The sequence below is a fragment of the Oncorhynchus kisutch genome, linkage group LG17 (genome assembly GCF_002021735.2).
Source record: "Oncorhynchus kisutch isolate 150728-3 linkage group LG17, Okis_V2, whole genome shotgun sequence".
Lineage (NCBI taxonomy): Eukaryota > Metazoa > Chordata > Actinopteri > Salmoniformes > Salmonidae > Oncorhynchus > Oncorhynchus kisutch.
In genome coordinates, this window is record NC_034190.2 from 31264020 (window position 1) to 31336108 (window position 72089).

The 72089-nt window shown below is 41.9% G+C and overlaps 3 protein-coding genes across 8 annotated transcripts in view; 1 reads left to right on the forward strand and 2 right to left on the reverse strand.

Moving 5' to 3' along the window:
- Positions 1–6955: 6955 nt before the first annotated feature.
- LOC109907443 (semaphorin-4A-like) lies at positions 6956–52669 on the reverse strand. 6 transcript variants are annotated; one of them, XM_020505403.2, is made up of 16 exons: positions 52353–52660; positions 41256–41309; positions 38486–38738; positions 22974–23134; positions 22611–22670; positions 21223–21321; positions 18150–18255; positions 16869–16991; positions 16212–16339; positions 15938–16119; positions 15194–15338; positions 14501–14690; positions 14275–14390; positions 11743–11906; positions 9248–9339; positions 7253–9037 (listed from the first exon to the last, which is right to left on the reverse strand). In XM_020505403.2, exons 3-16 carry the CDS (start codon positions 38580–38582, stop codon positions 8181–8183), a joined length of 2520 nt encoding a protein of 839 aa, XP_020360992.1. In that variant the 5' UTR covers positions 38583–38738; positions 41256–41309; positions 52353–52660; the 3' UTR covers positions 7253–8180. The 6 variants fall into 6 exon arrangements, with proteins under 6 accessions (XP_031649408.1, XP_020360993.1, XP_020360992.1 ...); XM_020505402.2 differs by having other exon boundaries at positions 52349–52660; XM_031793548.1 differs by lacking the exon at positions 41256–41309 and having other exon boundaries at positions 6956–9022; positions 52349–52661.
- Positions 52670–62677: 10008 nt separating this feature from the next.
- LOC109907445 (uncharacterized) lies at positions 62678–70975 on the forward strand. Its single transcript, XM_020505408.2, has 8 exons — positions 62678–62883; positions 63375–63701; positions 63993–64349; positions 64808–64906; positions 65793–65823; positions 65912–65952; positions 66881–66924; positions 70056–70975. The coding sequence occupies exons 1-8, from the start codon at positions 62805–62807 to the stop codon at positions 70119–70121; spliced, it is 1044 nt and encodes a 347-aa protein (XP_020360997.1). The 5' UTR covers positions 62678–62804; the 3' UTR covers positions 70122–70975.
- LOC109907446 (immunoglobulin heavy constant epsilon) overlaps positions 69285–72089 on the reverse strand; it is a 6336-nt gene continuing 3531 nt past the window's right edge. Inside the window, exon 5 of the mRNA XM_074933766.1 lies at positions 69285–72089. This exon is cut by the window's right edge and continues 287 nt beyond it. The gene's annotated coding sequence lies outside the window, so the exon portion shown is untranslated.

Here is a 72089-nt window from a genome sequence, read left to right on the forward strand (position 1 = left end):
ACGCTCTAGCCAATAGCTTGCAGATACAGTTCAGGTAGGTTGGTCTTCATTATGAGCGAGCATATTTTTATTTGTCAAACGGCAGTCAAGCATCGTTCATCATGTCACCAGAATTTAGACCCTCGATATGTATTGAAAAGCAGCACCAAGATCACCTTGCACTTTCACAACCCTGTGAAGTGCATCATAACTTATTTCCTATGTAGCCTAATAAACGGCATGGTTTCTGAGTCGTATTGGGAGCACCACACACTATGTCATCGCCTGACGCCCAAGTATACTTCCATATGATCTTTGATATGATGGTTATTATATCCATATTTCCGCGTGAAGGCATTTCCACCGCCATTTCTCGCATAATTAATTTTACCAACACAAAAAGATCCCACCATATCAAACCAACAAATTATATGTTGGCATTTATAAAATTGTACCGAAACGTCCTGTTTCCATCACAACTGTCCTGACTTGTTTTATATGGTATGACTTTATTCACATAAACTGTGGATGGAAATAGACTGCTTTTCAGTTGACTAAGGAAAACAGGTTTTCCACTATTGACCGACAGAATATCATTACTCTTCTATAAAATAACAAGTAAGGAATTAATTGTAAATCATGGATTTTCAACAGTTCAGTACATCACTATTGTTTTTTTATGGGGGCTTTCCCCTTCTTGGCCATCATCTAAAACTTGGAGTGTTTTGTGCACCACCTTGTGGTAAGAGTTTGAATAACGTCACACATATCCAACTTCCTATAGAGGTGACGTATATAAAACGACACACCCTAGTCCAGGGCTCTCCGACCCTGTTCCTTGGAGAGCTACCCTGCTGTATGTTTTCAATCCAACCCCAGTTGTATCTAAACTAATTAAACTTGTCAACCAGCTAATTATTAGAATCAGGTGTGCTAGATTGGGGTTGGAGTGAACCTACAGGACAGTAGTTCTCCAGGAACAGGGTTGGAGAGTCCTGCTAGTCAAATGAGGCAAGGGTGGGCCTATTGAGAAGACTTCTCGCTCCATGCCACTCCCTAGCTCGGGATTTACTTCTGGAGTATCTTCATTACTTGGTCCTTTGCCTCTTTCCTCCAGACGGATTGGAAAGAGAGACACAGATATTTGTCTTAAAGCTTAACATGGCTAAAGGGCATTATTACACTCTGGCCCCAGAAGTATAATATATCTATTTTTAACATATAATAAATGGCCAAAGTGGCTGTGAGCTTTCCCAAGATGTGTAATGACAGGTATTTTCTGCTTCAGCCTCCCAGACTCTTTTACAAGAGGCTGGCAGCTTGTTTTTTCCCCCTGCCGCTGCGTTTGCTTTGGCTCCGACCATTAGAGCCTTGACATCTTTGTTAACTCTGATTTCAGACCTGTCTGTCAAATTCCGAGCTCTCCATCAGTCAATCTGTCCCTCAAATGCCAAGTTCTGCCCTGCAAAGTAAACCCCTGTTTAAAAAGATTTAGTTAGTTGCTGATTGTGCAGTTTTGGTAACAACGAGACGTCATTGCAGCTTTACACATGTTCATCTAAGTCTTAGCCGTAGGTTTACTTAGGGATGCTTTGACAAGACCACTTGTTCAACATCTGAATGGATAACTAAACGAGCCAATTCTACGACAAGTGCAGATGTAGCATTGACAGCGTTGTACATCCTCAATTTGTAGCACAGAAACACGAGGCTTATTTCTGTTGTTCATTTTCGATGTCCCATTATCGAGGAAAACGTCAAGTCAAATCAAGAACAGGATTGTGTATTGCTTAGACACGTATTCATGACATGAATACAAATCAAAACATGGAAGACAAACTCTGAAAGCATCATGAATATTGAATTCTGCTGAATTTCTGCCTGAAACGGGTCCAGTAATCCAGTTTCATGTCTGTGCGCACATGATGGTTCCCATCACGTTACTGTACTCCCTCAACCTGTTTCCACTGATATCCATCTAGACTGAGCGATGTGGAACTGGTAACATGCCTTTAACACACAGATCTATAGGCCTACAGTAGGTCCATAAAGAGCAGTCAGTCATCCCCCCCCCCCCCCTCCCGTTGTGACCAATGTGGAAATGAGAAGGGGGAGGGAGTCCATGGATGCAATTCCCCAACCCGTGTCTGTGTGGCCCAGACACCAGAGGGTCTCGCCCCTCAGTACCAGTAAGTCTTCCGGTTCCTCTCGGGCTCTTCGATGCCCAGCTTCTCTATCGCCTCCTCCTCCAGAGTCTTGAGGGAGGGCGGATAAGTCTTCTCCATCGCCTCCTCCTTCAGAGTCTTGAGGGAGGGCGGATAAGTCTTCTCCATCGCCTCCTCCTTCAGAGTCTTGAGGGAGGGCGGATAAGTCTTCTCCATCGCCTCCTCCTTCAGAGTCTTGAGGGAGGGAGGGTAAGTCTTATCCAGTGTGTCCTCCGGACTGGTGTCCGTCTGGGATGGCAGACACCAACCAAAAAAGGGGATTACAAAATTAGGGGTGTCAATTCAGAAGGAAGTGTGTGTAGTATACAAGCATGTAGCTGACCCAACTCACCTACAGTGCCTTCAGAAAGTATTCACACCCCTTGACTTATTCCACATTTTTTAGTTTTACAGACTGAATTTAAAATTGTATCAAATTAAGATTTTTTTTGTTACTGGCCTACACACAATACCGCATAATGTCAAAGTGGAAGTATGTTTTTGAAATGTTTGAGTCAATAAGTATTCAACCCTTTTGTTATGGCAAACCTGAATAGATTCCGGAGTAGAAATGTGCTTTAAAAGTCACATAAGTTGTATGGACTCTGTGTTTAACATGCCTCAGTCAAGCAGTAAATTTCAAACACAGATTCAACCACAAAGATCAGGTAGGACTTCCAATGCAGGTACAAATCTGTCGTTCTGCCCCTGAACAGGCAGTTAACCCACTGTTCCTAGGTCGTCATTGAAAATAAGAACTTGTTCTTAACTGACTTGCCTAGTTAAATAAAGGTTAAATAAAAAATGTTAGGCTAATGGCTGAATAAAACTTGACAGGGACTCTCCCCTCTGTCCTACATTACATTCACCTCATTATCATTACCTTCATGTGTTGATTTTATAGCAAGGAACTCCATGGTTAACAGTTTCTTTGTGTCTAGTATCTCTGCAAAAGAATTTGCCACATAGCTGCGATATCAGTGTTCTGTATCATACATCCTAAAGGTCTTCAATGTCCTTTTGTCTCATGACCACTTACTGTGTCCCCTGTGAAAACAGACCAGTCCTCATAATCTATGGGCTCTATGAACGCATTTCTTCTCTTCTTGCCTGGTGGGTTCAATCTCTTGGCTGCTATTGTCCAAGGCCGACTTGTGCCGTAGCGGTAGTCTTTAGGGAAGGCAGCCTTAGCAGCCATTGACAGTACGGCTGTTACCAGCATTTTCCTGGCCAAAAAAATTCAAAACAGACTATTTTACTTTATTGGCTTGTAAAAATCAAAGGGAGACAAAGAGAAGTGATGATGATCTTGCAACATTTACTACTCAAAAGCCTAATTATGGATGCCCATACATGAACCTAACAGTATAGTCACCACAGAATTAGGATCTCTAAGATAGTGATTATAGGCCTAGCTAGCTAGGTACATAAGATGAAATGTGCTGATCAGCACATTTTTTGCTATGATGAAAAGTTGAACATTATAAAATAGATTAAAATCGTTTTTTTAAGTATACCCTGTGTGAACAAATGTGTGCATTTTCATACTTTTTTTACTGACACAAATGTGACCCGTTTCAAGAAGCTAGGCAATTGTCACACGTCACTACTTCACAGAAGAGGCATTTAAAAAAAAATCCATACGCGTTTTGGGGCACAAATGCCTTCTTTCATGTGCCTTAATAACAACAATTGTGTATGTCATCTGTAAATACAAATACATTTTTAAATTATGTAGGTCCAAGGTTTAGCCATGGAAAAAGACAGAAACCTCCCTGCTAGCCATGATTGGCTGAAATAATGGATGGGCTGGATATGCTGAGAGATGAGATCGGATTGGTCTGCCATGGAGAACTGCAAAAGTGTTGCTACTGCTCTCAACAACATTGCTGCCCTGAATTTAGGACACATTATCGACAAAGATCGGAAAAGACACACGACATCTTAATTAGTTAAAGTGGTTCCAGTCTGCCGTGAAGCATTCATCCATGTATACAGGTACTGTAAGAGTCCAGCTACATTTTCACAGAACGGGACCGCCGAGTGCTGTTCTTGGCTGCAACACTCACTACCGAGTTCCAAACTGCCTCTGGTTGCAACGTCAGCACAATAACTGTTCGTCGGGAGCTTCATGAAATGGGTTTCCATGGCCGAGCAGCCGCACACAAGCCTAATATCACCATGCGCAATGCCAAGCGTTGTGTAAAGCTCGCCGCCATTGGACTCTGGAGCAGTGGAAACGAATTCTCTGGAATGATGAATCACGCTTCACCATCTGGTGATCCGATGGACAAATCTGGGTTTGGCGGACGCCAGGACAACGCTACCTGCTTGAATGCATAGTGCCCACTGTAAAGTTTGGTGGAGGAGGAAGAATGGGCTGGGGCTGTTTTTCATGGTTCGGGCTAGTTCCAGTGAAGGGCAATCTTAACACGACAGCATTCGTTTACATTCTAGACGAGTCTGTGCTTCCAACTTTGTGGCAACAGTTTGGGGAAGGCCTTTTCCTGTTTCAGCATGACAATGCCATCGTGCACAAAGCGAGGTCCATACAGAAATGGTTTGTCGAGATCAGTGTGGAAGAACTGCACAGAGCCCTGTCTTCAACCACATCGAACACCATTGGGATGAATTCGAACACCGACTGCGAGCCAGGCCTAGTTGCCCAACATCAATGCCGACCTCACTATTGCTCGTGGCTAAATGGAAGCAAGTCTCCGCAGCAATGTTCCAACGTCTAGTGGAAAGCCTTCCCAGAAGTGTGGAGGCTGATAGAGTAGCAAATGGGGGACCAACTCCAAATGAATGGCCATTATTTTGGAATGAGACGTTTGATGAGCAGGTGTCCACATTCTTTTGGTTATGTAGTGCATTTAACTCATTCATGGAATGACAGGAACACTTTAAATGTTTCCATTCATTTAAATTAATGAAGTGTGTTACTCAAGTCTGGCATGGATATGGCCATATGATGAATCCAAAAAGGTGTAATATGAACTCACCCCCCCCCCCCCCAAAAAAATACATGTAGCGTAGCCGCAGAGGTCCTGGCATGTGTACAATACATCCATTAGAATTATAATGAATGAAACACAAAGCCTAGAGTTATTTCCATTGTGATCCTTTTGTTTAACATTATTCAGATGTCCAGTCGAAGCCATTCAGCACTGGAAGCTGTCTCCACTCAATTTGCCCAGTTTGTGACTCTTCATTTCATACTTTGATAATTGGCTGGTTTGACATTTGAATATATCCAACCTACTGACTTCACCATCTCGAGCCTCATGTCATGTCCCACGTTTAACCATCAAAATACAAACTGTGACATAATTAACTAGTTAGTTATTTTTGCTGTAATGATCACAAGACAACTAGATTGTTTTATGAACAAAATATATGCTTTAAGTTTTATGAGAACTAGTTCTTCCCAATAGTTGTTTCAGGTCCTGGCATAAGAGTCACTTGATTCCTGTAAAGATCCAGAGTCGAGTGTTTGGGATCGAGAACTTGTGGGTTGTGGCCTCTACTGCACATTCTGCAAACAATGTAATATCTTCTAGGTGTTTACGCTCTTATCCCAGGAGCCTGTCCCCTATTCATCTCTCCAGAAATATTCCAGAATTTTCAGGGGGAACAGTCCCCGAGGACAGCCCGTCTGCTCATACTCCTCTTCAGGACAGTCCATTTTAGAATCTCCACTTGCCCTCACACAGAATCCAGACGGTATAGTTTCCCCTTTCTTCAGTCAACACCTCGTACATTTTTCCACTCACTAATCGGGATGATACCCTCTGTCACCTTGAGCCTAGCAGCAGGCATGCCTGTTGCAGGTTAGACTAGTCATCTTGCTTAGTGGCCTTGGTTGGGCCGATGCTTTGCTGCAAATAAATAGAAGAATTGATCATTAACCTTTTGAAACTACTTAGGTCACAGTGAATAGTCTCTCCTCTCTAAATCTACACAACCAATTTTCAGGTATTATGTTAGACAATAGATTGCAACACCCCAGTGCTGACAGCAGTCTCGTGTCCCTGTGAAAATACAACCGTATACAGAGTTAAGGATATCTTGTGTGTGAGAGACAGTTATTACCTGGCATCCTTAGTCTATCTATTGATGGTGTTCCATGATAAAATACATGGTTAATGTCAGTGCAGATTACTGGAGATTACCTACTATACATCTAGTTTGAATCACTGTGATAGATGGCAAGACGAATGCTAAACTGGTGTCAGTTGAGTGGCTGTTTCTGTGTAGTGGTCGCCACCCAGTGGACAAATGGGAGAGCTTTTAAAAAGACATTTTAAAAACTTCGTAAATTACCTACCTACAGGATATGGAGCCAGTTCAGTTGATTTTGAGTTGGTTCAGTTGTTACATCAAGTTACTAATGAAAATCAATCTGATCATGTTGAGTCCAGTCATCTTATCAGTTCATTGTAGCAAGCCATAACATGTATTCATCTATCAAGCCCATTAAGTACCTTCTTGCATGTGGTACTGAGGCTGCGTTTACACAGGTCCACAGATTGATACACGGTCAGTCTTTTGACTATGAAGACTTACGGGACACAAGCATATCTTTGTGAGGAAAAAAAACTGTTTCACAACACAACACAATGGCCAATTTATATGGAGAACAACCTGGAGCCATTTTCTGTTAAATCCTACTCAACGAAGCTTACATTAATAACATAATACTGTGAGGCGTTCAAATGCTTTAAAATAATGAGATTTTCTGCAGTAGGCCTAAATTCAACACAAATGACAGATTTTGGTTTTGCACAAATTGAACTGTTTATTTGCAACATTAGAACGGTAAGATACGATTGTATAAAAATAAAGACAACTTATTTAAAAAAGAAAAAGTGGTTTGATCAGTACCAATGACAAGTACCATATTTTTTTAACTATTAGTCTTCCTCCTCCTCCTCATCATCATCATCATCATCATTTAAAGCAGCTTAAAATGAACCACCTTTCATCTGTTTTCAGTCTCTGAATAGCTGTCTAGCAAAAAAAACATGTTTGTTTTCATCCAAAATGCAAATTTTGGCAATTTCACAGGTTTAAAGTGATTTTCAGATTTCTGTCCAGTTAATACACTGACAACACATGAACAAAACTAAAAGTCTCTAAACACCAGAATAATCTTGTTTGTTCTGGAAGAGATCAGCCTACAGTGTCAAATCAACATCATGTTCTCATGGCTTCACAGACCGCAGGATTTCCCAAAAATGTGCGTTTGGGTGAGAGGGAAAAAGAAAGTTGGAAACACTTGAAGTCATTGGCAGCACATTCAATAGAATGACAAAAATAAACTGGGAAAAAATAAATAAGAGTGAGGAAAAAGCCTTGTACCGTACAACGTGCTCCGTAACCTTCGCTGAAGCTGCAGAGTAAGAAAGTAGTTTAGCAATGTAGACCTGATGCTACAAAAAAAAACACTGATCGAACAGAAAAGGCTGTTTTTGTGTTCTTCGCGATATGCTTCCACACGGCCTGGGATTTGAGTGGACACATTAGTTAATAGTTAGTGGAAGAGAAATCTGTTTAGGAACCAATTCAGTTTTTTTTGGTGGCAGTGTAGAGAGACAGTCCTTCGTGTACATTCGATACATCGGCTTTCTTGGCTCTTTCATTAAATACACAAAAACAGACTAGTCGATTGATCCTCAAATCCAAAGTATATACAGCACAATATAATACACAATATTACATAAGAGCAGTGAGTCATGTTTATCAGTCTGCCCATTTGATTCACAGGCTGGTATCGTACCAGAATAAAACAGTGTCCTTTTAGTTGAGTTACCACAGTCTATCAGGCCAAACAGTCTTTCTCCCCGCCATGACAGTCCACACAATTCAGAGTGCTGCAGTTAGCCGTGTTGATGTAAAATCCCATGGCTCAGAGCGACCATGTAAAAGCTTCATTGCTCTCAGGAAGAGTGGATATGATACTGTCAATAGTTAGGGTGTGAATACGGTCGACTGTGCTCAGATAGGGATGTTGGGCAGATGCCCGTTGGAGCCCTTAGGCGTGCCGTTACACACAACCCCGTTGGCTTGGCCATTGTGAGCCGCCTGCCCGTTCCGCTTGCCTTTGCTGTGCGGTGACTGACCCCCCCGGAGGGCCTCCCGCTCCTGACGGCCACCCCTTTCCAAGTCCCTCCCTGGGGCGTTGGTTTGGGGAGCCGTCCTACTGCGGCAGCGCTGCCTCATGCCGTACAGCGCAATGGTTAGCAGGATGCTGACGCAGCATGCTAGCAGTACAGATACCACCACCAGCTCCTTCAGGTAGGTTTGCCCCAGTGTCAGCTGCAGCTTGTCCCCTCCCAGTGACTTCACCTCAGTCTCCTCCGACTGCTCCACCCAGAAGGTAAAGTTCCTGCTGGTCCGCCTTGTGGTGGCCCGAGTCTCACTTGCCGGCGCGGTGGGCTCCGGCTCGGTCTGCTTGGGCCACATCAAGGGCGGGGTGAGCCATCCTCCCGAGCTGGCCTGGGTGGTTCGGGGGAGGGCCTGGGTGGTTGTGGGGAGAGCTGGGCTCTGGGGGAGGGTGGGCATCACGCCAGGGGCAGTGGCCTGAGTGGTGGGGCTGCTCTTTTGCTTTACCTGGTAGATGGCCAGGTTCTGCTGGAAGCCGTTCTCTGTGGAGAGACACAGGTAGTGGCCCAGGGTTGTGGGCGTGGCCAGGAAGTGCAGGCTTCCGTCCTCCAGCTGCAGGTAGAGCTCCGGGGAGAGGTGGCTGTTGGGTCGCTCCCAGTGGCGGTGGGCCAGGCTCGAGGCCTCTGGACACTGCAGTCGCACCACCTCATTCAGGAACACCAACACCAGCTCGCCTGGGGGAAAGGAGTCTAACAGAATTCAGGAGTCACTGACTGAGGCCCAAGTTCAGATTGAGCCAGATGCTAGTTATGGCAGTTAGCGGCTAGCCCACACACATACAATGCAGTGTGTATCCATCTATAGACTAGTCTGGCAGATAGATAATAGGATAAGCATGGAGATGTTTGTCTACAAAGTTCCCTGTAAGCATGAAGGCTGTTTACACTAGTGATTCTCACCTGCGTTTCCTTTGTGCAGTCCAAACCTGGATCTGGGCATCATGGGCGACGCACACGCCTCCTGCACATTCCCTCCATCCACATCCTGGCCTCTGTAGAAGAGGAGATAAACGCTGTCAGTGTGTGCATTTTTTTGTTTTTACGTGTGTGTACAGTGCATTCGGAGAGTATTCAGACCCCTGGACTTTCTCCACATTTTGCCTTCTTTACAGCCTTATTCTAAAATGGATTTATTTATTTTTCAATCTACACACAATGCCCAATAATGACAAACCAAAAACATGTTTTTTGAAAATTGCAAATGTATAAAAAAATACAAAACTGAAATATCACATTTACATAAGTATTCAGACCGTTTACACAGTACTTTGTGTACCTTTACAAATCATGTCCAATCAATTGAATTTACTACAGGTGGACTCCAATCAAGTTGTATGCAAGCTACAATGGGGTATTGTGTGTAGACCGATGAAAAAAAAAAAATAATGTTCGCTCAGCAAGGCTGTAACGTAACAAAATGTGGAAAAAGTCAACGGGTCTGAATACTTTCCGAATGCACTGTATGTGAGTTTGTGTGATATATTCTGTGCGTCTGTTCATACAAAGATCCTGTTTACATTCTGGTTAACTTTAATGTCTGTTTTTTTTGGTACAAGAGATTTGTAGCTACACACTGAACAAGGCTGCAAAGCCAAAACGTCTGAGTACACTATCCCTGATCTAGTAACAAAAAAATGAAGTAAGCTTTGTGATATTTTTATTATTATTTATTTATTTTTACCTTTATTTAACTAGGCAAGTCAGTTAAGAACACATTTTTATTTTCAATGGCGGCCTAGGAACAGTGGGTTAACTGCCTGTTCAGGGGCAGAATGACAGATTTGTACCTTGTCAGCTCGGGGTTTTGAACTTGCAACCTTTCAGTTACTAGTCCAACGCTCTAACCACTAGGCTACCCTGCCGCCCCTTTGAGTGCGGACCCATCACACTTTTTTGCTCATCTGAATCCACAGGTTTTACACACAAACTAAACTTCTGGTAGAGCGCAATGGTTACTTCTTGATTAACTCCATAAAAATAAAATGGACCCAATAAATTACACATGACCCAATAAAGAGACAAAAGCATGTGGACGCCTGCTCGTCGAATATCTCATTCCAAAATCATGGGCATTAATAGTTGGTCACCCCTTTCTGGGACGGCTTTCCCCTAGATGTTGGAACATTGCTGCAGGGACTTGCTTCCATTCAGCCACGAGCATTAGTGAGCTCAGGCACTGATGTTGGGCGATTCAGCGTTCCAAAGTTGTTCGATGGGGTTGAGGTCAGGGCTCTGGCAGGCCAGTCAAGTTCTTCCACACCAATCTTGACAAAGTATTTCTGTATGGACCTCGCTTTGTGCATGGGGTATTGTCATGCTGATACAGGAAAAGGCCTTCCCCAAACTGTTGCCACAAAGCTGGAAGCACAGAATCGTCTAGAATGTAATTGTATGCTGAGGCATTAAGATTTCCCTTCACTGGAACTAAGGGGCCTAGCCCGAACCATGAAAAACATCCACAGACCATTAGTTCTCCTCCAAACTTTACAGTGTGCAATATGCATTCGTGCAGATAGCATTTCTCCTGGCATCCACCAAACCCAGATTTGTCCATCGGACTGCCAGGTGTTGAAGCGTGATTCATCCCTCCAGAGAACGTTTCCACTGCTCCAGTGTCCAATGGTGTCGAGCTTTACACCACTTGTGTGCGGCTGCTTGGCCATGGAAACCCATTTCATGAAGCGCCCGACGAACAGTTCTTGCGCTGATGTTGCTTCCAGAGGAAGTTTGGAACTCGGTAGTGAGTATTGCAGGGTATTGCAACCATTTTTACACACTACGCGCTTCAGCGGTTCTGTTCTGTGAGCTTGTGTGGCCTACCACTTCGCGGCTGAGCCGCTATTGCTCCTAGATGTTTCCACTTCACAATAACAGCACTTACAGTTGACCGGGGCAGCTCTAGCAGGGCAGAAATTTGACGAACTGACAGTGCCACATTGAAAGTCACTACGCTCAAGGCCATTCTACTGCCAATGTTTGTCTATTTAATTTTTTATTTAACCGTTATTTAACTAGGAAAGTCAGTTAAGAACAAATTCTGCCTTGAACTGAACTGCCTTGTTCAGGTGCAGAAGGACAGATTTTTTTGCCTTGTCCTTTTACCTTACCCTAAATAAATATTCAGTTTTTTCTTAAATAGTATGTGCCGGTTTTCAAGAAACATTAATCCTACTCCTGTACTTGTGCATCAGGAAATCCAGCCCTGAAGGAAATACATGAATTCCACCAAATCTAAAATGTCACAGCCTTTATCCAAAAGTAATTCCTTACACCCGGCTCTACGCAAGTTGTATATTACGCTTGCCATGGTACATTCTATAAATCCTACAGTGTATTGGTGTTTTAGCTGCTGGGTGGAGTGGTTGTAATGGAACGTGACGGGGTATGACACTCACACGTTGCCCTGGATGCTGGTGGTGTGGGTACAGACTTTGACAGAGGGGTCCCAGCCACAGAAAGGATCCCGGGACAGCACACACTCTGCACAGCTCCTGTAGTAGGAGCAGTTGGAGGCCGGGACCCTCACCACGCCTTCGGATGAGCCCACAAACACCACACCCTGTGTGTGTGGGGGGGTGGGGGTGGAAGGATAGCGTTAGTGCTAAGTCGCTAATGTTAGTGTACAGCAGAGGTCACCAACCTTTTCTGAGTTTTGCGTCCAAAAGCAAGCAGAGATCTACCGCCCAGATTGATTTGTATTTTTAACGTTAGTTTTTATTTTACTGGATTTAATAGCCTGCATCGAATGGTCAGTCTTAGGGGAGGGAGGGAGGGAGCAGCGGTGAGGCTGCCTCTCACGGGACTCACCTTCCCTCCACTCTCCCTTCCTCCGCTGAGAAAAGGGGACAGTCTTCCAGCTGATGGCGAAACTCAAGTCGCACTGCATTCTTTTCTTGCCTCGAGCAGCATTTCATGTTACTCCGATGACCAGAGAAAGTTACATATTCCTCGATTTTAACAAAGACAAGCCGCTAATATTAACAAGGCAAGCTTATCGGAGCACTTTGCTGTACTCATTGATTGCAGCTGCAGTGCTGGTTGTACAGTAGTAAGTGGAAGTAGAGAGAACTTTTTTTTGGCGGGGCTTATATATATATATATATATATATATATATATATATATATATATATATATATATATATATATATATATATATATATATATATATATATATATATATATATATATATATATTACTTATAAAAACAGCAGATTTTTTTCTGTATTCACTGAGTCTCTAGCTTGTCATGATTTTAAAAGTTTTGAAATCTCACAGTATCAATTTTGCTGTGTGTCCAAAGCTTATTTTTTTTTTACAGTCTATGGCTCGAGGAAACTGTGCAGACACGGATATCTGATTGGCCAACGGTAGGCCTATAAGTGCAATTGATTTGTTCTCTGGGCCTGCCGGGTAGGCGGAGATCTACCGTCAGACACATGAAATGCTTCAAAATGGGCACACTTTCCTTCCCGGCGTTAGGGCTGCTGATTGAAGTGCACCTACCACCAACAGCACAAAAAATAAATAAATAAATAAAATAAGTTTTTTTTTTGGAAAGCAAGACTATTCTTTTTTTTACAGAAATGCTTTGGAAATCAACCCGGTTGGTGACCACTGGTGTACAGCTATGGCAAACAACATAGGGGGATAAGGATAGAAACATGTTAGCATTAGTATACACTTACATGAACAAAGGAACAAACTGATTTATTGGGTATTATTTACGAGAACGATTAATTGAAGCAAATTTTGACAGTTAGTCTTGGAAGTGTGTTGCTCTCAACACTGGGGCTGTGGGTCTAGGTCACGTACTGAATATAAGCACTTCTTCAACCGATAAAAGTGTCTGCTAAATAACCATATTTCGGGTTCAGTCAGAGAACAAAGATTCTCTGCGACGTGTGTTGTGACCCCTACGTGACATGTACAGTACATTATGTCTTACCTACATAAATAAATTATGATTTCAACAGACAGCACATGCATGGTGAACCAGAACCATACGGCACGCACACACACACAAGCTGAACCATACTACATACACGCTCGCTGATCCAGAACCATACTGCGCACACACGCTGAGCCAGAACCATACTGCACGCACACACGCTGAACCATACTGCACACACGCATTCACACCTTGAATACATTTGTCACACTGAAGCGCAGCGTCATGAACACACATCATAGACAGACAGCTCTCCAGCTTATTTCTCTCACTCGCTCTTTCGTGCAGCAGATCCGAGAGAGCGGGCTTATCGGTGCTAATACCATGGCCTTCTCTACGGTCATCCTGCCTCGGACACACCGTCCTGCAAAACCTTACCAGCTTCTGTTCATTTAGCCTACACTATGGTCTACAGTGTACACTTAACAATAGTAAAAAAACAGTAATAAAAAATTTAATTGTATTTGTCATCAGCATTTCATTATTTGCGAGGAAGGCTGTTAGATAAAACCTTGAAATATTATATGCAGTGGTAATAAAGATGTTTAACAGAGTTTCTGCATGTGTAATTGACTTTGTGTCTATTCCTTGCTAACCAACCATCTCGCACTTCACAGAAGGCATGTAGCCATTAAGTGACACACACACTCCCCAGGCCATGTCCACCGGTCAGTCACCAGCAGATGTGACGTGATTGGTTTAGACCTCTGGGCATATTGGTGGGGTTCGAGAGCAGACAAACCCAGCGCACACAGGAATGTGACAGGCGAAGTTAATGTCAAGGTTACATCCCCTGAGAGCTTTGGCGACAGGGAGATTCACTGTTTGCATCGTTCGCGGCTGAAGTGCTAATGTTAAGTGCCAGCAGGCCCCTGTGGTGTAGAAGCCATTTCAAATGTAATGTGACAGCGAGGCGAGGGTAAAGTGGGATGAGTACCTGACTTGAGATGGAGAATACCTAATGACGAGAAAGGTACCTTGGCTATTGAGAGCAGGAGGTTCTTCACGGCCTGAGGCTGCTCGAAGACCTGGACCTCCTCAACGATGTGGGCACCCTTCTCCAGCAGCACTGCTTTGTGGAGGTAGCCCGATTCTGAAAGCAAGCGTTTGAGCAGAAATGACTAAACACGGTAATGGTGCATACATGTACCGAGTGACACATTGATATTTAGGTCGATTCCGGTTGAAAACAATGTCCAGTACCTGTGAGCAGGAAGAGGACGGTGTAGTTCTTGCCGTTGGCGGCCTGTACACGCTGGGTGACCACGTGGCTGTAGCGCTGGTCAGGTGACACCATGGTCAGGCTTCGCCCCACAGGGTGTACGCTGTCGTCCGCAAGGAAGTTCTCTTTGACAAAGCGAAGGGTGTTGTCCGAGGCGTTGTGCAGGCCACACTGAGAGGACGGAGAGAGAGGGATTTTACATCCAGCTGTATGTCAATTGGCCTGTGTGGGAGTCATCCACAACAAGTATGCTAAGGAGATTGAAGAAACTTTGAATAAAAGGAGATTAAAGTCGTACATCTCCGATATCACATTTGTTATGCCAAGTTAAATGTGTGGAAGTTTCTTCTTTACTGAACATCAAACCAGGCCACGCTTATGATCTTAGGCATGGCTGATTGATCCTCTATGCAATACATCATGGGGAGACAACACTGTAAACAAATCAGAAACGTAACTAACATTTACCTAGGCAATTATAAACAAGGCATTCACCCGGCATTGTTTGGTCTGAGTAGCTTTTGTTCCGTTGGGTCTTCAGAAGTTGTTTTTAATTCTTAATTATATTTTCCTTTCATCCAATCTCTTTGAAGAAGTCAATTTGCTAACAAGCTAATTTATTTCTGCTGACCCTCAGGGGACCTCTTGTCATTCGAGACGGAGTCACAGCTTACCTCTCCCGGGTTGGCGACCTTTTCCTGAACCCGCATGCTCCACCGTAGCGTGTCCCGATTCAGGACCTTGTAGTTGCCTGCAAAAACTGCTTTGATGTCGCCCAGGCGAAACGCACACACTGCCGACCGCCCTGAGTTCACTGACCTAGTAGTGCACAAACATCAGACACTTGCGGTCACAACCGTGCTACAATCTGGTAGCAGCTAAAGTAAATAACTTAACTTGGCAAAGGAACTTGTCATGCAATTTTTTAAAGCACAAACACATTTCTTGTTTCAAAAAGACATGCCAGCTAGTAAAACATATTTTTTTTTTAAAAAGGTGTTCTTGTTTGACAAATGTTTTTCTGGGATTCAAATATAATTTGGAGTTCATAATACTATACTATACATGACCGGGACTGGTCATCCTCTAGCAAGGTACAGGTAACACCAACATTCTTAAATAGTGTGTTGTCCACCACGGGCTGTCAGAACAGCTTCAATGCTCATTGGCATAGTTTCTACAATTCTATTAGAGGGATGCGACACCATTTTTTCAGAAGAAATTCTATAATTTTGTTGTTTTGTTGTTGATGTGGTGGTGGAAAATGCCGTCTCAGGCGCCACTCCAGAAAGTGTTCAATTGGGTTGAGATCTGGTGACAGACCTGAAAGACCTGCTCACAAGAAACAACGGTTGCCATTCGTACAGGAGATGTCAGATGACTTAATCCCATTCATAGCGAATGTCTAAACTACTGACCACTGAGAGCTGAAGATGCCGAAGAAGAGAGTGTCGTCCACTGGGGCGCCCTCAGGTGGCGGGAGGGTGACGATGTCCTGGATGACGTTATAGGGCAGTTCGTTGTCAGACTGGCACAGGAGCTGGGCTTTGGCAAAGGTGGTCCAGCGTCGCTGCAGGGTACGCTGGCCCCCAATGTCACTCTGGGACAGACAGGAAATGGTTGAGAGGATTATCATTAAACACGCATCTTGCACACACTCGAAGTACAACCACACAATAATGCATCTCTTACCGTGCAGACTTGGGCGATGCGAGATACAGTGAACTTGTCGATGAAGTCGTACTCCCGGCCCACCTCGCTGAAGAAGAAATAGATCTTCTCCTCACTGGGGATGAAGTTGGAGCTGATGAAAGTGGGATCTGGAGAAAAAGATTGAACAATTGGCTAGACTAATCGAGAGATAAGTGTGTTACTGAAAGCTTGTTAGGCAAATTAATTAACAAAGGAATCATTTGAACGCAGTCCAGACGTATTGGTTAGGAGGTTTAACCAACACCAACAGACTTATAAACTACTTCCTTAAATGTAGCTCTTTAAAATGCACATTTCCTTTTAGCTGTACATTGTGGAATAGGTCACATGTAGAGTACCAGTCAAAAGTGGACACACCTACTCATTCCAGGGTTGCTTTATTCTTACTATTTTCTACATTGTAGAATAATAGTGAAGACATCACAACTATGAAATAACACATATGGACTCGTGTAGTAACCAAAATAAGTGTTAAACAAATCAAAATATATTTAGATTTGAGATTCTACAAAGTAGGGGGGGAGGGGGTGCAACTCAATATTAGGAAGGCCGTCCTAATGTTTTATACACTCAGTGTATTTAAGCGCCTTGGGGATCTGTGTTATACATCATGAGTAGTTTGTTGCAGACACGTACCCTCCAGCCAGCCCAAAGTGTCATCCAGCTTCAGATCAACATGGCTGCCCTCGCTGAGGTGGCGGGAGATGACCGGCCGGTTTCCCATGTAGTCCGCAACTGTTCCAGTGTACAGCTCTCCATCTGAACACACACACACACACTGAGTGTCATCCAGTACAAGGTATGTGAATCTAAGTAAACATACAGGAGAATGACATAAGAGCCAAAGCTGAAAATTTCCTCCACCATTAACAGAGTCCAATACCTTTATTAAATGACAGAGTTAAAGAAATGTACTGGCTTTGGATGACAACAAGGTCATGTTCAGAGGAAGAAAAATATTATTGTACAGTCCGTGCATGTAATCATTATATAATGTACTGGAAATGGCCATGCACATCAAGACACAATACCTTAGCAGGTGACGAGAGATTCTGTCAAGACGTGATATTTATTGCAAGGGACATGACCCAAATACAAGATGTGTGCATTGTTAACCATTAACCTTGCGTAGTACGTCTCAGCTGTCATAACAGCAAGCTTTGCTGGGGACAGATTCTCACAACCTGTTGTGACAGGCGTAATGACTATTTATGAATGTCATATCCAGGGACATTTAAAACATCCCCCTCTTGGTCAGTGAAATCACAATCTCGAAAACATAAAATGTTAATTATGGCCAATGAAAGTATCCAATAAGCCTAATCAGGATACATATGTAAATACATATCTTACCCATAAACCCCCTCCACCAGGTACTGTAAATGTTTGCTAGCAGTCACATGCCGCCCACATAAAGGCAAAGACATCAGGCCAAGGGTTTATGGGCAATATTAGCCTCTGCTGCTCCTCTCTCTCAGACACCATCACAGATTAAAACGCCACCACATTACCACCACACACTACTCGTAACCCCTACCCTACAATGAGATGGGACAAATGTGACGACATCGAAGAGACTAAGAATCCCACATGGATCCCTATCCCCATAGGCACTCCTGTAGATCTGAAATGATTTTTTTCAAGCAATGTTTTTAATTGCTTGATGGTGCCTTCTCATAGGTTGGGTGAAATTTTCACCATACAACTCAGACCTATCAAATCCTTTCAGATCTAAAAAGGAGTAGACACCAGTATACCATAACATGTCTGATATCATTGGTTGGTAATGGCACACTTCCTGGAGAATGTTTAAAGCTATGATGTCATCATTGCCCATAGCCAATTACATTTCCTTGTCTAAAGGCTCTGTCCTGTGGTTTTTTAACTACCCTCCACTTCCTGCGAGTCATCTCTTACCAACGGTGATGGCCGAGTTACGTTGGTAGGGGTCATAGGGGCAGCGACCTCTGCCCTCCTCTGGCTTTCCGCTGGGGCTTGTTACCAGGGAGAACATCTCAGAGTTCTGTAGGGAAAAGAGCAGAGTAGAGTGAGGCCTGGAAGGAAGCAGAAGTAATTCCACTACCTAAGAATAGTAAGTGAACCTTTACTTAACTAGGCAAGTCTGTTAAGGCCTTGTTCAGGGGCAGAAAGACAGATTTTTACCTTGTCAGCTTGGGGAGTCTATCCAGCAACCTTTCGGTTACTGGCCCAACACTAACCACTAGGCTACCTGCCGCCGCAGTAAACGCCCCTTTACTGGCTCAAATAGCCGACCAATCAGCCTGTTACCAACCCGTGGTAAACTTTTGGAAAAAATGTTTTACCAGATACAATGCTATTTCACAGTAAACAAAATGGCAAACTTTCAACACACTTATAGAGAAGGACATTCAACAAGCACTGCATTTACACAAATTACAGAAAAATTGATGATAAAAAGATTGTGGGGGAGATTGTGGTTTTGTTAGGACTTCAGTGCGGCTTTTAACATTATCGATCATAGTCTGCTGCTGGAAAAACACCCCCTGCTATCTTGTGGATAAAGAGTTGCCTGTCTAACAGAACACAGAGGGTGTTCTTCAATGGAACCCTCTCCAACATAATCCAGGTAGAATCTGGAATTCCCCAGGGCAGCTGTCTAGGCCCCTTACTTTTTTCAATCTTTAGTATCGACATGCCACTGGCTTTGAGTAAAGCCAGTGTCTATGTATGCAGATGACAACACTGTACACATCAGCTACAAGAGTGACTGAAATGACTGCAAAACTTAAAGCTGCAGTTAGTTTCAGAATGGGTGGCAAGGAATAAATTAGTCCTTAATATTTCAAAAACTAAAAGCATTGTATTTGGGACAAATCATTCACTAAACCTCAACTAAATCTCATAATGAATCATGTGGAAATTGAGCAAGTTGAGGTGACTAAACGGATTGTAAACTGTCATGGTCAAAACATATTGATACAACAGTAGTTAAGATAGGGCAAAGTCTGTCCATAATAAAGCGCTACTCTACATACTTAACAGTACTATCAACAAGGCAGGTCCTACAGGCCCTAGTTTTGTCACACCTGGACTACTGTTTAGTCGTGTGGTGAGGTGCCACAAAGAAAGACTTAAATGTAATTGGCTCAGAACAGGGCAGCACGGCTAGCCCTTGTATGTACAGAGAGCTAACAATAATATGCATGCCAATCTCTCCTGGCACAAAGTGGAGGAGCTGTCTGTTTGAACCACTGGCACACAGCAAGGAAACCCATCCATACCCCACAAGATTTGCCACAAGAAGTCTGTTCACAGTCTCCAAGTCCAGAACAGACTATGTGAAGCGCACAATACTACATAGAGCCATTACCACATCAAGTAACTGATGCAAACAGTACAATTTTATTTTAAAAAAACACCTTATGGAACAGCGGTGACTGAAGCAACAAACACAAACATAGGCACAGACACCTACACACACACACACGATACATACGCACGATACACAGATTTTTTGTGTGTTGTAGATATGTGGTAGTGGAGTAGGGGCCTGAGGGCACAAACTTAGTGTGTTGTGAAATTTGTTGAGAATGTATTGTAATGTTTTTAAAAATGGTATAACTGCCTTATTTTTGCTGGACCCCAGGAAGAGTAGCAGCTGAATTGGCAGGAACTAAATGGGGAAAAAATACACCAAATTACTCAAGAGGGAGCCAAAGTTATGCGTTTAGTGCGGTTTTATCTAACATCATAAGTTAGACGCGCTACACTGGATTCGTAATTAACCACGAGTGATACTGTAGTCAATGAATCCTGCTACAATTGCCGTGGTTAGCAAAGTGTCATTTTGAACCTTGAAATTTTGCTCTGTGTCCACTTTCTGCTAATTGACCATTGGCTCACGAGGGTAAATACTTGATTAAGTGGCTTGTACTTCCTCGGGGATACACTTCCAATGTAGCAGCTAAAAACCTGCAAGTGCTACACTGCTAGAGATCATTACCTCGATGTAAAACGGGCCCAAATGTAAAATGGTTACTAAAGACAGAGACAGGCATCTGAGGCTAAAGTACGCTTTGTTCTAGCTAAGTATATAAAGTATATATTTTTTCAATCATCTATACCACAGACACATACAAGTGTTGCCCTGTTTTGGGCATCATATGTGAGGGATGTCCTGTCTGAGTGGCCTGGCCGGCGTTGGCTATGTGAGTGTAGTACAATAAAGCTGTCAGCATCAACATGACCAGAGTTAACACAGGCTTGACTGGGGGTTACTCGAGGATCCATTTTCTTAATCATCACACAGAAATGCTCTTCCACACACACACACACACACACAAACTGTCTCAGCCCGTGGGCATCAGACTAAGGGGACGAGCCAGCAGAGTACGAAAACATTGCCGGGGCTGGTCGTTGAGCTCAGTACCGCACATAACTGGCTCAAGAAATGATCAATCGCGTGTGAAGCACCGGCACGCACGTTTCTGGGCCAAGAAAAATACCTACTGCCGAGATGTGCTTGACACTAATGTCTTCGCCGTTGGATAGCTAATATCTAATATGGGTTTACTGTACAGCCCATGACCAAGCACCATTACCCTCTTAACAGAGTTGGAGAAGATACTCAGAGGGCTGGATGGAACAAAAACAATACAGAGAGGATTGAGGGAGGCGGTCACGGAAGGAGAGAGCAAATAGGGATAAACAACCAATAAAACAAGTTAGAGTGATAAATGTAAGATTGTGTGGGAGGAACAGTACAAACATGTTCATTTCTTGCTGTCCTCACTGCATTTGTCCTTGAGTACACTGAATCATACATTTGGTGACGATAAAGCTCGTTTTTAATTTGAATATGGAGTATGAGAAAAGTATTGAGGAAATAATATTATGTAGGTGTGGGTTCCAATACACTGTACAAATATATGTCATGCCAGTAAAAGCTAGTTACAGTAAGAGAAATGTGGAAAGAGAAACGGATTGGCTCGAAAGAAGAGCATCTTACGATGTAGGTGCAGCGTGGGCTGAAGGCGAAGGTTCCACAGGCGTACATGTGCGTGGAGTTCAAGAACTGCAGCACCCGGATGAAGTTGGGACAGTCCGCCTGAAGGGGGGGCAGAAAGAGGGGGAACAAGACAGAGAACATGTTAAGACGGTGCAAATAACTAGGTATCGTCCTTAGAAATGTGGGAGCAGGGCGAGATGGAGAAAGCGGGTAGACAGTGTTGTTAAACATTTTCCTAATCCTGGTCCTTGAGGTACACTGTGTGCTACACAGTTGGTCACTCCAGTCTAAACAATACTCATGTTCTAGGAATTGTAGAATATAAACGTTTTGCCAAGTTTGATAGGCGAAAGCCAAACCTAATAAATAAACCTTCAAAATCCAATGAACTTCAGAACCAGAACTGGGTGACCCTGCAGAAACGCTTGGGTCAGTCTGTCTAGAGAGAGCAGGTCAGGGGGAGGGAGCACCGTTAGCACCAGTGAGCTAATAGCTCTGGTAACCCTGATCTCATTACTTAGTTTTAAATGGGGCCACACGTGGAGGCTTACTTCAAGGGAGGCCTACATTACATTAAAGGGACTCTCCGGTACTTTTGTATACTTTTAGCCGGTGGGTGTGAAAGTAGCGCTCACGAGCCAAAAGCAGTTCATCAATACAGTGCCCTTGGAAAGTATGCAGACCCCTTGATTTAATCCACATTTTGTTACGTTACAGCTTTATTCTCAAATGTATTCAATTGTTTTTTCCACCCTCAATCTACACGCAATACCCCATACTTGAATTGAGAAATTCAAATAGTAGCTCTTTTTAAAAACGTGTCCATCAAAACATAACACGCCATTGCGTTTCGAATTGAAGATGCTTCAAATGTGGCTAAACCCATTGCCACGGATGCTAGGTACAGGCCCATTCTGTAGGTCTGCTAATCCCGATTGGCATAAGACCATCTGGTATCGACTTCCTCCTTTTGTATCGCTGGCACATTGACGGACAGAAAGACAGTTAAAGTTATCCAATTAAATAGCTAAACAATTCCATTAGAGAATTACAGTCTTGGTGGGGTGGCTGTTGGTGGAATGCAGTGACAGCTGTGCCTCCAGTAAGTAATGCTTCTCCTCCAATTACTAGACAGACCAGAACCCCCGTGCACAGCATCATCCTATCCCCGCACCTACTTGTGTAGTTGTATTAATTTCTTATTCTAACAGATTAAGGTATAAATCGATGTTCAAATGAAGTGCTATTGAAAACTCTTGCAACGGAAGCCCCAGATATTGACTCAGGGGCCTAAACTGCCCGTCTAAGATCAAATCTAGGGGAAACACTGGCAGCATGCAGCATTAATAATGCTAATGAGTGGATTGGCTGAGCTAGGGTTAACTTGCCTTTTTCTTGCCCTTCATGGAGCATTCATCCAGGTCCTTCACTGAGGGGGACCAGTCCAACTGGGAGAAGAATGGAGGGAGAGAGGTCAATGTTACGACTGTTGAACCAGCTGTGTTTGTGTTTCAGATGACAACCGCTGAATTAAACCACTGGAATGGGGACATTTTCTCCAGTGTTGAATATTTCCAATACAGCCTGTATGAACTGTAGGGCTTAGGTATTTTCCAACCAAATCTGGTGGTCTTATGCAGGAACTTACAGGGTTTATACAGATTCATGAAGTCTCAAAGCTGATCATACTCATTAACAACATTGTGATTAGATGGGTGTAAACGTCAATGGTAAAAGGTCAACCCCCCCACCTTGCTCCTCATCACAATGACATCCTCCTGGCTGACATCCAATGAGAGCACTGCATCCCGCGCTCCCACAAACAACGTGTCTCCGTTGTCGCTTAGCAACAGTGTGGTGGTGTTGCCGACGTCCGAGCTGTCGAAGTGGCTGAGAGACCTCCCGGGTGTGCCTGTTATGCAAGACATGAAAGTGGCAGGCGTTAGGTTTCCCTTTCCCATTCAAAATAAAGCGCATGCAGATACAGTTCAACCTTCATATCAATGCGGACTTCCACACGAAGCAACGAGTATTACACGGCTCAGATAGTTGGAACATGCTGTCGACAAAAGGTTGTGGGTTTGAATCCTGCATAAACTATCCATGTTGGATTGGAGTCACTCGTAAATGGTCAAAAATAATATTCACATAGGCCTACGTTCTCAGCAGCAGAAACGTAACAAAACTCAAACGACTGTGAACAGAGGGCTTTTAAAAACATGACAATACACCGGTCCTCAAAGACACTAGATTAAGGGTTAGGTTAAAATAGACTTAATATAGATGACATATTATTAATATCCCAATACAGTCCGCACCCAGCATTCAAACACCCAGAAAAAATATATTTTGGACTGCTCTAACCACAAGAGGGCAAACTTGGCACTGAACGTAGGCCTTATAGCGTAGCCTACATAAAAAGCCTACATATTTTTAAGCTTTGAATACATCATTATTCAGCGCAGAATATTTAGAAAGATTTAGGATTAAGTCTAATCCGGGGAAAGTCAAATGGAAAAAGTGTCACTCCAATGGTTCAATGTTGAACAACTGCAGCTATTTTCACACGACGGCATGAAATATACTGGCGTAATAATTAGCCTACATTAACCTGCTCAGATGGAGTGTCGAGACAGAACTGACATTTCAGGAATTTCTTCTTCTTTTCATTAACATTTTCCATACAATAACAGGGGGCGGCACCCCCTCGTTCCACGCTCCAATTTCATTTGGACTGGAGGCCCTCAAGCAGGGCGCTATGAAAGATGGGAAATAGCACGTGCACACGCACATAGTACTGAAGAACGCCCAGAAACTCTTAAAGACCATCCCCATGGCGTTTAACCAATTACAATAAATCAACCCACTTGCCTATTACGTAGAGCCATTTCAAACTCTGTAGGAATATTCTGGAAAAACCTCTCTGAACACTGAACAGGGTTGTCATGATTGAATTCCCTTCCAACATGGGGATATGCGAGTGAGTGAGAGACTCAATAGATGGCAGGTTGTGTGACCTTGTAAGGTCATGATTTTGACTTTCTGTAACCCCTTCTAGTCACGTCAAAGACTAACACAGTTAAGATGATATGGCACAACACGACAGCAAAGACGACATTTTGGTGTAGCATAATCAGAGAAATTGTCAAACGTTTGAAATGTTTTATTGTTCTGAACAGATTGTTGTTTTTTGCCTCCAGCGAACAATCAACCTAACCTCTCTCATAATCAGAATATTGGCTACTTCTCAAATGCTACCAAATCAAAATCAGCAAGCAGGACTGTCTGGAATTATACATTTTATTATGATGGTGTGATTCTTCTTCTAATCAAGACTTGGCAGCAGAATTCTAGACAGAGGCTCTACAGAGAGGGCATGAGCACATGACGAGCATAATCCTGTGCTGTCGCTATGGTTTCCATACCCGTGGCACCATTGGGGACAAAAAAAAATGGGTTGTGCTTGGATATTAAAATGGGCACAGACCTACACTGACAGCTTTGTGTTGTTCAGCGATTGTGAAAGGTGCCTGTGAGCTGATGAATAATGAACAAAGCCACTTCCTGCTTGAGGCAGTATCGCTAGAGAGATGAGATCTCTGGGTTTTCTAAGCAATGTGATAAAGACATTTACAGATAACAACAGCGGGAAACATCGGTGTACCGCGGCACAATTATAGGAGCTACTGTCTACGTGCACAGAAACATTCACAGGCCATACTTAAAACACGACCACACATACAGTGCAGCCGGAAAGTATTCAGACCCCTTGACTTTTTCCACTTTGGTACATTACAGCCATATTCTAACATGGATTAAAACTTCTCATCAAGCTATACACAATATCCCAAAATGACAAAGCAAAAACAGGTTTAGATTTTTTTTAAACAAATCACATTTACATAAGTATTCAGACCCTTTACTTAGCACTTTGTTGAAGCACCTTTGGCAGCGATTACCACCACAAGTCTTCTTGGCACAAGCTTGGCACACCTGTATTTGGAGAGTTTCTCCCATTCTTCTCTGCAGATCCTCTCAAGCTCTGTCAGGTTGGATGGGGAGCGTCACTGCACAGCTATTTTCAGGTCTCTCCAGAGATGTTCGATCGGGTTGAAGTCCGGGCTCTGACTGGGCCACTCAAGGACATTCAGGGACTTGTCCTGAAGCCACTCATATGTTGTCTGGCTGTGTGGTTAGGGTCATTGTCCTGTTGGAAGGTGAACCTTTGCCCTAGTCTGAGGTCCTGAGCACTCTGGAGCAGGTTTTTGTCAAGGATCTCTCTGTACTTCTCTCCGTTCATCTTTCCCTCGATCCTGACTAGTCTTCCAGTCCCTGCCGCTGAAAAACATCCACACAGCATGATGCTGCCACCACCATGCTTCAGCGTAGGGATGGTGCCAGGTGTCCTCCAGATGTGATGTTTGAAATTCAGGCCAAAGATTTGAATCTTAGTTTCATCAGACCAGAGAATCTTGTTTATCATGGTTGGAGTCGTTTAGGTGCCTTTAGGCAAACTCCAAGCGGGCTGCCATGTGCCTTTTACTGGAGTGGCTTCCATCTGGCCACTCTACCATAAATGCCTGATTGGTGGAGTGCTGCAGAGATGGTTGTCTTTCTGGAAGGTTCTCTGGAGCTCTGTCAGAGTGACCATCAGGCTCTTGGTCACCTCCCTGAACAAGGCCCTTCTCCCCTGATTGCTCAGTTTGGCCAGCCGGCTCTAGGAAGAGTCTTGGTCGTTCCAAACACTGTTTTCAATCAAATTGATTTAGAATCCCTTTTCACATCAGCAGATGTCACAAAGCACCATACAGAAACCCAGCCTAAAACCCCAAACTGCAAGCCATGCAGATGTAGAAGCGCGGTGGTTAGGAAAAACTCCCTAGAAAAGCAGGGTCCTTGAAAGAAACCTAGAGGAACCCGGCTCTGAGGGGTGGCCAGTCCTCTTCTGGCTGTTACGGGGGGAGATGAGTACGTGGCCATTTAATGCCAGATTGAACATCTTGAGGAACAGCGGTTCATAGATGACCAGCGGGTTCAAATAATAAAATCATAGTGGTTGTTGAGGGGGAAACAGGTCAGTACCTCGGGAGTAAATGTCAGTTGGCTTTTCATAGCCGAGCATTCAGAGTTCGAGACAGCATGTGCGGTAGAGAGAGAGTGAGTCTTGGGGACCTTTAATGCTGCAGACATGTTTTGGTACCCTTCCCCAGATCTGTGCCCGACACAATCCTATCCTGTCTCAGAGCTAAACGGACAATTCCTTCGACTTGTTTTTTTGCTCTGACATGCACTGTCAACTGTGGGACCTTATATAGACAGGTGTGTTCCATTCCAAATCATTTCCAATCAATTGAATTTACCACTGATGGACTCCAATCAAGTTGTAGAAACATCTCATGCATGATCAATGGAAACAGGATGCACCTGAGCTCAATTTCGAGCCTCATAGCATAAGGTCTAAATACTTATGTAAATAAGGTACTTCTGCTTCATCATTATATGGTAATGTGTGTAGATTGATTGAATTACATATTTTCCTTCACAATTTTAGAATAAGGCTGTAACCTAACAAAATGTGGAAAAAGTCAAGGGGTCTGAATACTTCGATTGCATTGTATAAAACAGAGGTGTATGCACACATGCATAGGCCTACAAAATGGCCTCAAATTTAACAGGCCTTGATTTAAATACCTCTGTATACATTGCGTGTAAGTGTGGATGCCTGACAAGTACATCAGTACAGCGTTAATTGTTCTACAACTTCTGCTTGACCATAGAAGCAATGATATCCAGGAAACTGCCGTTATCATCCGTTACAATGCTCCTGTCAAGAGTATAAGCCCTAGGGCATCAGTAGTTAGGTCAGTCTACAGTTTTCACTTTCATATTCAATTTCCAGCACATCAACTACATACACAAAATTATGTGGACACCCCTTCAAATTAGTGGACTCGGCTATTTCAGCCACACCTGTTGCTCAGGCCATGCAATCTCCATAGACAAACATTAGCAGTAGAATGGCCTTACTGAAGAGCTCAATGACATTCAATGTGGCACCGTCATAGTATGCCACCTATCCAACAAGTCAGTTCGTCAAACTTCTACCCTGCTAGAGCTGCCCCGGTCAACTGTAAGTGCTGTTATTGTGAAGTGTTAACGTCTAGGAGCAACAACTGCTCAGCCGCGAAGTGGTAGGCCACACAAGCTCACAGAACGGGACCACCGAGTGCTGAAGTGTAAAAAATCGTCTGTCCTCGGTTTCAACACTCAGTACAGAGTTCCAAACTGCCTCTAGAAGCTCCTGTTTGTCAGGAGCTTCATGAAATGCGTTTCAATGGCCGAGCAGCCACACGCAAGCTTAAGATCACTAAGCACAATGCCAAGCGTCGACTGGAGTGGTGTAAAGCTTGCTGCCATTGGACTCTGGAGCAGTGGGTACGCGTTCTCTGGAGTGATGAATCATGGGTTTGGTGGATGCCGGGAGAACACGACCTGCCAACCCCATCGAACACCTTCGGGATGAATTGGAATGGGGACCAACTCCATATTCATTTCCATGATTTTAGAATGAGATGTTCAACGAGCAGGTGTCCACATACTACATGGCCAAAAGTATGTGAAAATAGTGCGTTTCTATGTTGAGGTAAAAGATAGCAGAAGATAATGGTTTCCAATGATAGTGTGGTATTGTGTGATTTTGACCAATTATGAATAGGTATTGCCTACTAATTGGTTGATGATTTAAGTATTTACAATGACACCATCTTTTTACAAAAAAAAACCTGAAAAGTTCCATTTTCAAATATGTCAATGATGGGGTGGTGCTGGATATGAATGAAACATTGTGACATTTCCCTAGTACACCATAAACGTTAGACGACAAAACAGTGACAACATTAAATTACACTTGAAAAGTAATGACCGTGAGTGAACCAAATTAATAGAACAAGGAAATTCCTCAAAACCAGTCAACGGCCAAACTGATTATATTGATTAGGCCCATTTCACACGTTTCACAGAAAGTGTGCTTTTTGAAGAGTTGTGAATGCATTTCTTCTGCTTTTGCCTGGCTTGCCGGGTTCACAGTTGTCAGACACATGACTGGCGGACAAGACTAGTTCTGCTTGAACTCTAAAGAGCAGTGTCTGATTCAGTACGTGATATATAGTAACCTTTTAAGGGAACAGTCCAAAGTTTGACCAAATGATGGTTTACTATATATGAGCTGCAGTGAAAATAGTGTGATGTTTGACTGGTTTGTGGAAATTGAAACAGAGTTTGGGGGAACCATTTACATCAGCCACTATACTCATCAGCCTAGAATCAGTGCGATGATCATACAATTTTTTTTAATTATGCAGGGAATTTTGAGAAGTATTCTCGTCTTTAACTTTGAATTCCCTTGCATTGAAGACAAACTCTGGGTCCACAAATGGTAAACCAATTTTAATAATTTAAGCAAATTAGTCATGTATTCATCCAATAAATGTTTTGACCAGACCATGACAAATGTGTGACTTCAGTGTAAAAATGTTTGTGATAGTGTAGCAAAGGTAGTCAACACCTGTCTTTAGGCCTCGGGCAAAGTAACTCATAATGCAAGTACAGCTCAGCACACTAACAGGTTCTGAACTTGCACCAACAGCCCTAAATGATCAGTCACATTGGTGCCGTGACTAGCAAACTGTTGATGTTCCTTAGCCGCAATATTTGCTGCAGAGGAAGTGAAAGATAACTATGGAACTCGGAGGCAAAATACCAAGCTTGTGTCTGCAACTTTTGATTGATAATTGATGACTCATGCAAGCTCCTAGTGGTAACTGCTAATGCCAATTCTTTAAATCAAAAAGAACTTGTGCGGTCGAGTCACGCTGACGACCCAGATGTAACATCCAGTCGGTTAACTTGGCAGCCCTAGATTGCTTCAGGAGCTTTGCCATCCCTCTCTAGTTTAACATCAGTTGCACTGTGTGGAAAGTCACCTTTCACCACTCCACTTAGTCCTTCTCAAAGCTCTGTTAGCAGGAGACATCTCGCAAAAGTGCAGGCTCAGGGATAAAGGTAATTGTTTTTCCTCCATGCCCACCCCACCTACGAAGTGGCTCTTTCCAGGCCATGGGGACACAGTGCTCCTTTGTTGCGGAGGTCATGAGAAAACCACATCAGCTGAGGAGTTGGTGGGGGGACGGACGTGAAACGTCAAAATCAAACTGTTGCTTGTTTGTCTGGGCAAGGCCTTCTCTATACGGCCTTACTCAGGACCCCCGTGTGTCCCGTGCCAAGCATAGAAGGGGTTGCTGACCACATTTAGCTTGAACGGTTGCCAAGGACTGTTTGCTTCACTCCTTCGGGCCTCATGAGACTTGATCTGTGTGAAGTTGTGCTCTGCAGAGAGTTTACGTCTCGGCGCGTGCCTGCAAGGGTGTTGAGTCTGACAATTAATGTGGCCATGCATGGGGGTGTGAGAGATTGCAAGAGCGTGGTGTGTTTGTGTTCAAGGTTTGTGAGGGATATCAGCCAACAGACATCATTCATAACCACCCCAGTGAGTCAGAAGAAACTGTGCGGGTGTGCGTGTGTGAATGTTCGATCTGAGTGTAGATGAACTTTGAGGTTGTGGGAGAATCTCCTAGTGTGTTTTCTGCCCACCCCAGGGAGAGGGAGATGTGCCCAGTGATGAGTGTGGTCTGAGAGGCCTGTGCTTCAAAAGGGATATGGTCCTCCACTGGGTTTCTTGCTCAGTCACGCAAGTGGTTGCTCCAGGAAATTTGTGGATGTCAATACACGTGAATGAATAAGAGAGACATACGGCCTCCTGAGTTGCGCAGCGGTCTAAGGCACTGCATTGCAGTGTTATGGCGTCACAGAAGTCTGGGGTTCGATCCCAGGCTCTCTCATTATCAGCAGTGACCGGGAGTTCCATAGGTGTAGTGCACAATTGGCCCAGAGTCGTCCGGGTTAGGGGAGGGTTTGGCCAGGGGGTTGGCTCGGCCAGGGGGGGTCGGGTCAACTCCTTGTGGCGGGCCGGGTGCCTGCAGACGGAATTCGGTCGTCAGTTGAACAGTGTTTCCTCTAGCACATTGGTGAAGCTGGCTTCCAGGCTAAGCGAGCGGGTGTTAAGAAGCGTGGTTTGGCGGACGCATAACATGACCTTCGCTTCTCCCGAGCCCGTTGGGGAGTTACAGCGATGAGACAAGGTCGTAATCATGAAATAGGGGAGAAAAGGGGGGTAAAAATTACACAAAAATTATTTTGATATCAAAATGGGGTCCTGGGAAAAAACGGTTTGGGAACCACTGATCTCATCCTCCCAGGCAAGGCCATAGAAGAGACCATTGGTTGTGACTAAACACTGCTAACAGGCACGACTAACATCATTAAATTTGCCAATGAAACAACAGTGGTAGGCCTGATCACCGACAAGAACGAGACAGCCTATAGAGAGGAGGTCAGACCTGGCTGTGTGGTGCCAGGACAACAACCTCCTTCAACGTGATCAATACAAAGGAGAGGATTGTGGACAACAGGAAAAAGAGGACCGAGCACGCCCCCATTCTCATCGACAGGGCTGTAGTGGAGCAGGTTGAGAGCGTCAAGGTCCTTGGGGTCCACATCAACAACAAACTAACATGGTCCAAGCACACCAAGACAGTTGTGAAGAGGGCACGACAACACATAACCCCCCTCAGGAGACTGAAAAGATTTGGCATGGGTCCTCAGATCCTCAAAAGGTTTTAGATGAACCATCGAGAGCATCACTGCCTGGTATGGCAACTGCTCGGCCTCTGACCGCAAGGCACTACACAGGGTAGTGCGAATGTCCCAGTACATCAATGGGGCCAAGCTTTCTGCCATCCAGAACCTCATTACCATGCAGTGTCAGAGGAAGGCCCTAAAAATTGTTAAAGACTCCAGCCACCCTAGACAGACTGTTTTCTCTGCTCCCGCACGGCAAGTGGTACTGGAGCGCCAAGACTAGGCCCAAGAGTCTTCTAAAGAGCTTCTACCCCAAAGCCATAAGACTCCTGAACATCTAGTCAGATGGCTACTCAGATTATTTGCATTGCCTGCCCCCCCCCCCCTCCTCCTCTTTACACCCCTGCCACTCTCTGAGTGACTAACTCTACCTACATGTACATACTACCTCAACTAACCGGTGCCCCCGCACATGGACTCTGTATCGGTACCCCCCCTGTATATAGTCTCGTTATTGTTATTTTACTGCTGCTCTTTAATTAAGTGCTACTTTTATCTCTTATTTTTTTTAACTGCATTGTTGGTTAGGGGCTCGTAAGGTCTACACCTGTTGTATTCGACACATGTGACTAATAATATTAGATCTGATGTTTGGTGCTGATCAAATGTTCAGTGTGTGTGTGTGTGTGTGTGTGTGTGTGTGTGTGTAGACGGCACTTAGAACACAGATCTGGAAGACAAATGGCTTGGCCTGAATCCAGTTCTGACTGGCTCAACCAGAACTGAGCACTCAGAGCCCATATCAGATGCCACGGCGAGGGGGGAGCAGGTACAGTATTTTAACTCAACACAGCTGGAGTGGAAGACAGGGCTAAAGCGAGGAATTAAGTTTAAAGACTTAAAAGTCCAACATTTGTGTCAAGGCAAGTGAGCTGGCAAAAACAGAGAAGCCCAAAACATGAGCTCCTTAACTGTGAATAAAAAAATGAAAAACTAGTACACACTTACGTTGATTAGAGTTTAGACACTTCACACCATAGAGTTGGCCATGTGAGACATTTGGCAGAGGGAGTGACTACTGCATTTCCGTACTACGGTGTGGCTCTATGGGTCATGTCTCATGGGTGGGTTACTCATGAATGAGCAACGGACTGGTCTACTGTGTGAGCAGTCGCCCATTTAGAAAGAGGGTGAAGTAGGGGATGGGTGGGTGTTGCGCAACACGGCAGATAAAACCTGCCTTCCTGGGGATTAGGAGGGATCCCGTCCCGTACCTGTCAGCGCGCGTCATCATCCCTCTGCTGCCTGCACACACGGGGTTGAGGCTCATCTCAGTGAGGAGATGAAGAGACCTCAGTGGAAGTTAATCCTGAGAGATTCTCACACAGTTGTGAATATGTTTCTCCCTTTCTTGCCGCAATTTGATGCCATTTTGAATCTAAATAACTACCATAACGGCCATCCATTTGTAATGACATCGACACTCATGTGATTCATTACGTCACTCATTCATTAAAAAGTATTTATCTATAAAATGTGTGTGGGTGTGTGTGCACGCATTTGTACACAACTCGCGTTGTGCATGTTGCATGACGCCAACCGTCTTAGTGGTTGGCTCCAGCTGACTGAGGCCCCACTGCCTGAGGCTGAGTGGTTAACTAAAGTCTGCTGGAAATGGGGATGTGAGAGTTTGCTAACGGCAGAAATGCGCTACCCGAGGACACTTCCTCAAAACCAATGAGACGAGGAACTCCAAATATCCGCATGTCAGCATAACGAAAATGAGCGAGTTCTGTAAAGCTTAGTGAAAAGTGATCAGTTTAGGTCCTCGCCCATGGCCAACTCAAACACTATTCTGTGGAATTCTAAACAGCACAGAATGGAGTCACGAGCGGTTTAGTTTGTAAACACGCAAAAATGGTCATCTGTCTCAATCAGAAAAGAGTAAACTCATTTCGCTAACAGGCCGTGAGCAGAAAGCACATTCTTCACAACTTAGGTGTTCAGGGCAGGTGCAGAAACTGAGGTAAACATTTCTACACCACATTCTTAAAGCCAGGCAATTCTCCTGCATTTGTAAAACATCATTATTATTATAATTTTTTTAAATGTATCCAACTACAGCAAAAGTAGACCAGATACTGAGGTCAATAGGCTATGCCTGGCAAACTGGAAGAAAAACATTAATGATCTAGCATACTGGTCTGACCACTGGTCTAACATAAGACAAACTGCTTTTGTAAGTTAGGCGACTCCCGAACACAAACTCCAAATAACATAATGTTATTGGGAGAAAGTGATAGAACTTACAACAAACCTTTAAAGCAGCAGGCAGGTTTTAAGGCATCAGCCTGGCGGGCTCTCTTGGTCATCCCAGCTACAAGTAGCAGAGATGATCAACATTTCAAGCTGCATGGGAGGACGGGAACACCATGGGCTTCTATTAAGTCCCCTAATTCCCTGCCTGCCTCCAACACTCCTTAAGTGAGCTCTGAAAGGAGAAAAGACCCTGGAGCAGCTTTGTTTACTTTCACCTCTCACAAAATTATAAAAGATCAGCACCCCAGACCCCAATCCCTTCTGACCCTAAACAATAAGCATTATTGGAGATGCTGATCTTGGGTCCCGAGTTGGAGGAAGTGTTGTCAACTTTAAACTTAGCGTTTGTGCTGTTCCATTGAGTGTGGGGAAAAATGGATCTTGAATGGGGTATTGGCATCGTCTAAGAGGATGGACATTTTTCCAGTAGTTCAATCCAGGCTTCCGGGGAAGCCTAAAAGCTTACCCTTTTCACACTACTGAGCCGAGCTTAGCTGTACTGCAACGGCCTGTTGCTGAAACCATGCTGAAAAAAGGACAATGTGATTAGATGCATCCGAGCCAGGAAAAAGAAAACAGTTTGGGACGGCACAAAACTGTAAAAAAAGGGTGAGTGACCCCATTAGTACTATTCCTGAGCAAAACATACGAAAACACTCACGCAACCTAATCTGATACTGTGCCCAAACAGAACAAAGCCACAGAGAGGAATCAAAACAAAAAGGCTTCACCTAAGTCTGCAAATGTATCCGCTTTCACATTTATTTCTCTCAATCAGGTCATCTTCGCTTCCTGTTCTTCTAGTCAGACACAGTTTGGGCTTCCGCTTGTGTTATACAGCAAGTCCTCTTCAATGTAAATTTAGGGCCCTATAAAATCTGTGTTGCAGACGAAATCACAGAATCCAGACAAAACAGAATTCAACAATTTTCTCAAATGTATTTAACTTAGGACATCAACTAAACGTATTAAGCTAAATTATTAGAATTCATTTTCCCAAGTTAATAATAAGACATGAACAAATTGCATCAGTGATTTGTATTTTCTGCAACTTTCTGAAACAGGCACAGGAATGCCTCGGTCTGTGTGTGTGTCAACACTGATGTTACATTTGGCAGAATACGATTATTTGCATCAATCCAGTGGCCATTTGTTTTGCAAACTCTGCAATCACATGTGTGCAACATTGCTAACTAAACAACGGTGTCTTGTTGGTGTGCACTGGCATTAAAAGTGTAACTACACACAAAAATCTAAATGCACTAATATTTTGCCCAGACTTCCAAAGTGGTCTCCTGATATGGTTTTAAGCATTGTTGTGGACTTAGAAAAGCAACTACATTGGATAGGGATGCACAATATCTCAGAATTGGCCGATAGCTAAAAATGCTGACGTGCATACCTATATAACGTAACTTAGCGATGCACAGATATGCCATTTTTACCCCATACCCGATATTTTCCTTGCAAAACAAAAACCAGATATCCGATTTTTAGAATTTTAGCCGTCTTTTAAGCATTTTAGTACAGTTAGATAGTTGAACACACACACCAACAAGTTATTTTGTTGGCATTTACGAATGTCCCCATTACCAGTAAAATATCATCAAAAACCTATTTCTTTCACTTACTAGCTCTGCTGTTTCGTTGTTTATTCTCAACCAGGATTTCATCATACTGAGCTGCCATTCGAACTACTGACTCGAGAAATAAGCTCATCAACTGCGTCTGCAGCAGACCCTCTCATGGCATTGAAACACCTGCTCAACAAAACTGCCCACACAGCCAGTGGGGTTAAAACTTGCAAAAGTACTCTACTAGAGGCTGTAAACTAGAGGACTTTCTGACAAGCCTACCAACTCCAATAAGAACATCCAATAGTCAAAGGTCTATGAAATAGAAATGGTATAGAGATAAATAGTCCTATAATAACTACAACCTAAAACTTCTTAACTGGGAATATTGAATATGAAAGTGAGGGTTGAATGAATGCTTACAAGCCTGCTGCTGCCTACCACTGCTCAGTCAGACTGCTCTATCAAATCATAGACTTAATTATAATATAATTAAACACACAGAAATACAAGCCTTCGGTCATAAATATGGTCAAATCCAGAAACTATTATTTCGAAAACAAAACATTTATTCTTTCAGTGAAATACGGAACCGTTCCATATTTTATCAAACGGGTAGCAACCAAGTCTAAATATTGCTGTTACATTGCACAGCCTTCAATGTTGTCATAATTATGTAAAATTCTGGCAAATTAATGACGGTCTGTGTTAGGAAGAAACGGTTGTAATACACAGGTCGCAACGAGCCAGGCGACCCGAACTGCTGTATAAACCCTGACTCTGCTTACACTGATCGCAAGAGAAGTGACAATATCAGGCACTGCATTGATTATATGAACCGCAGGACAAGGTAGTTAAAATAGTAATATCAACCATGATTGATTGTTTTTTTATAAGATAAGTTTAATACTAGCTAGCAACTTCCCATGGATCCTTGCTGCCTGCACTCACGTAACAGGTGGTCAGCCTGCCACGCAGTCTCCTCGTGGATTGCAATATTATCGGCGTCCAAAAATGCCAATTACCGATTGTTATGAAAACTTGAAATCGGCCCTAACTAAAATGGGCCATTCCAATTAAATTGGTGGGACCTCTACTGTAAACAAGCGATTCGGTGGCATTCGCTGAGCCTCTTTAATGTGTCGCCACCATGCTCAATGCTAGGTACAAGATAGAAATGGACACAGTGACAGTGAAGCACAGAAGAAGAGGACCCACGACAGGCCACGGACAGAGCTGAAACTTCACTGCTTGACATGTATGATGAAATCCTGATTGATAATGAAACGACTGAACAAATTAACAACGAAACAGCACCGCAAGTAAATGAAAGAAATAGGTTTTGATTATGTTTTACTGGTGATGGGGACTTTTTGTTTCCGTGTGTGTGTGTTTCAACTATTTAACTGTACTAGAATGCTTAGAAGGCCACAAAAATGTTAAATACCAGTTATCAGTATCAGGTTTTTTGGCAAGGAAAATGTAGGATATCGGTATTGGCCAAAAATGTCATATCGGTGCATCCCTAACATTGGCTGACCTATTTTTTAAAAAGTGGGATTTTGAGCGAACCCCTGCATTTTTGGGGTGCAAATGGAATCAAGGAAAAACAAATGGGAGAAAACAGAATTTGGGCAAAAACTAAAAGGTAATCAGGCAAAAAACAAAAACATATGATAGGGCCCTATGAACTACACATTATTATAGGACCTGTCAAATTGTGCCAGTGTCCTCATCTTACCCCGTAATATTTGCAAGTCAGGGGCCTACTCGATTCCATTGATGACACTGCAGACTATTACCCTGTTTTACTGAGTAGTTCTCGTAACTCACTTCCGATGTTAAGTATAAATCCATTAGGGCCTCGGTCAATGGCCAACAGCTTTTAAACAAAACACAAGCCACTGAAATGGCCATAGAAAAAGCAAAGCAGAGATAGGTGAAAATGGTTCAGCAATTTGCACAGTAAACACTGAAGACAGATTGAACTGAAACCTTCTGGCAATCCCTTGAGGTTATCTGCATCTTAAACGTAAGGAATACAGTTTGAAATTCCAAACATAGATTCAACAGCTGAAAGAACTAGAAGCTTAGAGGATAGGCTACATTTCTATTGGAAACTGTGCTTTGCATGATATTTGAGCAGGAATGGAGACATTTTCAGTGCAAACTAAGGCAGGAACAGTAGTGTTATACAAACAAATGGCCAACGGTGGATACTATTTACTTTATGTTACAACTTCCAACCCTTAACTGGAGCAAACAAACTGAAAGTTTAAAAACCTTATTACAACATTCCGGGTTTTTTATGTTACTGCCCAGCCCCTTCAAGTGGAACTGACAGTGTTTTAGCCACATTAAATCTTATTAAAATCTGTTCATAATAACCACCTTGGAAGAATATACCTTTTTATTGTATTATATTTTCTTAAAAGCGAGCACTGTGTGTTCCTTTTCACGTTTTCATCAATTTTTTGGTAATGACAGTGTAAGGCATTTGTGAATATTCTATGGCAATATAGAGTGGGAAAGTACTGCAGTAAATAAAACCTAATAAAAACTTTTCATATCTGCAAAGTAGTTCAAACGCTGTCAGTTCCACTTTAACAATAGTAATGAATACACGCTTTGAAGACCATGCAACCGCACAGTTCAAAAACATTGTGAAGTCATCCGCTGGCTGCTTCGTTAACCATAATGCAAATCTCATTAGTACGTCGTTAGTTGGGGCAAAACTCGGGAGCTCCTCTTATTATGACTGCAGAGAGAAGTGCTTTGTACGAGAGAGAGAGAGACAACAGCGCATCGGTTCAGCTCAACTTTCATTCCCCTCTCCAGAATATCCACAAATGATGGATGGCAACAGACCACTCAAAGTTATTCCATGTGAGCCTGTGAAAGGCTCATGTGGGACAACTTTGGAACCAACTACACAACGTGCACATAATGACAGCGTCACCATATACAGATGGCAAAGATGTGTATTTTGGTCTGAAGTAATCATCTCTGCTCAGAGACAAGTAGGCAGTCATTGTAAATACACATTTGTTCTTAACGGACTTGCCTAGTTAAATAAAAGTTCAATACATTTTTAAAAAGTACCAATGAGCATTGATCATTCGTAAGTGATTCTTGAAAAACGAACTCAACACTGAATCGGCCTCACCCAGTTAGAGCAATGTCACTCACGATCGCATTTCCCCCCTGTTAGCGCTGTTGCACTTCAGACACTTCGTTGGTCCCGTTGAACCTCCATCTAGTCATATCAGGGATGCAATTACTACCAGAGCTACAATGGTGAGAACAATACTTACCGTGCCATTCCAAGTCATTGTCATTTTTCATATCATGATACCGAGTATAGGAGCATAGTTCAATTGGATGTACAAACGTCTGTGGACTGGGTGGGTCTCTCCAGCCCAAGCAGGGCATGATAGACAAGCATTCACACCAAGAGTGTCTTTTTGATCTGTTCTTAAGTTTAAAAATATATATATTTTATAATCCATAGCTAAATACAGTCACTGGAGAGTATTCACAGCTGCAAAGTACTTTGCTTTAAGCCACTGTCACTTTAAGACAGCGAGACTAAATGAAAGCATTGGAATGCATCACTGGATTTCAAAAGTTCATAATCGAGGAGCTAACAAGAGCATAAAAAGTGTTTGACTTACCCATAGGAAACGAGACCCGGGGGGTAAGCCTGGCCAAACATGTACCCATAACCCCTAGAATGACCACGATTATAGGGAGTGGGCCTTGGCGTTCCATGATGTCCCAAAGAGGGAGGAGAGCAAAATCAGTGCTTGGGAGAAGGCGTCTGGCGAAAAGTGTCCGTTGTTTGTCTGTGTTAAAGACTGGTTCTGTCGGGTGAGCACAGAGGCAAAAGCCACTTCCTCTTGTCTCTGGAGCCAGCCGTCATCGCATCTGAGGGATAGAGAAAAAAGAGAGAGAGAGATTGAGTCAGGGGAGGGAGGGTCAGAGAGAAAAGCAGTACTCCCTTGGCACTGTAGAGTTGTGGGTGGACAGAAAGCCTGCCAGCAAAGGAATGACTAATTTCCCAAGTCTGCACTAAGAGGAACAAATAACTTCTGGGATATCCCAGAATTACTTAATGGACTAGTATATTTCATGTACAAGTAGGCACCACCTACCTACACAGGCTGTTCAGCAAAAAAAAACATTACAAGAAACCTCAAGGAAAAACCCTAATTAAATTAATGATTCATGCAGTGTGAAATCATTTCGGGAACAACTAGAGAAACACCTGACAAATCACTTAACAATAACTTTGAAATTCTATTTGGCATAAGGAACATCATAGAGATTCAGTGAGAAATACAGATAATACCTACTTTACTCTAGGTTGAAATGACTGCTACTCACAACAATATGAAGCTTTTGATCAAGGGAAAGGTATTACCAACATGTTCACTGATATCCATCGTGCAAGCTAATTAAGGACCTATAACAAATTTCATATTTTGCCTAATTCCACTTTGTTTATCCAGGTTCCAGATTTTCCCTGTATTCAGGCATTCACTCTTAAAAATCACACTTTTTTAATAGAAAAACAACATTTGATGTCCTAAGTCAGGGTTCCCCAACTGGCAGTGCTTTGATTTGGCGCCCGAAGTTTGAGCATTTTTAAATATATTTTTAAAATGTTGGAAATCTGTTCCAAAGTATTCCTATGAATGGTAGAATGGCGCCTGAGAGGATGGCTGACGTTATACAGTGGGGCAAAAAAGTATTTAGTCAGCCACCAATTGTGCAAGTTCTCCCACTTAAAAGGATGAGAGGCCTGTAATTTTCATCATAGGTACACTTCAACTATGACAAACAAAATGAGAAAAAAAAATCCTGAAAAATCACATTGTAGGATTTTTAATGAATTTATTTGCAAATTATGGTGGAAAATAAGTATTTCTCAATACTTTGTTATATACCCTTTGTTGGCAATGACAGAGGTCAAATGTTTTCTGTAAGTCTACACAAGGTTTTCACACACTGTTGCTGGTGTTTTGGCCCATTCCTCCATGCACATCTCCTCTAGAGCAGTGATGTTTTGGGGCTGTTGCTGGGTAACACAGACTTTCAACTCCCTCCAAAGATTTTCTATGGGGTTGAGATCTGGAGACTAGCTAGGCCACTCCAGGACCTTGAAATGCTTCTTACGAAGCCACTCCTTTGTTGCCCGGGCGGTGTGTTTGGGATCATTGTCATGCTGAAAGACCCAGCCACGTTTCATCTTCAATGCCCTTGCTGATGGAAGGAGGTTTTCACTCAAAATCTCACGATACATGGCCCCATTCATTCTTTCCTTTACACGGATCAGTCGTCCTGGTCCCTTTGCAGAAAAACAGCCCAAAGCATGTTTCCACCCCCATGCTTCACAGTAGATATGGTGTTATTTGGATGCAACTCGGCATTCTTTGTCCTCCAAACACGACGAGTTGAGTTTTTACCAAAAAGTAATATTTTGGTTTCATCTGACCATATGACATTCTCCCAATCTTCTTCTGGATCATCCAAATGCTCTCTAGCGAACTTCGGACGGGCCTGGACATGTACCGGCTTAAGCAGGGGGACACGTCTGGCACTGCAGGATTTGAGTGCCTGGCGGCGTAGTGTGTTACTGATAGTGGGCTTTGTTACTTTGGTCCCAGCTCTCTGCAGGTCATTCACCAGGTCCCCCCGTGTGGTTCTGGGATTTTTGCTCACCGTTCTTGTGATCATTTTGACCCCACGGGGTGAGATCTTGCGTGGAGCCCCAGATCGAGGGAGATTATCAGTGGTCTTGTATGTCTTCCATTTCCTAATAATTGCTCCCACAGTTGATTTCTTCAAACCAAGCTGCTTACCTATTGCAGATTCAGTCTTCCCAGCCTGGTGCAGGTCTACAATTTTGTTTCTGGTGTCCTTTGACAGCTCTTTGGTCTTGGCCATAGTGGAGTTTGGAGTGTGACTGTTTGAGGTTGTGGACAGGTGTCTTTTATACTGATAACAAGTTCAAACAGGTGCCATTAATACAGGTAACAAGTGGAGGACAGAGGAGCCTCTTAAAGAAGAAGTTACAGGTCTGTGTTTGTAGGTGACCAAATACTTATTTTCCACCATAATTTGAAAATAAATGTATAAAAAATCCTACAATGTGATTTTCTGGATTTTTTTTCTTCACATTTTGTCTGTCATAGTTGAAGTGTGCCTATGATGAAAATTACAGGCCTCATCTTTTTAAGTGGGAGAACTTGCACAATTGGTGGCTGACTAAATACTTTTTTTGCCCCACTGTATGTGCTTCTAACCAACTGTTATTTTGTTAGTTTCTTTGCGATATTTCTAACTTAAAAAAAAAAAAAAACGTATTTTGTGCATAATGTTGCTGCTACCATCTCTTATGACCGAAAATAACTTATGGACATCAGAACAGGAATTACTCACCACGAACTGGTAGAAGCTTTTTACTTTAATGATGAGTCCGACGTGAAGGATATACTGCTTTCCCGGGAACAGGACCAAATCCCCGTCATTTCCGTGAAGAGGACAGAGAAAAAAAAGGAGGTGGAGGTTGGGCTGCCTCCTAGGAATTCGTAGGCGAGCGAGTAAACCCCCACTGCCATCTGTTCAATTGGCCAACGTGCAAAATTGATGACCTACGAGCAAGACTAAACTACCAACGTAACATTAAAAACTATAATATCTTATGTTTCACAGAGTCGTGGCTGAACGACAACATGAATAACATACAGTTGGCGGGTTTTAAACTGTATCAGAAGGACCAAACAGACGCCTCTGGTAAGACAAGGGGTGGTGGTCTATGTATATATGTAAACAGCTGGTGCACGATATCTAAGGAAGTCTCAAAGTTTTGCTCACCTGAGGTGGAGTATCTTATGATAAGCTGTAGACCACACTATCTACCTAGAGAGTTGTCATCTGTATTTTTCGTATCTGTCTATATACCACCACAGACCAATGCTGGCACTAAGATAGCACTCAATGAGCTGCATAACACCATAATCAAACAGGAAAACACTCAGAAGACACATTTCAGTTGAAGGCATTCAGGTTTACAACTGACTAGGTATCCCCCTTTCATCCAGAGGTGGCGGTCCTAGTGGCCAGGGACTTTAATGCAGGGAAATAAATCCGTTCTACCAAATTTCTACCAGCATGTTAAACATGCAACCAGAGAAAAAAAAAAAAGACTCTAGACCACCTTTACAACACACAGACACGTACAAAGCTCTCCCTCCATTTAGCAAATCTGACCATAATTATATCCTCCCGATTCCTGCTTGCAAGCAAAAATTAAAGCAGGAAGCACCACTGACTCAGGTCAATAAAAGAAAGTGGTCAGAGGAAGCAGATGCTAAGCTACAGGACTGTGTTTCTAGCACAGACTGGAATATGTTCCTGGATTCTTCTGATGGCATTGAGGCGTACACATCAGTCACTGGCTTCAATAAGTGCATCGATGACGTCATCCCCCCCCAGTACATCACCGGACATCACCGGGCCAAGCTTCCAGCCACCTCTATACCAGGCGGTGTCAGAGGAAGCCCCTAAAAATTGTCAAAGACTCCAGCCACCCTAGTCATACACTGTTCTCCCTGCTACCGCATGGCAAGCATTACCGTTTTTAACACTGCATTGTAGGTTAGGGGCTTGTAAGTAAGCATTTCACTGTAAGGTCTAGCTACACCTGTTGTATTCGGCGCATGTGACAAATAAAAATTGGTTTGAATATATATATACATATACACACACACATACTGCTCAAAAAATAAAGGGAACACTTAACACAATGTAACTCCAAGTCAATCACACTTCTGTGAAATCAAACTGTCCACTTAGGAAGCAACACTGATTGACAATGAGGTATGAGGGCCCGACGTCCACAGGTGGGGGTTGTGCTTTACAGCCCAACACCGTGCAGGACGTTTGGCATTTGCCAGAGAACACCAAGATTGGCAAATTCGCCACTGGCGCCCTGTGGTCTTCACAGATGAAAGCAGGTTCACACTGAGCACATGTGACAGTCTGGACGCCGTGGAGAACGTGTCCCTTTATTTTTTTGATATATATATATATTATATAGTTCATATCCCCGAGCTGACAAGGTACAAATCTGTCGTTCTGCCCCTGAACAGGCAGTTAACCCACTGGCCGTCATTGAAAATAAGAATTTGTTCTTAATTATTAAATCAAGGTATTTGGGCTTCTCCAAGCTCTGATGCTGGTCATCAGTAGCCTACCAAACTTTCTGACTGCCTGGTACTCAACACTCTATTGTCCCTCTAAATCACTCTGACATAAATGCAAACGTTTTCAAAAATGTAATCAAATACTTCACGAGATCTCATGTTGCAGTTCTATAGGCTATGCATTTGCGTGAGAAAACAGAGTGATGGCCTCTACTAAAAAGAGGATCCCATCAGCTAGGCCTAGTGTATTTATTTCTCAACTTTCCTAATATTAAGCACATTGGTTATATTTACAACCAGAGTATAGCCTACCTGGCTGGCATGAAAATGAACCACGGGAAAAGGGTCCTCCATTTGCTATATAAGTGTATAGGTCACATGTATTTTTTTTCCCTGCTGCACCTGTATCGAAACAGGTGCATGATAATAGTCCATTCTAAATCAAAACAAATTTCTCACACACGTGTATATTTATTATATGGTATATGTAAAGACAAGATTAAATCAAGAAGTCTGATGGGTGACAATACTTGCCTATCGCCTGTGAATGATATATTATCAATTGTGAATGATGCCCAGCATTAGAAACAATGCCCTTTCTCTCAATTTGTCCAAATCATAGTTACACACCTCATGTAGCCTCACCCATAGGCCTGTTTTAATAAGGTCTGTATCACAGCTAAAGTGGCCAAATCACTTCTTAAAATTAAGCACATTAGGCTCTACACACCTTGTAAAGCTGATTAACTGGCATACAGTACCAGTCAAAAGTAGCCACCCTTTTCCTTGATGACAGCTTTGCATTCTCTTGGCATTCCCTCCCAGCTTCATGAGGAATGCTTTTCCTACAGTCTTGAAGGAGTTCCCACACATGCTGAGCACTGTTGGCTGATTTTCCTTCTCTGCGGTCCAACTCATCCCAAACCATCTCAATTTGGGTTGAGGTTGGATAATTGTGGATGCTAGGTCATCTGATGCAGCACTCCATCACTCTCCTTCTTGGTCAAATAGCCCTTATACAGCTTGGGGGTGTGTTGGTTCATTGACTTGTTGAATAATAAATGATAGTCCCACTAAGCGCAAACCAGATGGGATGGACTATCGCTGCAGAATGCTGTGGTAGCCATGCTGGTTAAGTGTGCCTTGAATTCTAAATCAATCACAGACCGTGTCACCAGCAAAGCACCATCACACCACCACCTCCACACATGTGGTCTTACAGCTTATCATGGGATACTCTACTTCAGGCGAGCAAAAATCTAGAGACTTCCTAAGATTTGTCCAATGATTGTACGTTGGCAAGTAATTTTTTTATATTTTTTTAAACTAGGCAAGTCGGTTAACCTGTAGTGACACACCATCCCGTGAACGGGACCGTTGTCATCATGACACTAATCAGCATAACGCAACGGACAAATCTTCCTAGAAAATATTCCTATTCATGAAAATCACAAGTGAAATATATTGGAACACAGCTTAGCCTTTTGTTAATCACCCCGTCATCTCAGATTTTCAAAATATGCTTTACAGCCAAGGCTAGACAAGCATTTGTGTAAGTTTATCATAGCATTATGCCTTGCTAGCAGCAGGCAACCTTGTCACGGAAATCAGAAAAGCAGTCAAATGAAATCGTTTACCTTTGATGAACTTCGGATGTTTTCACTCACAAGACTCCCAGGTAGACAGCCAAAGTTCATTTTTTCCCAAAATATTATTTTTGTAGGCGAAATAGCTCAGCTTGTTCTTTACGTTTGGCTGAGAAATCGCCCGGATATTGCGGTCACCCATATTCCAAATTAGCTCCATAATATCGACATAAACATGGCAAACGTTTAGAATCCATCCTCAAGGTGTTTTTCTAATATCTATTCGATAATATATCCGTCGGGACAATTCGTTTTTCACTAGGACCGATTGGAGTAATGGCTACCTCTATTTTACGCGAGAATCTCTCTCGGGGCCACCATGTGACCACTTACGCAATGTGGCCGCCTACGGCTATTCTTCAACAGAAATGCGTAAAACTACGTCACAATGCTGTAGACACCTTGGGGAATACGTAGAAAGCGTAAGCTCGTTGATGGTACATTTACAGCTGAATAGGGAGTCATTGGAACGCAGCGCTTTCAAAACCTGGGGCACTTCCGGATTGGATTTTTCTTTGGCTTTCACCTGCAACATCAGTTCTGTTATAGTCACAGACAATATCTTTACAGTTTTGGAAACGTTAGTGTTTTCTATCCAAAGCTGTCAATTATATGCATATTCTAGCATCTTTTCCTGACGAAATATCCCGTTTAAAACGGGAATGTTTTTTTCTTCCAAAAATGAAAATACTGCCCCCTAACACCAAGAGGTTTTAACCTCTTTGAACCACCCATCCCGGATCCGGTATAATTGTCATCAGCAACGCTGAATAGCATAGCGCCACAGTCAAATAATATTACTAGAAAATATATCATATTCATGAAACCACATGTGCAATATTGCAAAACACAGCTTAGCCTTTGGTTAATCCACCTGTCGTCCCAGATTTTGAAATAATGCTTTACAGCGAAAGCAATAAGCGTTTGTGTAAGTTTATCGATCGCTCGACAAAACAATAAGTACACTTAGCATCAGGTAACTTGGTCACGAAAATCAGAAAAGCAATCAAATTAATCGTTTACCTTTGATGATCTTCGGATGTTTTCACTCACGAGACTCCCAGTTAGACAACAAATGTTCCTTTTGTTCCATTTTAACTCCTAACCATATGTAGACTTGCCATATTAAAAGGATTGAATATTTGACAACGGGCGTCAGGGTCTTGTCACGACCACCATGGGGCACGCTGTTCACAACGTTGACATAAGCAAACCTCTAACCCACACGGCACCATACACGCTATCTGCCCGGTACAGTTGAAACCGGTGAAGTGCACACTTCTAAAGAGTGCCAATGGCCATTGAAGGTGAGCATTTGCCCACTGAAGTTGGTTACGACGCCCAACTGCAGTCAGGTCAAGACCCTGGTGAGAACAACAAGGACGCAGATGAGCTTCCCCGAGACAGTTTCTGACTGTTTGTGCAGAAGGTTTTCGATTGTGCAAACCCCCAGTTTCATCAGCTGTCCCGGTGGCTGGTCTCAGACGATCCCGCGGGTGAAGAGGCCAGCCCAGGACCTCCACATCTGGCATGGTTACACGTGGTCTGCAGTTGTGAGGCCGCAGACCAGAGAAATGAACATTCAATCTGGAAGCTGCTTTGTTGGACATTCCTGCAGTCAGCAAGCCAATTGCACGCTTCCTCAAAACTTGAGACATCTGTGGCATTGTGTTTTGTGGCAAAACTGGGATGTCTACAAATTTGTGCAAAAAAATATATGGAGAAATAAGCTTGTGCTAATGGAACATTTCTGGGATCTTTTTTTTCAGCTCATGAAACCTGGGACCACCACTTTACACGTTGCGTTTATACACACACACACACACACACACACACACACACACACACACACACACACACACACATATACATGATATATATATGATATATCACACACACACACACACACATACACACATACATACATACATACATACAAAAATACATGGTCACCCCTTCAAATTACTGGATTTGGCTACTTCAGCCAGACCCGTTGCTGACAGGTGTATAAAAATCGAGCACACCACCATGCAATCTCCATAGACAAACCTTGGCAGTAGAATGGCCTTACAGAAGTGGTAAAGTAAAAACACAAACTTGTCTGTGCAACAATACCGGTATATAGTCAAATATGGTATACCACCCTGCCTTAAATATAATACCCATCATCCGATTTGGACCAAAGACGATTGGACCAATGCTACCCACAGGCACACCCAAATCATAGGGTAGACTATGGCAAGATCCAGTTATTCTGGGTGAGTTATAACTTTACAGGCAATATAATGCCCGCATAAAACCCCCATTCTGCAATTCTGAGAAGAGACAGTAGCAAGGCCCCTGACAGTAGCCAGAGCGCCTTTAAAATGAAAGGGGGAGGTGGGCTTAAAGAAAACAATCCACTAATTCACAGAGTTAAATATTGTGAGAACAATTTTTTTTATTTTGTTATTATAATAAGGTTGGTAGCAATGGGAAAATTGTTATGGAAATCTTCTGCAGCTCAAGTTGACTTTAAAACCCACAATGCAATGCTCGCTCTTTGGCTGGCTAGCTGGCTAGCACACAAACGTAGCTACACACATTAATACCAAAGTCAATATCAGCAAGTGTGTACCTAGTTAGCTGTAAAAAAATATATATAAAAAAATATTGCCTAAACAAACTGCATTATCAATTTAGGAGTCTACAATCTCAATATGTTCAACCTGCAGATCGATGTGTCTCGCTGAGTGGAGTCTTTGCAACGGCACCATGCAATGTACCCATGGAGAATGATATAGAAAACTAGTGGCCAAAAGGCAGAATTAGCATGGGCAGCATCATTTTAATGTTGTCAACTGGGTGGGACTTCTGACTTCATTGGCTGAGCCCTCCTGGTGACCCTGTTGGAGTCGTGTCCAACCAGGTCATCAGGAGGGTTCAGCCAATTGTGTGTTTGGCTGAACCCCAACCCACAATGTACTCAACGTCGTTGCCCCTGCTGTCACAGATTCTATAAAATGGCACAGATACAAAGATGATTCCTCATATCTCTTTATGTATGCACCATGGACTGAAGATGCAGACAAATAGGAGAAATGTGATGGACCCTCTTAAATGACAAATTTCTCAAGGTAGGAATATCGCAATTCTTTTAATCAACATCTCATTTGAGAGAAGACGACCTCCTGTGTTTTGACATTGGCCGGTATTGAAATCTGACATGTATGATAGACATTTTTGCGATGTAAAGTAGTAATTCCTATTAACTTCCAGTGTAGTGAGAGTGGCTTTATGGCAATGCTGTGTCATACCGGACTCATTTCTGCCTGCTTGAACAGCAGATGCACATGAAAACATGAAATGACCGCTGGAATCTATAGAACATCGCTCAGAGATGCACAAACAATATCTTTTTTTAAACGGTGAACGTTTTCTTTCATTTATAAGCAGAGGCAAAGTTCATCTTCAAATACTTTTCATTCCACAGTACCATTCTAATTTACAAGTTTACTTTGGTGCGTAAGTCTGAATTGGGGCTAGACAGAACTTTATCTTTAAATAAAAAATACATTTTGTATGCAGCTTTCCCAAATCAGTCAAACGATAACGGTGCAAAACAGAGCCACCAAAACAAAGGGATGAGGCGAATAAGCAAACAAACAGAAGCAAAGCTTTTCTGTGTGAGAACTGCTTCATTAAGAATGAGAGTTGCGTCCACAGCGACAATCGTTCATATGGTTAGAATGTAAAAATGCACAGGTCAAAACCATCAAAGTCCTGGCCCAGTATTATCCGAGACAAAATTGGGGACTAGGGTTATATGAAAACATCACTAGGACTCATTGTGGTAGGGGTAACCCCAGCTGCAAAGAAAGAGGAGAAGACAAGAAAGAGAAGACTCGTCTTTGTCCAAGCCAGGGTACAGATGTGACATCGAGAGAGTGGGACAGAGAGAGAAAGAGAAGACTCGTCTTTGTCCAAGCCAGGGTACAGATGTGACATCGAGAGAGTGGGACAGAGAGAGAAAGAGAAGACTAGTCTTTGTCCAAGCCAGGGTACAGATGTGACATCGAGAGAGTGGGACAGAGAGAGAAAGAGAAGACTCGTCTTTGTCCAAGCCAGGGTACAGATGTGACATCGAGAGAGTGGGACAGAGAGAGAAAGAGCAAGCGAGAGCGAGGCAAAAGACGGAGGCAAATCTCCAGCGAAAGCTTTGATCCCCCTAGGCCCGTGTGGTTGCCATGACTACAGCAGATCTGACCAGCCCGGAGCGTAGAGTGGCGAGGAGGAGCAGCTCCGCAGACCCTCATATCAATTAAGTTCATGTCAATTAACTTGTGCCATTACTGGATTACTCATTAAACTAAAAAGGTCCGCAACAAATATTATGCGTTTAAAAAAGGTTAAGTGTACAATACTGTTTACATATCTGGCTGTGTTGACAAAATCACTACAAATCCCATCGAGCCAAGCGGTAAGAGGCTACCCGTTGCCACAGTTCCAATAACAGACAAACTTCCAGCTAACCTTACAACTATGTATCTCAAAACCGAACTTGGATTCGTGTTAAGGAGCAATGATATCCTTTGCCGCCATTGTCTTACACGACAGATACCCCAAACCAGTCATGACTATTTCAATAAATAATTTAAGTTTCTTTCCAGCAAATTTCTTAGTTACATGATTTTATAACTAGCAGAGTTTTGAAGTGTAGGGTGCAGTATTTATGACCTTTAGCAATGAGGGTCGAAAATTAGCATAGTTCAGTTAGCCAGCAAGGGAAAACAAGCTTGGCACAGGATATAGCTGGGCGCACATGCCCACTAGGCTAATTAAGGACAGCGGTTATATTTTTTGATGCCCTGATATCTGGAGTTGGCTGCATAAGGTTTAAAAATGAACACATTAGATGACAGATTTATAAGAAGAGCGAATTGATATACAATCCCAAAATCAGCTGTAACTGTCAGTCAAACAAAGGTTCAAATTATGTTTAAGTGAACCTGAAAACATTAAAGAAATGGCAAAATCACTTCCATACACAGCAGACTCCTCCTCCTCACCACTCTATTACCAGGTCTGACGAGGGGTTTGGGGTTTTAGTTGAGTGTGCGGGTATGCATGCGTTCATGCGTGTGTCTAGCTGAGGTTGAGTGTGTTTATCTGCATGTCTAATGGTGTGTATTGGTGTGTGTGTGCGTGCATGAGCATGCACACATGCTGCACAACTGTTTTTCCAAGAACAAGCCTATTAACTAGGATGCAATAGCACACTTCCCCCCCGAGACTGCCTGGTGACACCAGTCTATTGAAGCATACAAAGCCTCTTCAATAGACAGGAACCACTAGACACCTGCACTTCTGCCCACCACGCACCTTTATCTGCTTTCACAGATTACTCACTGACTCATGATATGAAGATCTGAGGGAAAAGCCCCCATTTATGAACAATACTGTCAGACGAAAGGGTTGGAGAACTTCAGACTACCAGCCAGGCAATAAAGCATCAGCATGTCCAGAGGCTGAAGCTGACTTCAAACAAGAGGATTGTGCTGTGCAGGCTTTGGTTTCAAGAGCTGTGGAGATCCTCCACCAATGACAGAAGGAGGCTTGAGCGATATACTGTTTTTATATATATATAGTGTATAGTGTATATATAGTGTGTGTAATAAATATATATATGTAGACACTTTCAAATGAGTGGATTCAGCTATTTCAGCCACACCCGTTGATGACAGTTATTTAAAACAGCCATGCAATCTCCATAGACAAACATTGGCAGTAGAATGGCCTTACTGAAGTCCATTGACTCAACGTGGCACCGTTAACTTCACAACAAATCTGTTTGTCAAATACAAATACAGCATACAATGACATTCTAGACAATTCTGTGCTTCCAACTTAGAACAGTGTGGAAAAACTTGACTGGCCTGCACAGAGCCCTGACCTCAACCCCATCAAACACCTTTGGGATGAATTGGAACTGCAAACCAGGCCTAATCACCCAACATCAGTGCACGCAAGTCCCTGCAGCAATGTTCCAACATCTAATGGAAAGCCTTCCCAGAAGAGTGGAGGTTGTTATAGCAGCAAAGGGAGGGGACCAACTCCATATTAATGCCCATGATTTTGGAATGAGATATTAGGCAAGCAGGTGTCTACAAACTGTAGGTCATGTGGCATATATAAAATGTGTCACATCAATTATATCCAGCGCAGGGCTACAGCTATGCATTTGCTTTGCTAACTTGATAGTTACGAGGCTAGATGTCAAGATCAAGCTTCTTGGTTAGAGCAGAGACATTCAATCCCCTCATGCCTTTGTCTCTGTTTGTGTCCATTTTTTTTTTTTGGTGAAAAAGCACCCCTTGTGCACACATTCAGTAATACAGTATGTCCTGGTATGGTACAGAAGCGGTATAACTATGACAATCTGGATACCACCCAACCCTAGACAGAATAATTAGTTTGTGCGCCTCTGATGCACACTTCAACCATCTATCCAATTTTCCACCTGAGTGAGTAAGAGCAAGACAACCCTCCCTCTCCATCCCTTTGCCACAAAGACAACAGTCAGTCAATGACTTCCTTCATATTTGCAGCCAAGCATGGCTTTCCGTTGGCATTAGATCTGTCACAGAATAACAAAAATGCATTAAAACCACTTTGAAACACAAATGTAGCCATTTCATGGGTTAGCCTATATTGCATGGGTATTCTGCATTCTCCATCTCCGAGCAGCAGTGACAATGGAATCAGGAGGTAGACTCACGTTTGAGAGCGCGTAGACAATCCTAACCTACATCTTTAAGATGTTATTGACCCAGTCAAATAAATAGATGTATATTTCTCACATGTGTCGAATACAACAGGTGTAGATCTTACAGTGAAATGCTCACTTACAAGCTTTTAACCAACAATACGTTTAAGAAAAATAAGTTAAGTAAAAAAAATAGATGAGTAAAAAATATAATAAGTAGAGAGCAGCAGTAAAATAACAGAAGTGAGGCTATACAGGGGGTACCGGTACAGAATCAAGGGGGGGGGGGGGGGGGGGGGGAGTTTGGTTGGCCAACTTCGCTGGGCAAACACAGACAGACAACCAAGTCAAAGGTTATGAACTAGTGAATATAGCTTATTTTTCCACTGCTGATATTATTCGACACCCACAAACATTGGATTCCAGAGTGAACACTGCAACTGAATTTCATAACAGTAAAACAACAAAAGTACAAGACAAATGGAAAACAATCCCCACATTCCACTCCCAAAACATTCCACAGCGCGAGTCAGCCAGAGGAAAACACGTGTTTTCCAAAGTTCATCCCATAATTGTTGCTTTCTCTCGGTTTACAACACCCAGCGCGCAAAAGGCATTCAGAATCTTTTGCAAAATACAGGCGTGTATTATCACAAATCTTGTTTTGTTCCGTTCCCATTCCCAATGCAAATTCGACAAAACATTTGAAGGCTACCACGAGAGTAACGTTATGCTGGCTGTAACATGGGCCGTTTACAATCAAAACGCTCACTGAATGAAAAGCTGAACTAGCAACAATGTTCCGGCTAACAACGTTAAGTGGTTGTGCTGGTTCAAATGTACTAATTTAAAGTACATAGCTAGCCTATCTAACGTGCTCTACTGCAAATCAATTGAAAAAGGCTACTAAAAGTGCCTACTCGTCAGTGTTCTTACCTACATCTCAAAGGGCAGAGAACAAGGTATCTTCACGGAATGCGTTTATGCGTGTCTTCTCCCGGCGTTGTTCTATCCAGCGCACCCTTGAGTTCAGGTAGGCTGGATTGGTGTAGTAGTTTACGTCGCTCAGGTAGCAAGCTCTGCTCTCGCTTCCGAACGAAATAAGTCGTGCCCACAAAAGGAAACCGCTGACCGTAAACATTTGCTCTTGGAGCTCCCAGTGGAAAAAAACGGCTGTCTGCCTGGCCTGCCTCCTCCCATATAATTGTATGGCCTCCGCTCAGCAAAGTGAACACACGGTTGATCAACAGATTACCGTAGACTATCTCTCTTGATCAACAGGCGCCATCTATAGGAGGAAACCGGTAAGACTATAACCAAAGATTGTATTATCCTCTGCAGCTGATAACACAATATTATAGGTTATACAGATCAAATCCACTATGTTGCTTGTGGTCACATCATTACATTTTCCCTTCATTACAATTAATGTTAATACATTTTTCTCAATGCCTTTGTCAACTTTAAAGCCCATTCTGGTTTTTGGAAATAACAATGCTGATTATAATAGGTCTACTGTAGTAGATATATAAGCAATGTGGCACGAGGGGGTGTGGTATATTATTATTATACCTTTATTTCAACAAGGAACACAGACTGAGACCAAGGTCTCTTTTTTTTATCACAGATAATACAAAAAAACAAAAATACAGCAACAGATTTCATTTACACACAGGTTATTCTACTAACAGGTTATTCTACTAACAGGTTATTCTACTAACAGGTTATTCTACTAACAGGTTATTCTACTAACAGGTTATTCTACTAACAGGTTATTCTACTAACAGGTTATTCTACTAACAGCACAAGGACTTGCATTACCCGAAACAGTTACAAGCAATACAAAAATAAAAATGCTACAATAAATATTTTAAATGGGCAAAGGGGACAAGAGTCTCAAGTTTAAGTTCAGTCTGCAGGCTATTTCATAGGCAAGGAGCGTAACAGGAAAAGGCAGCCATACCCAACTCTGTGGAGATCGCATGGGCCTCAAGGGTAATCCATGCTTGAGACCTGGTTTTAGGAATTCTAATTCTAATGTTGATGAGTGATGATAAATAAGAAGGTAGCTTATTCAGAAGTGTTTTATTGACAAACACGAGAGCATGTTGTTCTAGTCTCATGGACAGCGAAGTCCAACCTACATTTTTATATAAAACACAGTGGTGAGTTCTGTAGCTAGCACCCGTGTCACGTTCTGACCTTAGTTCCTTTGTTTTGTCTTTGTTTTAGTATGGTCAGGGCGTGAGTTGGGGTGGGCAGTCTATGTTCCTTTTTCTATAATTTGGGATTTCTGTGTTTGGCCTGGTATGGTTCTCAATCAGAGGCAGCTGTCAATCGTTGTCCCTGATTGAGAACCATACTTAGGTAGCCTGGTTTCACTTTTGAGTTGTGGGTGATTATTTTCTGTAGTGTATGTTCACCATACAGAACTGTTTTGTTTATTGTTTTTTGTTCTTTTGTTCGAGTATTCGTTTTCATTAAAAGGCATAATGAATACTTACCACACTGCACCTTGGTCCTCCTCTCTTTCTCCCAACGACGAACATTACAACCCGTAATAAACCTACAGTGGGGCAAAAAAGTATTTAGTCAGCCACCAATTGTGCAAGTTCTCCCACTTAAAAAGATGAGAGAGACCTGTAATTTTCATCATAGGTACACTATGACAGACAAAATGAGAAAAAAAAATCCAGAAAATCAAATTTTTTAATGAATTTTTTGCAAATTATGGTGGAAAATAAGTATTTGGTCACCAACAAACAAGCAAGATTTCTGGCTCTCACAGACCTGTAACTTCTTCTTTAAAAGGCTCCTCTGTCCTCCACTCGTTACCTGTATTAATGGCACCTGTTTGAACTTGTTATCAGTATAAAAGACACCTGTCCACAACCTCAAACTGTCACACTCCAAACTCCACTATGGTCAAGACCAAAGAGCTGTCAAAGGACACCAGAAACAAAATTGTAGACCTGCACCAGGCTGGGAAGACTGAATCTGCAATAGGTAAGCAGCTTGGTTTGAAATCAACTGTGGGAGCAATTATTAGGAAATGGAAGACATACAAGACCACTGATAATCTCCCTCGATCTGGGGCTCCACGCAAGATCTCACCCTGTGGGGTCAAAATGATCTCACGAATGGTGAGCAAAAATCCCAGAACCACACGGGGGGACCTAGTGAATGACCTGCAGAGAGCTGTGACCAAAGTAACAAAGCCTACCATCAGTAACACACTACGCCGCCAGGAACGCAGGATTTGCAGTTCCAGACGTATCCCCCTGCTTAAGCCAGTACATGTCCAGGCCCGTCTGAAGTTTGCTAGAGAGCATTTGGATGATCCAGAAGAAGATTGGGAGAATGTCATATGGTCAGATGAAACCAAAATATAACTTTTTGGTAAAAACTCAACTTGTCGTGTTTGGAGGACAAAGAATGCTGAGTTGCATCCAAAGAACACCATACCTACTGTGAAGCATGGGGTGGAAACATCATGCTTTGGGGCTGTTTTTCTGCAAAGGGACCAGGACTACTGATCCGTGTTAAAGGAAAGAATGAATGGGGCCATGTATCGTGAGATTTTGAGTGAAAACCTCCTTCCATCAGCAAGGGCATTGAAGATGAAACGTGGCTGAGTCTTTCAGCATGACAATGATCCCAAACACACCGCCCGGGCAATGAAGGAGTGGCTTCGTGAGATACCAGCAACAGTGTGTGAAAACCTTGTGAAGACTTACAGAAAATGTTTGACCTCTGTCATTGCCAACAAAGGGTATATAACAAAGTATTGAGATAAACTTTTGTTATTGACCAAATACTTATTTTCCACCATAATTTGCAAATAAATTCATTAAGAATCCTACAATGTGATTTTCTGGATTTTTTTCCTCATTTTGTCTGTCATAGTTGAAGTGTACCTATGATGAAAATTACAGGCCTCTCTCATCTTTTTAAGTGGGAGAACATGCACAATTGGTGGCTGACTAAATACTTTTTTGCCCCACTGTAAGTGCGCAATGAGAAGTAGCATCCAGCGATTTAAGTGTTGATGCCATAGCATGCATGTAAATAATAGCCCCATAATCTATAACAGACATAAAAGTAGCTTGCACAATTTGTCTTCTATTTGTGGAGGACAAGCATGTCCTGTTTCTATGGAGGAAGCCTAGCTTGTTTTTTAGCCATTTACAAAGTTCATCAATATGCATTTTAAAAGACAGTTTATCATCCAACCATATCCCTAAGTATTTATATGCAGATACCTGATTAATTCAAGAACCATCTAAGCTCGTAAGTGCAAGTGTATTTTCAACCAACTTTTTGAACCTATTAAAAATCATAAAATGTGTTTTCTTTGCATTTAAAACAAGTTTCAGCTGTATAAAAGACTCTTGTAATATCTTAAAATAATAGTGATAATGCTTGGTCAGCCGTTGAAGCGATAGAATATATGACAGTGTCATCAGCATATAAATGAATTTGACACTTTCTTATCTCATCACCAATATTGTTTATGTAGAGAGTGAACAGTAATAGACCAAGTATAGAACCTTGTGGGACCCCTTTAACCAAATCCAATGGCTCTGACTGGATGCCGTCGACTCTAACAGCTTGACTTCTATCCTTTAGATAGTTATGAAACCAACGACAGGCATCCAGTCCCAATCCTATGGACGACAGCTTACCCAAAAGTATTGCATGGTCTACAGTGTCAAAAGCTTTAGATAAATCTATGAACAAGGCGGCACAATACTTTCTATTATCTAGGGCATTAGTAATATCATTTACAACACGTACAGTGGCCGTAATAGTACTGTGTTTATGTCTAAAGCCAGATTGATTACTAGAAAGAATACTGTTAATTAAAAAAGATTGTAGTTGCCTATTCACCAGTGACTCTAGAATTTTAGCCAAACAGGAGAGCTTAGAGATGGGCCGATAATTATCCAACTCACTACCATCACCTCCCTTGAGGAGTGGTAAAACAAAAGCTGTTTTCCAAGATTTGGCCAATACACCACGGCTAAGAGCTGTTCTTAGGCACAGCCCTTAGCCGTGATATATTGGCCATATACCACAAACCCCCAAGGTGCCTTATTGCCATTATAAACTGGTTATCAATGTAATTAGAGCAGTAAAAATAAATCAAATCAAATCAAAATCAAATTTTATTTGTCACATACACATGGTTAGCAGATGTTAATGCGAGTGTAGCGAAATGCTTGTGCTTCTAGTTCCGACAATGCAGTAATAACCAACAAGTAATCTAACTAACAATTCCAAAACTACTGTCTCATACACAGTGTAAGGGGATAAAGAATATGTACATAAGGATATATGAATGAGTGATGGTACAGAGCAGCATAGGCAAGATACAGTAGATGATATCGAGTACAGTATATACATATGAGATGAGTATGTAAACAAAGTGGCTAGTGATACATGTATTACATAAGGATGCAGTCGATGATATGGAGTACAGTATATACGTATGCATATGAGATGAATAATGTAGGGTAAGTAACATTATATAAGGTAGCATTGTTTAAAGTGGCTAGTGATATATTTACATCATTTCCCATCAATTCCCATTATTAAAGTGGCTGGAGTTGAGTCAGTGTTATTGTCAGTGTGTTGGCAGCAGCCACTCAATGTTAGTGGTGGCTGTTTAACAGTCTGATGGCCTTGAGATAGAAGCTGTTTTTCAGTCTCTCGGTCCCTGCTTTGATGCACCTGTACTGACCTCGCCTTCTGGATGATAGCGGGGTGAACAGGCAGTGGCTCAGGTGGTTGATGTCCTTGATGATCTTTATGGCCTTCCTGTAACATCGGGTGGTGTAGGTGTCCTGGAGGGCAGGTAGTTTGGCCCCGGTGATGCGTTGTGCAGACCTCACTACCCTCTGGAGAGCCTTATGGTTGAGGGCTGAGCAGTTGCCGTACCAGGCGGTGATACAGCCCGCCAGGATGCTCTCGATTGTGCATCTGTAGAAGTTTGTGAGTGCTTTTGGTGACAAGCCGAATTTCTTCAGCCTCCTGAGGTTGAAGAGGCGCTGCTGCGCCTTCTTCACGATGCTGTCTGTGTGAGTGGACCAATTCAGTTTGTCTGTGATGTGTATGCCGAGGAACTTAAAACTTGCTACCCTCTCCACTACTGTTCCATCGATGTGGATAGGGGGGTGTTCCCTCTGCTGTTTCCTGAAGTCCACAATCATCTCCTTAGTTTTGTTGACGTTGAGTGTGAGGTTATTTTCCTGACACCACACTCCGTGGGTGGAGTCATACCCGTGGTATATACAGTCTGATATACCATGGCTGTCAGCCAATCAGGATTCAGGGCTCGAACCACCAGGTTTATAAATTGGAATAAGTAGGCCTAGCCAAATCAAATTGAACAAAACCAGAAACTAAGATGGCCACATGAGCTATCCTAAGCTATTAATTTACATGGCTTTTGTAAAACATCCTTTTGGCCTATGCAAGTAAAAACCATTGGGTAGGCTCTTCACACATACCTTGCAGTCAAAACCACCTCTCTGATGATACCTGGATGATTGTACCCAATAACATGTAAATAAATTACCTGTAAAAAGTTACATTTTTTATCCAATAATTTGTTTGATATATGCTGGATATGAAACAAAACTGAATTTACACAGCACAGGATCCACAACATCTGACTGCAACCTTGCACCCCAGAGCTCATTACATGTAGATCAACAATCCGTTTTACCTGGTCACTACTTGATCTTGCACCCTCCACAGAACAGTTTCTGGCAATTCTCTGGTGAAAATTCGAAAAAGCTCTTCCCTCAGCCTTCTTGTTGGGCCGGTATACGGAAGGTCATTAAGGAAGGAACAAGAGAAACGCTTACTATAACAAACCATCATTTTTTCATCGTGTCATTTAAACCAATTGTCCGCCTCAGACGCTATCTTGGATAGACATGTGGCCGTTGCATGCCTATGCCAGCGGCAATTTCGAGACAGTTTGACAACTGCTAAAACATATATCGCTGTATCAACGCTGAGACGCTTTGCAAGGGAAGCCAATCAGCGTTGAGCTAAACTGAGCGAGCTCAACTATGAATGGTCCAGGCGCACCAACAACAAAAAAAGGGAAGCCAGTGTGGATTTGGTGGCACTCCTATTGAGAGCATACCTCATTGACAGAAACAACTTCAATTGTTGCATCTCGTTGTGTCGTTGTCCTCCAGTGGCTAGCTAGCCAGCTAGCTAAATTTGGCCCTTTCCTAAATTAGCCATGGATGGAGATAGGGATTTGGACTTGTGGTTTTACTTAAAACAACATACAGGACAATGATTATAACTGTGATTCTGATCCAACCATTAATTCATACATTGTTGTGCCCCTGGCCTGAGAAGATTGACGTTCAATATGTAGCTAGATGTAGAAGGCTAATGTTAACTAGCTAACATTGCCCATGAAAGTTAGGCTAGCGAGCAAGCATTTTAGCCAGGTAGCCTAAGACAACAAAAAATAAATGTATGTACTGTATGACAGAGTTATAGACCGTTTTGTCAGCACGAAAGAGAGGATGGCATTGGTGTTTCTCTACAAGTAGGGTGAGTCATCACGTTTTTCTACTTGGACGAACGCGCACAGAAATCAGAACCATGGACAGCCACATCATATTTAGCTTACGTTGATTGGACTAAATTGTCATTGGTATATTTTAGTTGTGACTGTATTAGACTAAGCAGAGGTGATTTGATGATGTTGAAATATTGAAGTTGAAATGGAAACATTAACTTGATTGACCATGCTGTAGGTCATGTAACTGTCTGTTACTGTACATTTAATATGCTTTATGGACTTCATTTGGTCAGAGGCTGCTATCCGATTTTGTGGTAAAACAACGGTGTGATTGATTTTTTTTCTGCCTCTGTCCTCTTATTGTCTCTGCCTTTCGGCCTATATACCAGGGCCGCAAGGCATATGAATTAACAGGTTATGGAGCAAACAACACAATTACCACATAATGGCTATAATTAGTTTTTTTGGAGGGGGGGGGGGGCTTGGCATCCCAAGTGATTTTACCCACGCACTGCTACTGGGAATGTCCAATTTAAACCAGACCATACCAGAATGTCCAATTTGACCATACCAAAATGTATTTAACAATGTACCCTGCAGCTTTACTTCCCATCTCTCAATAGGTAGGTCATGAACACAGCGAGGAAATGAGCTGGTAAGATGGATAATAATAGAAAATAGCCTAAGATTTGAGTCTTAGCAGCTACCTTGGAACAGCCCTTTGCGCGAATGGCAATGTTTCATGCCTCTGCAGGACTTAGCACAGTTTCCAAATATACAAAATGATAGGTGAGTGTATTGACAGCACCTACATATATTGGTCTATAGCCTACATCTTATCTGACAGGATAAATAAACGTTGCTTGTTGCCTTAACACATTATTCACTAGGTCTGCAATTATTACAAGCAATTATTACAATCTAAAAGTAAATACCATGTTATTGTAGTTAAGTAGGCTGTTATACGTTTATAATTTGTATTTGATAGGCTAAATCAAGGCAGTGTCTTCCGAATCTCTGCGACTCGAGAGTCAAGGCAAATGGTAGCCTAACCTGCGTGCATAGCATAAATGTTTACCAAAAGAGGGCGTGCGCTTATTGGAGTTCGAACGCACTTTTTTGTGGCCATTGTGGGTCTTATTGCATTAAATTGTCCCATATAGCTAGTTGGTAGAGCATGGCGCTTGCAACCGTTTAGAAACTACAGCAATTTCTGCACATAGTCCCCCAATTTTATGGGCGAAAAGGTGTTGGGACAAATGTGTATTAAAGTGATAAAAAGTTAAGTATTTGGTCCCATATTCATAACACGCAATGACTACATCAAGCTTGTGACTCTACACATTTTTGGGATGCATTTGATGTTTGTTTTGGTTGTGTTTCAGATTATTTTGTTCCCAATAAAAATAAATGGAAAATAATGTATTGTGTCATTTTGGAGTCACTTTTATTGTTGATAAGAATATAATATGTTTCTAAACACTTCTACATTAATGTGGATGCTACCATGATTAGGGATAATCCTGAATGAATCGTGAATAATTATGAGTGAGAAAGTTACCAATGCACAAATTTCATACCCCCAAAACATGATAATCGCTCACCATTACGATAACAGGAGGAACCTGGTCCCAGAGCATTTCGTATTATATTGTACGTAAATCCGATAACTCGATTTAGTCTAATGTTTGGTATGTTTGGTATGGTTACTTAAGACAGATGGTTGCTTAACGCAAAAACGAATGTAACGTGAATGTCTAATAGTCCAAAGGTTGTGAATTCGAATCTCATCATGGTCAACTTTAGCAGTTGAGCTAGTTAGCAACTTTTCAACTACTTACAACTTTTTAGCTACTTTGCAAGTCCTTAGCATGTTAGCTAACCCTCCTATGATATTTGTGCATCTGTAACTTTGTCTCATCAATTTTCACGATTTGTAGTCACAAGCTCGATGCATCATGTGCTATGAATATGGGGCAAATACTTAACTTTTTACTGTTTTTAATACAAATACAAGTGATTTGTCCCAATACTTTTTATGTACAAAAAAAGTGCTGTAATTTCTAAATGGTTCACACAATATGGATGAACTTTGGAAGTATAGAGCCAAAAGAAAAGAAAAAATACTTTACTGTCCCAATCATTAAGGAGGGCATTGTATCTACAAGTTCACTCCCAATCATTGTAAATCCATATGTTTTTATTTTAATCAAATTACTAACAACAAGAAGCATCTCTGTGAATGTTATGGGAACATATTGGAGTTCACAGGTCAGCATCAGATTAAGTCAAACACTGCATCAAAGACTTCATGCAAAATATTACCTCTTGAAAGCCTCTAACTCATAATGGTGTTAGAAATGCTGATATTTTTAACCAAGACAGAAAAGTGGATTTTTATGCACGACTGCAGCATCAACGCATTTATCTCAATCATCATGCCGCCTTTGCCTTTACCACGAAGACAAAATGCTCCTTTTACGCAGACCTATAATCTCACATGTTTCAGCCTAAAACATTTTATTGTCATTTCATCAAACCCCTTTGTCGATTTCCGGGAATATGTTTAGACTGTTTTGTTCAGCAATGTCAGCAGTATCTCAGAGTTTCCATGAGCTTTGTGGTCTAGAAACCCCAAATGGTAAACAGGTAGTTTGTGTAGGCGCCGCCTCAAGCTATTTTTCCTCGCTCGGTTGCAACATCGCTTGCGCCATTTTGAGGTTAGATCAAGGCGAGCAACGTTAAAATAAATGGCAGGAGTTTATGAACATAAATTTATATCAATCTGTATGGTCTTAGTTTTTAGGAATATACCTAAAATGTTTGTCCCCCCCACCTGAATATGAACTACCCTATTTACTGTTCAAATTAAACATTACAATTGTTTTGTTATGTAATACAACAAAAAATCATTATGTAACACTGAACCGTCTGTATTTGAATGTAGGCCTATCTAATGTTTCTCTTATCCACGTGTTCTACTTTCCCTTCTGGAATTAGAACAGCCTGTAATGAAAGTTTATACCAACATGTAAATTGACTTTGGCTTGGAAACCATCATTAGTAGAATCCAGCGCCATAAATAGAGATAAGGCACACATCACATGGCAGAATCACGACAGACGTTATGAATTATATTATGTTCAGATAATTAGGCAATGTTAACAATTATAACAATATCTCTGTAGACATACACGCCTAACGTTTTTAGTGATGTATTGTTTAATTGGCTAACGATGATATCCGGTAAGATAAACAATTATTATAATAATGATTAAAAAAACTGACGTAGTCTAATAATAATAGTGAATTAAGCCAATTTCAAAAAAAGGTAATTCGCCTACTACTTTACAGAGAACCAGGCCAATAGCATAATAGGCTATATTCTTACAGAGTAAATTACATTCTTCTTACATTCTTTTTTTGTTCAAAATTACGTATTTTATTACTTTTTGTACAAACTGAGGTTATAGATCACGGACGTGAATTGATTAAAACAAATAATCCTTGATGTCATCATGTTTATTCATTCATCTCAATATAGCCTAGCCGTAATTGTCGAAAACAGGCAGTTCTTTAGTGAGTCAATTCTTAAATGTATCTTCGTTGCATTCAGTCGGTGCAATCTTGTCAACTTTGCATTTATTCTAAGTTTTTTGGTTGTAGAGGCCTTTGCTGGAATATGACCTATCTTTCCTTGCTCACAGTTTGTTATAACGCAGGACACTTTATATGTTCATTTCCGGTGAGATGTTGTCAGTCTCGCTTTCTGCGACGTAGCAGGGCTATGCGCGAGACACCTTCATCTCGTCAAGGTGGCTGAACAGACTCAAAGAGATGATGCCCTTCAAATTCCGTGAATCTAAAATGCCATGGCCCCTGATACTTCTGTTGTGCTGGAGCTATGTTTTGAAAGGCAAGTATGACTCTATTCTGCACACTTTGTCAATGTGTCGAGAATAAATGTAGGAAAGGTACATTTATTTAGGAAAACGAATAATGGTAGTAAGGGGTTTAGCCTATGTCTCATCACCACTCATACATTCATTTATTGCAATACATAAGCCCTTAACCACAGTATTCTAGTAAATTATAACTTCTTAATAAACTTGTGTGAGAATAAATGTTGATCATGTCAATGAATCTGTATCCTGGCTGTAAATGTTAATTTTATAATCTAGCAATTTCAAGATAATTCACATTTTAGGTTAGACAAAGGAGGCCTATAAAAGTTTCTAAATCTTTTTCTAAGTGGACAGGGAGTACGCTTTTTTCCCCTCTGTTTGGCATCCACGCTTGGTATATTCATGTTCAGAAAAACCAAGTTATGAAATTCACCAAACATTCTAACAGGAATTAGTTGAAATATATGTTATATTCTTGTTATTCCTATTTCTGTTTTTTTAGCTACACACACATCCATTATCATCCAGACACCAGGGAGGATGATGGTGAAGGCTGGTGATACAGTGACCTTGAAATGCTATTTGGTTGAGCTTATCACCTACTGCTACTCTGTGATTTGGATGAAAGTAGACCCCAGGAATGGAACACTGACTAAGATTGCAAACTTAAAGATTGATAACAACCCTGAGGAGGGAAAAGGGAAACAGGACAAACTATGTTCTGCTACAATCGCCAACGCAACAGTGAGCGACTCAGGAATGTACTATTGTTCAGCTGTTCAATCCGAAATGATCCACACGGGCAATGGTTCTAGAGTTGTTGTGACAGGTAAATTGAATGTCTGGTATTTTCATTCACAAAGTTGACAGCTAAAAAAATACACAGATGTGTTAAAAAAAAATAAAAAATGTACACACACAAAAATAAATCTTGTGCTCGAAAAATCTAAATAGCCAATTGTAAATATTGCATAGAATTTCTGTAACCCTTTAAACGTATTGAATGAGGTTGCCTGTATGGGCTAAAATGAAGAATCGCGCATTCAGAGTGTAGTCTATGTTGAACAACCATTTCAACAAGTCATGTAATTGTTTACAATTCTGAGAATCTTTTCCCCAGAGAGAGAGAGAACACAGAACATCACTGAATCGCCAGCCATCAAACTCCTCTCTCCATCGGACGGTGACGGGTCTGTTGTGTTGACGACTCTATACTACACAGCAGAGTCCTTCATCCCTCTGCTGTGTTTGGTGTTGAAAGTGGTCCCATCTCAGGTCCATGTGTTCTGGCTCATAGACGGGAGAGAGGACAGTGGACTAACTTCGTCCACTTGGACAGACAACAGTGATTCAGCCACAGAGTTCACTATGAACCAGATTCTAGTCCAGGCAGAGGAGTGGGACAGAGGGGTGCAGTGTACGTGTGTGGTGGAGTTTGAGGGAAATTCTATCAACAAAACCCTGATAAAGCCCAATGGTAATTGCATCACTGTATCTCAAATACTCACTTTTTATGTTAATTTCAACAGTCTCCTCTGCAAAAAGCCATCCGTCATCCTAAATCAGAAGCATTTCTAATCAAAAGTAGCCTATTAACTTTTCTTACAAAGATATGAGAAAATCTGAGGATGGGTGAGATGAGCATATTATACTAGAGGAAAGGCTCAATTATAGTTTCACATAAAGGGCAATACACATACACTGTAAAACACAGGTTTTATACTACATCACAATGTGTGAGAATGTGTCCCCACCCTAATCATTTATATTTCAATAATAGCAGTTATCACTTGTACTTAATTATATATTTTTCCAATGTGATAGAGTTTGTGATGATTTTCCTTTTCCGATTTAAACGTTGTTCTCTTATCAACTTCTCATTTACTATGTACATTGTGTATTCTTTCTTGCATGTATTTTTGACCTATACCACAGATTCCACTGGCATGTGCACAATGGTGCTGTATTGGATATCTGCAGCTGCTCTCCTCACCATTATAGTGGCTGTCACTGTCGCTGTGTGTCGGCACCGTGGTAAGTTACATCTAATCAATAATTGGACAAAACTGTATGAAACAAATACCAAATTACCTTGTGGAAGACAATGTACGGTATGTCATTGTCCTCAGCAGAGGCATTATAACCATTGATACCGAGGAAGGTACATGCCCCATCAATTTAATCAATTTGTAGGACACAAATGTACAAGATGTAGCTTATTTTGTAAAGTATCAGAGCCCCCTCAAAAACATTAGGGCTATGACATGATGCCTATGGTCATGGCTAGGTGTGTAAGTAGGCCAGTTCAGTCGTCAAACTAAGATATAGGTAAAGGGAATGTTTTTACTACCTATAGAATAGGTGACCAAATGTGGGGGTGACAATTCTATTCCATTATGTCCTTTTCTGAGCAAATGGAATGCAAAAGGACATCTATTGTATATTTTCTCTTGCACAGGAAAGTTAAGAAAGGTTATTCTTGTCTTTGTTCCTTAGGCTTTTCTGTGATGGTTATAGAGATCGTTATGTCAAGTGTCTGCGGCATATAGATAGTTCTGCTTTTGCAGTTTTGATTTGACTACAGCTGAACTGCAGCTGTAATACACCTACCACCTCCTGACTGCCAATTATTTCAACATTGATGAAGAAGAACTCAGTCTTAAAATCAGAGAAACTGAGCCAAAGTCACAAACGACATAGTTACTGTATCTTACTTCACTCTACAACAATGTCAGAAATAGGAATGTTGGAAATATGCAATTCTAGTAGTTCTTCCTTAGTTGTACAGTTTACTCCCTCTGCTTTTGAGATCAGATCATAGAGTGAATTTGAACAAATGGCAAAGAACATTATCATTGATTCATAATGTATACTTCAACCTGGATTTTAAATGTGGCATTTTTGTTGCTTTTTCTTATAGGACATCCCGTGGTTACTGATGAGGATACAAGGTTTGTGTCTGACCGTTAATCCAACATTTAATTTGAGAAGTCAGTGGTCGCTGGTGTGATAATGTGAACTACTCTGTTTCAATTTCAGACAAAGAGGCACAGGCACAGAGAGCAGGCAGCATCAATCTGGTAAAATGTTATCATTTTTCTAATTTAGGATTACAACAGCCAATGATTTTCGAAGGATTTTAAGATAGCTTTTATCAACTTGGTGGTATTTAGTGGGCGAAAATGTTTTTGCATTTTCATTATCTTTTTTTTTGCGTTTTTTTGTTGTTGAATTTTACCCCTTTTTCTCCCCAATTTCGTGGTATCCAATTGTTGTAGTAGCTACTATCTTGTCTCATCGCTACAACTCCCATACGGGCTCGGGAGAGACGAAGGTTGAAAGTCATGCGTCCTCCGATACACCTACCAACCAAGCCGCACTGCTTCTTAACACAGCGCGCATCCAACCCGGAAGCCAGCAGCACCAATGTGTTGGAGGAAACACCGTGCACCTGGTTAGCGCGCACTGCGCCTGGCCCGCCACAGGAGTCACTGGTGCGCGATGAGCCAGGGACATCCCTACCGACCAATCCCTCCCTAACCCGGACGATGCTAGGCCAATTGTGCGTCGCCCCACGGAACTCCCGGTCGCGGCCGGTTACGACAGAGCCTGGGCGCGAACCCAGGAACTCTGCAGTACAGCGCCCTTAACCACTGCGCCACCCGGGAGGCACATTTTCATTATCTTTTTAACTATTCAGTTGAAATAGATAGAATAAATGAGCCTAATTTTTTTTCAAATTTCTGCTGTTAATGAGGAGTTGGGACATTTTTTAGGGGACTCTGTTTTACATTTGAGTGTGAGAGATGAGATTAAAATATTTCATAGAGAAGTAAATGGGGTGCCATTGGCGTACTTTGAGACACCATTAGTTCTCACAGCATCTCTCGATGGAGGATGCAGGGTTGGTTGATTGAAGGATTCCAAAACATTTTGAACTACACTAGTTTATCGGGGATGTAATGGCTGTATTGGTGTTTGTCATGATCTGACTTGTAACGTTTGCAGGGAGACTCGGAGAAGCTAGAAAGGCAGTTAGATCATCCGTCTCGGTAAGTAGCTATTGTATTTGGTTTAGAATTTTTGGTGAAGGTGCCAACATTTTTTTTTTACGTTGCATACTTTTATAATCCATTGCTGTGCTATCAGATTTTCTCAGGTAGAACTTTTAAATCAACATTTCGGCCCAACTTAACTCTTGGGGCCGGTTTCCAATCCTGGACATTGACTAAGCCAATAGTCCTTGACTTAAAAACATTTTCTCTGGAGATAGTTTTTTAGTCCAGAAGTAGGCTTAATATGTGTCTAGGGAACTGGTCCATAGTGTATCCAAATTGGGGGAAAAACACTGTAAGGCCAGGCACCACAGGATAAAAGTACATTTTTGCATGTACAGTTGAAGTCGGAAGTTTACATACACTTAGGTTGGAGTCATTAAAACTTGTTTTTCAACCACTCCACAAATTTCTTGTTAACAAACCATAGTTTTGGCAAGTCGGATAGAACATCTACTTTGTGCATGACACAAGTAATTTTTCCAACAATTGTTAACAGACAGATTATTTCACTTATAATTCACTGTAGCACAATTCCAGTGGGTCTGAAGTTTACATTCACTAAGTTGACTCTGCCTTTAAACAGCTTGGAAAATTCCAGAAAATTAAGTCATGGCTTTAGAAGCTTCTGATAGGCTTATTGACATAATTTGAGTCAATTGGAGGTGAACCTGTGGAAGTATTTCAAGGCCTACCTTCAAACTCAGTGCCTCTTTGCTTGACATCATGGTAAAATCAAAAGAAATCAGCCAAGACCTCAGAAAAAAATTGTAGACCGCCACAAGTCTGGTTCATCCTTGGGAGCAATTTCCAAATCGCCTGAAGGTACCACTTTGATCTGTACAAACAATAGTACGCAAGTATAAACACCATGGAACACGCAAAGTGCAAATCAATCCCAGAACAACAGCAAAGGACCTTGTGAAGATGCTGGAGGAAACGGGTACAAAAGTATCTATATCCACAGTAACAACGAGTCCTATATCGACATGACCTGAAAGGCCTCTCAGCAAGGAAGATGCCACTGCTCCAAAACCGCCATAAAAAAGCCAGACTACGGTTTGCAACTGCACATGGGGACAAAGTTCGTACTTTTTGAGAAATGTCCTCTGGTCTGATGAAACAAAAATAGAACTGTTTGGCCATAATGACCATTGTTATGTTCGGAGGATAAAGGGGGAGGCTTGCAAGCTGAAAAACACCATCCCAACCGTGAAGCATGGGGGAGGCAGCATCATGTTGTGTGGGTGATTTGCTGCAGGAGGCACCACTTCACAAAATAGATGGCATCACGAGGATGGATAATTATGTGGATATATTGAAGCAACATCTCAAGATATCAGTCAGGAATTTAAAGCTTGGTCGCAAGTGGGTCTTCCAAATGGACAATGACCCCAAGCATACTTCCAAAGTTGTGGCAAAATGGCTTCAGGACAACAAAGTCAAGGTATTGGAGTGGCCTTCACAAAGCCCTGACCTCAAGCCTATAGAAAATGTGTGAGCAGAACTGAAAAAGTGTGTGTGAGCAAGGAGGCCTACAAACCTGACTACATTACACCAGCTCTGTCAGGAGGAATGGGCCAAAAAATTCACCCAACTTATTGTGGGAAGCTTGTGGAAGGCTACCCAAAACGTTTGACCCAATTTAAACAATATAAAGGCAATGCTACCAAATACTAATTGAGTGTATGTAAACTTCTGACCCACTGGGAATGTGCTGAAAGAAATAAAAGCTGAAATAAATCCTTCTCTCTACTATTATTCTGACATTTCACATTCTTAAAATAAAGTGTTGGTCCTAACTGACCTAAGACAGGGAATTTTTACTAGGATTAAATGTCAGGAATTGTGAAAAACTGAGTTTAAATGTATTTGGTATGTAAACTTCCAACTTCAACTGTACTTATCAATTTAGAGATTATTTAGTATTTTGGTCCATTAATAGTAGTATTTTCAAAAAGTAAAAATGTCAAAAAGTTGATAAATGTATATTTTTATTAATGTATCATACTACTGCATTTTTAAATGGACATATACATCCATGGTTGCAAAGCTCACTACATTGAATCACACATAATTTAAAATCCCATATTGCAAACTGGACAAGAGGGTGATTGGGTCTAAATTGGTAGTCTAAATTTCAGTGTCCTTGTCATTAAATGCCATTTCCCAAAAGTCAGACTCTTCCTACCCGCCAACTCATTTTTCTCATCCTCAGAAGCATCTGTATTCACCAAATTGTGTGTGTTATCCTTAGAAGTATACTCCAGATTGTTAGTATGTTGTCAAAAGTTAATTCTAGAGGATTTTTTCTTCTGAAAAATGTACCAAAAATACATTTTATGTCACTTTTTTTAGTATTTTACAAATAGAAAGATGAAATAAAGTATTTATTTACAATCGGCTGTGTGTAAGTCCAGTCCTGGATTGTCCTAACAAAATGAAACCAAAATATTTAGGCTGACTTTATCCACTGTCCAGAAAAATGTATTTGCGTGATATGCAAATATATGCATATTTAATAAGTTACCACTTCATTTGCATATTTGTACACAAGATTTCAGAAAAGTTGTAAAACAGAAAGGCTTATTTGTGTCCACATTCAACTGGTAAGAGTTTATTGTGATATGATTAAGGGGGGATACCCTATTAGGGTGTGGTTCCTGGCCGTAGTGTTATGATCCGAACATACTGCTCTGAAAATTTCTCATTTCTCATACTGGCGTATTACTTGGTAAGTATAGTGTAATTACAGTACTTATTGGCGATATACCTTGTGGTTTGTGTAAAATACAGATTGGCATTTTTATATGGATTACATTTGTTAACAAACTCCAATGAAATGAGGCTAAACCTACTCTCACCCCTAGAAGGATTGTTTTAGATTATTACTCAGTTACCTTCATTGTGAATGTATTGATTGAGATTGACTGACTATCCTTTCTATGGTGTGAATAGTAACAAATGAGACCCTGGTTTACATTTGCAGTATTGCTGCCCCAATTCAGTCCACATGAAGTGTTAAAGCATTTTTGTATTTAAAGCAACAGCAACAGCTATACCTATTTCTGATTCCTTGAGAAACAAATGTTCCTATAATGAACTCCCTGGTGTTGATCGTTCCACAGGAGGTCCAGTATGCGACTTTGGACCACATCCAGTTTGGGAGACGCCCAAATACAATTATCCAATAATATTTTGGAAGGAGAAATTGCATAAGAGTTTTCAGATTATTATGTATGTATTTGTGTATAAAGCAAGAGCCAGTGTCCCCAATTGCTAAGTGCCCAGAGCGACACAGAGCTCTTTTTAAAATATTGTAATTCAACTGTGGGAAATCCTCCTAATAGTCATTAAACTGTCCCAGTCCTAAAATGTTTTCAGAGGTCAGGTTAGAGCCCTTCCGTGGGAAAACGTGTACAAGCCTACATAGGAAAATTACTGAAATAGTCTTGAATTTTGTATTGATGATGTATTTATTGTGGTGTAGGCTAATTGGCTGCTTATAGGCCCATGTGTTTTCCTGTGTATTTTTATTTATTTTGTACCTTTATTTAACGAGGCAAGTCAGTTAATAAGAACAAAGTCTTATTTTCAATGACGGCCTAGGAACAGTGGGTTGTTCAGGGGCAGAACGACAGAATTTGACCTTGTCCTGGTTTTGTCCTACACAGAGGACCACATTGGAAATAAGTGTTCTTAGCTATCCTATCTCACCCTCAGGGATTAATTGTAAATTAATATCTTGTTTTCTTTGTTTTCATTTTATTACCTCTTTCATTACCTCTTATCTAATTTACAATTTTCCTGGAACTGTTGGTGCCAACACTGCCTATGTATTTGAACACATGTTTAAAAACGGTGCTTGAATGCTAAAAAAAATACATTCAAATTCTCAATCTGAAACGCACTTTGACGAACTCTGGACGGCCTGTTTCTCTGACCAAAATGAGAAGGCTCACTGTTTTTGACACTTGTGAGTTGTTTGATCCGGCACAGACTGCAGATTGTGTAACATATGAAAAAGTGTGACAGGTGCAGGACTGTAGCCTTCAGAACAGAAACTGACCACATACCACAGTAGTTTAAGCTTTAGCTGCCTAACGCTCTCCTGCACACACACTCAATCTATCTATCGCTCTCTTTGCGAGGTGTGGTATTCTCAGTATGATATGCTTATGGACAGACACAGCTTTGGTCAAATCTGTTCCTTGCTATGAACAAACCACTAGCAAATTCTATTTGCAGGCTTTTTTTTCACCCAATAGCACATTATGAGAGATGAACCTTTGTACTTTCGTGATATTCTATCAGCTATCACTTAACCTCAGCAGCTTTGACGATATCAATGAAACTCAGAAAATAGACGGAATGTACTGTTATTATTGTATCAGTTCATTTTTCCACAACAACATTATTTTAAAGGGTTGGAAAATAGTTATGCTGCTGCTTAGTCCTGAATGGAAAATAAATCACCCTGGCTAATTAATGAAAATGATGCATTTGGATTAAGTCATGGTAAAATCAAGTAAGTAATGGCAAGACTGAACAAAAGTATTCCCATTTAGGTAATGAAATGTTAATACTCTCAATACAAAGTACAGTAGTCATTTTTGTTAAATAAAAGGTTACACTGATTTTAGTCAACTGTAAAAAATAAAAAACACAATTAAACACTTTTACACTATGATACAGCATGGGGCAATGTAGACCCATCACAGAAATAAAAACTTTGTAAAAAAAATGATGGCTAGTTTGTTTAAATGTTGATGCAGACAACTTGGTTAATGGAGTTTTCTACCGGATGTTTTAGAATATCTCAAATCAAATTTAATTTGTCACATGTGCCGAATACCTGACAGTGAAATGCTTACTTTTTAAAAAGTTACAAATAGCTCAAAAAAGTATACACAATAGCACAATTGGTTATGGGATTATAAAATGGCAGCCATCTCCTTCGGCGCTATTCTTCATTCAATCAGTGTCACTACAATGGACGCACAAGTGACAGGAAGGGTAGGTTGTAGATTTTGAGTAAACACTGATATCTACTGGATGTTTTGAGATGGTGACACAAGATGAGGGGAAAAAAAACATTTAATCACTACAGTACTTTCAGGATATCACTTTATGGAAGAATTGGGCTATTCCAACACATTTTA

What these genes read in the sequence shown, in the direction of transcription:
- LOC109907445 (XM_020505408.2), top strand. Translation starts at nt 62,805, where the DNA reads ATGATGCCCTTCAAATTCCGTGAATCTAAAATGCCATGGCCCCTGATA. An exon ending in GAGCAGGCAGCATCAATCTG is followed by an intron (nt 65,953 to 66,880) that starts GTAAAATGTTAT and finishes TAACGTTTGCAG; the next exon opens with GGAGACTCGGAGAAGCTAGA. An exon ending in CAGTTAGATCATCCGTCTCG is followed by an intron (nt 66,925 to 70,055) that starts GTAAGTAGCTAT and finishes ATCGTTCCACAG; the next exon opens with GAGGTCCAGTATGCGACTTT.
- LOC109907443 (XM_020505404.2), bottom strand. Translation starts at nt 38,582, where the DNA reads ATGGAACGCCAAGGCCCACTCCCTATAATCGTGGTCATTCTAGGGGTT. An exon ending in CCATGAAGGGCAAGAAAAAG is followed by an intron (nt 21,322 to 22,610) that starts GCAAGTTAACCC and finishes CCCCCCCTTCAG; the next exon opens with GCGGACTGTCCCAACTTCAT. An exon ending in ACTGCACAAAGGAAACGCAG is followed by an intron (nt 9,038 to 9,247) that starts GTGAGAATCACT and finishes GAATTCTGTTAG; the next exon opens with ACTCCTTTCCCCCAGGCGAG.